The sequence below is a fragment of the Oryctolagus cuniculus genome, chromosome 8, assembly GCF_964237555.1.
Source record: "Oryctolagus cuniculus chromosome 8, mOryCun1.1, whole genome shotgun sequence".
In the NCBI taxonomy this organism is placed as follows: Eukaryota; Metazoa; Chordata; class Mammalia; order Lagomorpha; family Leporidae; genus Oryctolagus; species Oryctolagus cuniculus.
Window position 1 is genome coordinate 4,566,100 of NC_091439.1, and position 71,575 is coordinate 4,637,674.

At 44.1% G+C, this 71,575-nt stretch overlaps 1 protein-coding gene and 1 long non-coding RNA gene across 5 annotated transcripts; one reads left to right on the top strand and one right to left on the bottom strand.

Annotated features, from left to right (window-relative positions):
* Positions 1-10,081: 10,081 nt before the first annotated feature.
* On the top strand, positions 10,082-45,766 carry LOC138843369 (uncharacterized). Of its 3 annotated transcripts, XR_011378007.1 has the most exons (6): positions 10,082-10,129; positions 10,922-10,988; positions 15,084-15,123; positions 27,860-34,287; positions 40,902-40,981; positions 42,147-45,763. It is a non-coding gene; the product is annotated as an uncharacterized lncRNA (long non-coding RNA). The 3 variants fall into 3 exon arrangements; XR_011378006.1 differs by lacking the exons at positions 10,082-10,129; positions 10,922-10,988 and adding an exon at positions 14,345-14,833; XR_011378008.1 differs by lacking the exons at positions 10,082-10,129; positions 10,922-10,988 and adding an exon at positions 14,351-14,833 and having other exon boundaries at positions 33,574-34,287; positions 42,147-45,766.
* Positions 32,357-40,876, bottom strand: LOC138843368 (uncharacterized). Of its 2 annotated transcripts, none has more exons than XR_011378005.1 (2): positions 35,109-40,873; positions 32,357-34,280 (listed from the first exon to the last, which is right to left on the bottom strand). XR_011378005.1 is itself a non-coding variant. In XM_070047173.1 (2 exons), the coding sequence occupies exons 1-2, from the start codon at positions 35,758-35,760 to the stop codon at positions 34,087-34,089; spliced, it is 846 nt and encodes a 281-aa protein (XP_069903274.1). In that variant the 5' UTR covers positions 35,761-40,876; the 3' UTR covers positions 32,357-34,086. The 2 variants fall into 2 exon arrangements, 1 of the variants encoding a protein (XP_069903274.1); XM_070047173.1 differs by having other exon boundaries at positions 35,109-40,876.
* Positions 45,767-71,575: the final 25,809 nt, after the last annotated feature.

Sequence of the window (71,575 nt, forward strand, 5' to 3'; positions counted from 1 at the left end):
CTGCGCTGTTCTTTCATCTGCTCAGCCCTCCCCGGGTTTGCTGCTGGTTCTTCCCGGGTTGGCTACCGACCCTTCCACCTCCGTGGAGGGGCAGGCCCCCTGCCACTTCCCCCACTTCCGCGGGGGAGCGGCAGACTGCCGGCCGGCTCTCTCGGGGGCTGCTCAGGTGTTCCTTCAGATAGATGTTCCTGGTGCATGTTGTCTCTCTCCTCCTTTATAGTCCTCTTCCGCCAATCCCAACTCTGCTACCCACATGCCGAGTACGCTGCTCTCCTCCAATCAGGAGCAGGTCCTGCTGTTTATTGGTTGAACTGGAGGCAGCTGTGTAGAAGCTTACTCCTCCTCTCCCAGCGACATACTGTGGGAGAGCAGATGCATAGAATAAGTCTTTTTTTTTTTTGTTTTTTTTTTTTTTTGTTTTTGTTTTTAGAAAACTTTTATTTAATAAATATAAATTTTGAAAGTACAACTTTTGGATTATAGCTGTTTTTCCCCCCATAACCAGCTTCCACCCACAAACCATCCCATCTCCCACTTGACTGAGGAACTCTTGATTTGCATTTACTGATTAGAGCTATTTGTCTGTTTACAATATGGACCTGAGAAATGTGGTTGGAATAGGGTCAGAACTTCTGTGGAGAGTGTAAACTATCTACCATACCTTTAAATCCATTGCTTTTCATCTTCCTGACACCTGTTGTCCTGGAATTTAGTGCAGAATGAGGGCTTTCAGTAGACAGAGAAAGATGCCCGAGTTTCAACTCTGCCCAATTCAGTTCAGTGCAGGCAGTCAGCATTCCCAGGCCCTCACCACGCAGCCTAAAGTGAGGTCTTAAGTTTGTGATTGCCTACAAGTTGAGCCCCAGTGAGTCCAGGACTGAGGTCGGACCAGGTGGGTTTCCCTGTGGCCACAAAGCCACTATCTTCTATTTGAATTACTTGAATTTCCATAAAAATGACTTGATTAAAGGTGCAATGGTTGTGTTTTCACAAGTAGCTCATGATGAATAAATTAAAACCTGTAGTGGCCCTCTCTAATGAACTTGAAAAGCGTTTTACATACTGACAACATATTTACCCTTTCGACATCTCTCTGAAGTGAGAAAGGTCATTGTCATTTTTTTTTTATCTTTTATTTAATGAATATAAATTTCCAAAGTACGTCTCATGGGTTACAATGGCTTTCCCCCCCATACCGTCCCTCCCACCCACCACCCTCCCCTTTCCCACTCCCTCTCCCCTTCCATTCACATCAAGATTCATTTTCGATTATCTTAGTATACAGAAGATCAGCTTAGTATACCTTAAGTAAGGATTTCAACAGTTTGTTCCCACACAGAAACATAAAGTGAAAAATAATAGATGATTTCTTTTTAAATGATGATGAAATCAGATCAGACCTATTGTCATGTTTAATCCCAGTGAGAGTCAAGTTGGGAATTGATAGTTTCTTTTCTTTTTTTTTTTTTTAACAGAAGATCAGTTTAGTGTACATTAAGTAAAGATTTCAACAGTTTGTACCCCCATAGAAACACAAAGTGAAATATCCTGTTTGAGTACTCGTTATAGCATTAAGCCTCAGTGTACAGCACATTAAGGACAGAGATCCTACATGAGGAGTAAGTGCACAGTGACTCCTGTTGTTGACTTTACAAATTGACACTCCTGTTTATGGCATCAGTAATCTCCCTATGCACCAGTCATGAGTTTCCAAGGCTATGGAAGCCCCTTGAGTTCTCCGACTCTTATCTTGTTTAGACAAGGTCATAGTCAAAGTGGAGGTTCTCTCCTCCCTTCAGAGAAAGGCACCTCCCTCTTTGAAGACCTGTTCTTTCCACTGGGATCTCACTCACAGAGATCTTTTTGCCAGAGTGTCTTGGCTTTCCATGCCTGAAATACTCTCATGGGCTTTTCAGCCAGATCCGAGTGCCTTTAGGGCTGATTCTGAGGCCAGAGTGCTATTTAGGACATCTGCCATTCTATGAGTCTGCTGAGTATCTCACTTCCCATGTTGGATCACTCTCCCCTTTATTTATTCTATCGGTTAGTGTTAGCAGATACTAGACTTGTTTATGTGCTCCCTTTGACTCTTAGTCCTTTCATTATGATCAATTGTGAACTGAAATTGATCACTTGGAATAGTGAGATGGCATTGGCACATGCCACCTTGATGGGATTGAATTGGAATCCCCTAGTATGTTTCCAACTCTACCAATTGGGGCAAGTCAGCCCGAGCATGCCCCAAATTATACATCTCTTCCCTCTCTTATTCCCACTTTTATGTTTAACAGGGATCACATTTCAGTTAATTTTCAACACTTAAGAATAACTGTGTGATAATTACAGAATTAAACCAGTCATATTAAGTAGAACAGACAAAAAAAAATACTATGAGGGATAATGTATTAAGTTGTCCATTAGCAGTCAGGGCTATGCTGATCAAGTCACCATTTCTCATAGTGTCCCTTTCACTTCAGGAGGTTTCCTTTTTGGTGTTCAGTCAGTTGTCACCGATCAGGGAGAACATATGGTATTTGTCCCTTTGGGACTGGCTTACTTCACTCAGCATGATGTGTTCCAGATTCCTCCATTTTGTTGCAAATGACTGGATTTCGTTGTTTCTTACTGCGGTATAGTATTCTAAAGAATACATATCCCATAATTTCTTTATCCAGTCTACCATTGATGGGCATTTAGGTTGGTTCCAGGTCTTGGCTATTGTGAATTGTGCTGCAATAAACATTAGGGTGCAGACCGCTTTTTTCTTTATCAATTTAAATTCCTTTGGGTAAATTCCAAGGAGTGGGATGGCTGGGTCGAACGGTAGGGTTATATTCAGGTTTCTGAGGAATCTCCAGACTGATTTCCATAGTGGCTTAACCAGTTTGCATTCCCACCAACAGTGGGTTAGTGTCCCTTTTTCCCCACATCCTCGCCAGCATCTGTTGTTGGTAGATTTCTGTATGTGAGCCATTCTAACCGGGGTGAGGTGAAACCTCATTGTGCTTTTGATTTGCATTTCCCTGATTGCTAGTGACCTTGAACATTTTTTCATGTGCCTGTTGGCCATTTGGATTTCCTCTTTTGAAAAATGTCTATTGAAGTCCTTGGCCCATCTCTTAAGTGGGTTGTTGGTTTTGTTTTTGTGGAGTTTCTTGATCTCTTTGTAGATTCTGGTTATTAACCCTTTATCTGTTGCATAGTTTGCAAATATTTTTTCCCATTCTGTCGGTTGTCTCTTCACTCTCCTGACTGTTTCTTTTGCAGTACAGAAACTTCTCAATTTGATGCAATCCCAATAGTTGATTTTGGCTTTGACTGTCTGTGCCTCCCAGGTCTTTTCCAGAAATTCTTTGCCTGTGCCAATATCTTGAAGGGTTTCTCCAATGTTCTCTAATAACTTAATGGTGTCAGGACGTAGATTTAGGTCTTGAATCCACGTTGAGTGGATTTTTGTGTAAGGTGTAAGGTAGGGGTCTTGCTTCATGCTTCTGCACGTGGAAATCCAGTTTTCCCAGCACCATTTATTGAATAGACTGTCCTTGCTCCAGGAATTAGTTTTAGATCCTTGATCAAATATAAGTTGGCTGTAGATGTTTGGGTTGATTTCTGGTGTTTCAATTCTGTTCCATTGGTCTATCCATCTGTTTCTGTACCAGTACCATGCTGTTTTGATTACAACTGCCCTGTAGTATGTCCTGAAGTCTGGTATTGTGATGCCTCCGGCTTTGTTTTTGTTGTACAAGATTGCTTTAGCTATTCGAGGTCTCTTGTGCCTCCATATGAATTTCAGCATCATTTTTTCTAGATCTGCGAAGAATGTCTTTGGTATCTTGATTGGGATTGCATTGAATCTATAAATTGCTTTTGGGAGAATGGACATTTTGATGATGTTGATTCTTCCAATCCATGAGCATGGAAGATTTTTCCATTTTTTGGTATCCTCTTCTATTTCTTTCTTTAAGGTTTTGTAATTTTCATCGTAGAGATCTTTAACGTCCTTGGTTAAGTTTATTCCAAGGTATTTGATTGTTTTTGCAGCTATTGTGAATGGGATTGATCTTAGCAGTTCTTTCTCAGCTGTGGCATTGCTTGTGTATACAAAGGCTGTTGATTTTTGTGCATTGATTTTATATCCTGCCACTTTGCCAAACTCCTCTATGAGTTCCAATAGTCTCTTAGTAGAGTTCTTTGGATCCTCTAAGTACAGAATCATATCGTCTGCAAAGAGGGATAGTTTGACTTCTTCCTTCTTGATTTGTATTCCTTTGATTTCTTTTTCTTGTCTGATGGCTCTGGCTAAAACTTCCAGAACTATGTTAAATAGCAGTGGTGAGAGTGGGCATCCCTGCCTGGTGCCAGATTTCAGTGGAAATGCTTCCAACTTTTCCCCATTCAATAGGATGCTGGCTGTGGGTTTTTTATAAATTGCTTTGATTGTATTGAGGAATGTTCCTTCTATACCCAATTTGCTTAGAGTTTTCATCATGAAAGGGTGTTGAATTTTATCAAATGCTTTCTCTGCATCAATTGAGATAATCATATGGTTTTTCTTCTGCAGTCTGTTAATGTGGTGAATCACATTGATTGATTTGCGAATGTTGAACCATCCCTGCATACCAGGGATGAATCCCACTTGGTCTGGGTGGATGATTTTCCTGATGTGTTGTTGTATTCTGTTGGCCAGAATTTTATTGAGGATTTTTGCATCTATGTTCATCAGGGATATTGGTCTGTAATTTTCTTTCAGTGCTGCATCTTTCTCTGGCTTAGGGATTAAGGTGATGCTGGCTTCATAGAAAGAATTTGGGAGGATTCCCTCTTCTTCGATTGTTCTGAATAGTTTGAGAAGAAATGGGATTAGTTCTTCTTTAAATGTCTGGTAGAATTCAGCAGTGAATCCATCTGGTCCTGGGCTTTTCTTTGTTGGGAGGGCCTTTATTACTGTTTCAATTTCTGTTTCAGTTATGGGTCTATTTAGGTTTTCAATGTCTTCATGGTTCAATTTTGGTAGATTGCATGTGTCCAGGAATCTATCCATTTCTGATAGGTTTTCCTGTTTGCTGGCATACAGGTCCTTGTAGTAATTTCTGATGATTCTTTTTATTTCTGTGGTGTCTGTTGTTACGTTTCCTTTTTCATCTCTGATTTTATTGATTTGGGTCTTTTCTCTTCTTTGTTTAGTTAGTTGGGCCAATGGGGTGTCAATTTTGTTTATTTTTTCAAAAAACCAGCTCCTCGCTTGGCTGATTTTTTGTAATGTTTTTTTTGGATTCAATCCTGTTAATTTCTTCTCTGGTTTTAATTATTTCTCTTCTCCTACTAGATTTGGGTTTGGTTTGCTGCAGTTTTTCTAGGTCCTTGAGGTGCGCTGAAAGCTCATTTATTTGGTACCTTTCCAATTTCTTGATATAGGCACCTATTGCTATAAATTTGCCTCTCAATACTGCTTTTGCTGTATCCCATAAGTTTTGATATGTTGTGTTGTTGTCTTCATTTACTTCCAGAAAGTTTTTGATTTCTCTTTTGATTTCTTGAATGACCCAGTGTTCATTCAGGAGCATGTTGTTCAGTCTCCATGTGTTTGCATACTTTCTGGGGTTTCCTGAGTTGCTAATTTCCAGCTTCATCCCGCTGTGGTCTGAGAAGCTGCATGGTATGATTCTAATTCTTTTAAATTTGCTGAGACTTGCTTTATGGCCTAGTATGTGATCAATCCTAGAGAAGGTTCCATGCGCTGCTGAGAAGAATGTGAAGTCTGTAGATGTAGGGTTGAAAGTTTGTAGATATCTGTTAGATCCATTTGGGCAATAGTGTCAATTAAATCTGCTGTTTCCTTGTTGATCTTCTGTCCGGATGATCTGTCTATTTCTGAGAGTGGAGTATTGAAGTCCCCCAGTACTATTGTATTGGAATCTAAATCTCCCTTTAAGTCCCTTAACATATCTTTTAAATAGACCGGTGCCCTGTAATTAGGTGCATATACATTTATAATAGTTACATCTTCCTGTTGAATTGAACCCTTAATCATTATATAGTGTCCCTCTTTGTCTCTCTTAACAGTTTTTGTATTAAAGTTTATTTTGTCTGATATTAATATGGCTACACCTGCTTTTTTTTGGTTTCTGTTGGCATGGAATATCTTTTTCCAACCTTTCACTTTCAGTCTGCATGCCTCTTTGTTAGAGAGATGTGTTTCTTGTAGGCAACAAATAGTTGGGTTGTGTTCTGTGAGCCAGTCAGCCAAACGGTGTCTTTTAACTGAAGAATTCAGACCATTAATGTTCAATGTGACAATTGATACGTAGTGACTTTGCCCTGCCATTTTCCCAGAAATATTTTCTAGTATATGCTTTGAGCTTCCCATGCTCTTTTACTGGTAGGTGTTCTTCCTTTCCCTTCTTTCATATTGATGGCCGTGTTTCTGTGTTTCTGAGTGTAGCACATCTTTAAGTATCTTTTGCAGGGCCGGACGAGTGGCCACAAAGTCTTTCAATTTCTGTTTGCTACGAAAGGTCTTTATTTCACCTTCATTCACAAATGAGAGCTTGGCAGGATATAATATTCTGGGCTGGCAATTTTTCTCTCTTAGCACCTGTGCTATGTCTCGCCATTCCCTCCTAGCTTGTAGGGTTTCTGATGAGAAGTCTGCTGTGAGTCTGATTGGAGATCCTCTGAGAGTAATTTGACGTTTCTCTCTTGCACATTTTAGGATCTTTTCTTTATGTTTCACTGTGGTAAGTTTAATTACCATGTGTCGTGTTGAGGATCTCTTTTGGTCATGTTTATTGGGGGTTCTATGAGCTTCCTGTACTAGGATATCTCTGTCCTTCTCCAAACCTGGAAAGTTCTCTGCTAGTATCTCACTAAAAAGGCCTTCCAATCCTTTCTCTCTCTCCATGCCTTCAGGAACTCCTAGAACTCGAATGTTGGTTTTTTTAATAGTATCCTGTAGATTCCCAACAATATTTTTTAGGTTTCTAATTTCCTCTTCTTTTCTTTGGTTTGACTGTATGTTTTCCTGTGCTCTATCTTCTAAGTCCGATATTCTCTCTTCTGCTTCACCCATTCTGTTTTTAAGGCTTTCTAATGTGTTTGTCATTTGATCTATTGAGCTCTTCATTTCATTTTGATTTCTCTTGACTATTACACTTTCCTGTTCTACTAGTTTCTGAGTTTCATTTTGACTCTTCCTTAAAATTTCATTTTCATGAGAGAGATTTTCAATCTTGTCCATTAAGGATTTCTGTAGTTCAAGGATTTGCTTTTGAAAACTTCTAAATGTTCTTATCATAAATTTTTTGAAATCCGTATCTTGCATTTCTTCTATCTCATCATCTTCATACTCTTGGCTTGGGGTGTTTTGCTTCTTTGGAGGCATCATAGTGTCATCGTTGATCTTACTCCCTCTATTTCTGTGTTTGTTACTCGGCATAGTTAATTCTTCTTGCGTCACTGTGCGTTTTTTTTTCTTTTTTTTTTTTATACTGTGTCCGTGTTAAGTGGACTGCCTGCTGTTGGAGGAGCCTTGGAGGCTTGAGATGGGTGCGGCCTGAGAGCTCTGCCTGGTTCTTCCTGGTTAAGGGTGTGCAAAGGTGACACCCTCAGGTTATGCGTGGTAAATCTCTCTCTTTTTATTTATTTATTTATTTTATTTATTCAGGGGGTAAGTAACACCGCAGGGCAGGGCTGTGCAGAATTGATGGTATTTAGCTTCCAATCTTTGGCTCCTCTGGACTCCCACTGGGTTGCCTAGGCTACTGAATTGTAGTGACTCAGTTCCTTAACTCTCCCCCATTGATATGTAAATCCAGAGAGGAGGCCTGCTCTTTGTCTCTTGGGAATTCTTCAAGCCTTGCAGCCTTGTAACCTTTGCAAGGTTAGGGGGAAGAGAAACCCCGAAGCTTTTTTTTTTCCTTCTTTCTGGTAGTGAGTTTGCTGCACTTTCCGGCCCCCCTCTAGATTCTGACCCCCGTTTCCCCACCAATGTCTCGGGTTATTGAGCTCACCTCCCCTTCCAGCGCCGATGTGTGGACTCGGAGCCCTGAGCGTCCCAAGTCTCCCCGCTGTTGTCTGTGTGGCATGCACTCCCCTTGGAGCACTGGCGCGCAGACCCTGGGGCTTCTGCGGCTCGGTCCCGCGACTTGGCTTCCGCGCGGTGGGCGACCTTGTTCTCCCAGTAGGTCCTCCGATTCATGGCTGCTCCATCCAGAAGGGTTTCCCCTGCAATTTTTTTTTTGGTTCTATTTTCTGCGGCTACCGTAACTCCCCTTTTATTAAACTAAATTTTCCCGGACTATCGGTGCGCGCCCTCACTATTCCGCCATCTTCCAGAGTGCTACTTTAAGTGATTGTCATTCTATGAGTCTACTGTGTAGATGGCTTCCTATGTTGGGTCATTCATGCCTTTTTAATTCTATCTATTATTATTACAAAACTCTTAATCCTATTTATATAATCACTTTAACACTTAATCCTAGCTATATAATCTGTTTAACGCTTATTGCTATCCCTATGATCACTTTAACACTTAAATTGCTTTTTTACCACTCTGTTTAAGGAGATTTGGTGTCCTCTCGCAAGTTTTTTGACTGTACCCTCAGAAGTAAGTCCGTAGGAATGTTTGTATAACTATACAACTTTACAGTTAAAACTTCATACATTTTATAATTACTTCAGAAACATGGTGATTCTTCCTGTGCTCACCCTCCCACCCACACTTCCACCCCCCTTCCTCCTTCCTCTCTTATTCCCACTCTTATTTTTTTACTAAGGTTTATTTTCAATTAACTTTATACACATATGATTAACTTTATATTAAGAAATGAAAGAGAAGTATATTAAGTATGAAAGAGAAGAAAAACTTCCTCAGTTGTCAAGAAGACAATGGCTGTTCAAAGACATTGCTTCTCAAAATGTCAATTTCAGTTCTATAGATTGCCATTTAGGTGCTCTATTAGTTATCACAGATCGTGGAGAACATATGGTAATTGTCCCTTTGGGACTGGCTTATTTCATTTAGCATGATATTTTCTAGTTTCATCCATTTTGTTGTAAATGACTGGATTTTTCACTGCTGTGTAGTATTCCATGGTGTACAGATCCTATAATTTCTTTATCCAGTCTTCAGTTGATGGGTATTTGGGTTGACTCCATGTCTTAGCTATTGTGATTGAGCTGTAATAAACATGGGGGTACAGATAACTCTCTAATATTCTGATATTATTTCCCTTGGATAAATTCCCAGGAGTGGGATGCGTGGATCATATAACAGGTCAGTATTCAGATTTCTGAGGAAACTCCATACTGTTTTTTCATACTGGCATTTCCAGTTTATTTTTTAAGATTTTAAAAAATCATTTGAAAGGTAGAGTTACAGAGAGTCAGAAGCAGAGAGAGAGAGGTCTCCCATCCCCTGGTTCACTCCCCAGTTGGCTGCAATGGGTGGAGTTGGGCTGATTTGATGCTATGAGCCAGGAGCTTCTTCCAGGCCTCCCACATGGGTGCAGAGGCCTGAGGACTTGGGCTGTTTTCTACTGCTTTCCCAGGCTATCAGCAGGGACCTGGATTGGAATTGGAGCAGCCCAGACTGGAATTGGTGCCCATATGAGTAATCAACACTTCAGGTTGTGGCTTAACCCGCTATACCACAGTGCCAGCGCTGCCCAGGGGGTTATTCAAAGCATAGATTTTTCCTCTGTTGGCTATTTCTGGAGAGAATGGCCAGCTGCTAATTGAAAGAGAGGTCTCTATTGTCAGAGCTGGTTCATATATGGCCTTGGTGATTGGGCCAATCGACCCTGGACCTGGAGGCAAAGGAAGCCTTGGTGCTTATGACCCATGCTTGCCATTAGGATATGGGAAGGCCCAGTAGACAGTGATTAAAGTGTCTCTTTATTGTGTACATTATTAATTCATTTGTATCTGTATACTTTGTGCTTATGAACTTCTGTATTTGGGAGTCATAGGTTTATTTCTATTTGTATTATTTTTGATATGTCTTTGTATATGTAAGTAAACATATTGATACATGTTGTGTGTAAGTAGACATTTCTGGAAATAATGACAGTAACATTTCTTCCCTCTTAGGATGTTGAAGCCTCCCAGATGCAAAATTACAGCTATATAGGTAAAAGAAATTTATTTATATTTTATAGACATATCTGAGTATTTATGTAGTTAAATATATGTCTTTAGAGATTCACTCATTTTCTTACATTTCCTTGTGTGGATATAGGTAAGTATTTGTCCAAGATTGTCATTTTTGCTGTGGACATAATATAAGCTTTAACCTCCCACTGGTGAACCATGGCCGTACTGAAGATGTAGGGACTTCTGGCTGACAGGGACCCTTGCCTGGCTGCAGTCACAGATATAAAACTAGTTCTTGGCCTTGTGCATGGGTAGTTTGTGTCCACAGCTTCCTCCAGTAGTTAGGACATACCTCAATCCAACAGTGCAAAATCTTACGTTAGTCACACCTCATGCATCCATTTGGAAAGGCCCAACCCTTGACCTCTGATCCAGTAACACTGGTCTGTCGTACCCCAAGAAGGTCTGGAAATCTAGGTGTATGTAAGTTTGTCAGTATCTATGAAACAGTTCTGGAGAAATATGGGGATGCCCTACAGATCAGGTTGAGAAGAAAAGCAGAGATGTTTTCATACTCAGTTTACAGATCATAAATACTACCTTGTATTTTGTAGCTTTTTGGAGATAACTTTTGTACATATTTTGCTAGACCTGTGACTATTTTTGTGTGGTTCAGTAAATGGCATTTGGTAACATTTAAATTCCACTTGTTCTCTTCAGGTATAAAGCACATCAGGAGGCACTGGCACACTAACAGTGTCTTTGCTTCTTTTGGTCTCCATTGGCCGTGATGCATGCATAGGATACTCAGTGCTCCCCATCTCCTTAGGTAATTAGGAAGTCAGGACCTGAAACTGTGACTACCAATGGACAGCAATTCATCTGGCATCCTGGATGTAAGTGAAACAAGCTTTTCAATAATATGAGCTTTTTAAGATAACTTCTTGGGGTGTCTCATTTTCATCGAAGAGAATTGATGTGTAGCTGATCCTGTTGACCAGGGGGACCAGTCTGCCAGTCAGTTGGAAGCCTTTCATGGCTGTGAGTGGAATTGAAAAAGGCTACTTCCACTGATGACTGATATAATTCACAACAGCCAAATAGTCAACCCTTGAATTCTCAGTGTCTGATTCCTGGACATCTTATATGGTATGAAGTATCGTGCATACCTGATACTATACACCTCATTATATAGAGCTGTGGTGATGCTTACAGCTTCAGAGACATTGGTAGCTCCAACATATTTAAAGATAAAGACAGAGAGTGGGTATCTGGTACATTGGATAAGAAGTTCATATCCCATTTTAAAGTGCCTGGGTTTGAGTACAGCTCTATTTCTGATTCCAGGCCTCTGATCATATGCACCTTGGGGTTCAGCAGGTGATGGGTGAAATAGTTGTGGGAGACCTGGATTGAGTTCTGAACTCCAAGGTTTCTGTGGCCCAGCCTTAGCTGCCATGGGTATTTTGGGAGTGAAACAGCAAATGGAAGACCTCAGTCTCTCTCTCACTTTTTCTGTCTCCATTTTTAATAAATAAAATTAAGAAATAATGTTAAACACTGATAGTCTTGTGGAAAATGAAAAAAACATACTTAGCAGAGCAGGGCAAAATCCATATAACAGGGAAGCCTCTGGTCATGGTCTTGGTTGCTGGTAGAGGTTTCAGAACTTTGCCTGGATTAAGAGATCTATCATGCTTTATCTATGGCCAAGTGCATGCACACTGTGCATCTTTGGTCACAGGCACTGCTGCTCTGGCCTTCACAGTCTCTGGTGACCTCGGTCAATGGCTACCTTATGACTGCACAGACTGGCTAGCAGAAGCAATGCTCTCTTTACCCTGAGACTCTTAGTTGCTTAGCTGCAATCCCTCCCCTCTTTCCAAGGGAAAGTTTTAAGCGTTCTGATGATTTACAGAGGTGGATACAAGATAGAAGTAGAACTGATACAAAGGGAAATGGAAATCAGTTTAAAAGTATTGTTTAGGACTGAAGTGCTTTGGAAGAATTGAGTCTGGCTTCAAAGGGGAAGTTCAGCAGAGGCAAAGTCAGACCGTGGTTGCCCAGGATGTGTCTGGAGCGCACCTTTGAAGGAGGCCCTAGGGCTACACATCAAGACTGGTGGGAGAGTGCCTGGTGGCCATGGGCAGTGCAGTGAGAATGAGCAGCCTTAGGAGGGTGAGGAGGGGGCTGTGCAGTTCTCCAGGACTCCCATTTCCCTTTCAAGTCAGCTGATATTTCCTGATTGCATAATGACTCTAAGAGAGAAAGAGAAAGTTTAGGCAGAAGATCTAGGCTGGGGACTCAGGCTACTGGTTTTCCACTGCATTTATTGGCAGAGCCAGTCTTCCAGGGCTGCAGTGTCACCACAGGTGCTTCTGCTGGAGAGAAATTTCACTTGAACTTAGCATCCTGAGTTGATGGGATTCTGAGATTGTGCTCTACATGCAGGTGCCCTACAGGGACCTGTATGTTTGAGAATCTGCCACAGCGCTTGGGGTTTGCCCTGTGTGTTCACTCCCTGTCAGAAGTGGCAGAGCACGTGTAGTGCACCTGCCAACAGGAGCTAGGGACCTTAACACTCATAGAGGAGACTCCAGGTGATTGAAGGAGGAGCCCTGGTGTGTCCCCAGGTGAGAGTTGTGATGAAACTCATCCAATGGCACTTCAGTATATCCCACAGAGAGAATATCTTGTCCTGTGACCTCTCATTGTTCATAGTGTCTGTCTTTGTTCCAGTGTAGTTCATGTGGATTTCATTTTGAGTAAAAGACTAATGCACTATAAGATAGAATTAGGGTTCATTCTGAAGGAATCTCTTAGATTCTGGGTCACTTGCTTTGTGAAATTTCAAAAATAAAATCACTGAGGTCAATGATGAAAGTGAAACTTGGATACTTCTTATAATTACATGAAATATTTAGTTTCTGAATGCTGCATGTAACCTCCACCCCACATCTTCAGATGAAGGTGGATGGCAGAGCACATGCATGGCCCACACCATTTCAGAATGAAGCACAGGCAATTTAGTTATGAAAGGGAGTGGCCACTTGTGAGGGCCTTTGTTTCCATCCCATGCGTCTCTTAGGACTTGGTGAATGGGTTATGGCTTCAGTACCATTGCTGGCCTACACACAGTGGGAAATGTACTTTATAGATATGATCAGGAAAGTGAGATACAAGTGCAAAACCAACACCACCCGGCACTATCATTTGTCAGTGACAGATCCAGTGAAGAAACCAGATAGATTTTGGACCTTTCAAAAACATGAACTCACTACAGGATGTCCGATATATTAATAGTACCCATTCAGGCTTTAAACACAGCCTTCCCCACCCATATAGCAGCTGACCTTGTAATGAGAAGGTGACCAAAAGCCATCTGTATGGTTACTTTGATACATGCTACCATTTTCCTTGGTCTCTTTTCTGATTTCTTTCTTTTTTTAAAAAAGATTTATTTATTTATTTACTTGAAAGTCAGAGTTACACACAGAGAGAAGGAGAGTCAGAGAGAGAGAGAGAGATCTTCCATCCACTGGTTCATTCTCCAGTTGGCCACAATGGCTGGAGCTGTGCTGATCCAAAACCAGGAGCTTCTTCCTGGTCCCCCATGTGGGTATAGGGGCCCCAGGACTTGGGCCATCTTCCACTGCTTTCCCAGACCACAGCAGAGAGCTGGATCTGAAGTGGCGGTAGCTTTCCCCACTCTGCCATGGCACCAGCCCCCTGATTTCTTTCTACTAACTCAAGTGCCAAAAACCTCATCTTCGGCAGCATCTTCTGCTTTCCTCATAGACTCCAAGGTGACTTTCCCCCTCGCAGGGGCTCCTGCTCACTCCTAACTGCTATAAGACTATCTTCCAACCTCTCCCATGGCCCTTTCCAGAGACTTCCTTTCTGACTCCTTGGGAGTCAAAGTTGAAACCCACAAATGTAAGGCTGCTTCTTGCCATGTCCCCAGTCATGGTGACACTAATTTCTGCAGGGAGATTGCCCTTGATGGTGTCCCTCGGTAACTTCCACTGGGATGAGGCACCCTAAGCCCCATCTCTGCAGTACTTCCTGGTGCTCAGGGCTGCTCTGGGCTCCAGGACTGAGGTTTACAAGGAAACCATACCATGTAGTATGCTTTGAAGATGTGGGCTCTCATTCCTTTTTTTTTTCAGTAATAGGAAGACATTCCAATTGAATCAGCCTCTGCTCTATGAATTCATTTGAAGAATTCAGACTTTGCCAGAGTAGGTAAATCTCAGAAACACAGTTTAGGCCCTGCATGAAGTTAGAAGTACCCCTTGTCGACTCCACTCTGAGACCAAAATCTGTCATCTCATGTAGCCTTCAGGGAATGAGACCTTTCCCTGGCTCTATAAAGTCCCTAAACACCCACTCTCCACTGGCACCAGGACTGAGTTGTCCCTTAGCCATCTGACCTCATGTCTACATGCACTGCTGCCATGGTCACCTCAGAACACAGAATAAGAGAATGTTCTCCAGGGAGGGGCCCAGCTGCAGCCACCCCTGTGGCACCTAAGAACCTGAACACCTGATAGGTTATTGAGAGGATACATTCCTTCCAGTGGACAGTTTTGGGAAGAGTAGCCAGTTGCACACTGAGAGTGAGAAACCTGTTGTCGGTTGTCTCAGTGATGTGGAACTGGTGATTGGTGTCAGCCAGGGTCCCTTATATCTGGCAGCAGAGGGACTCTCTGGGTGTTTATGCCCCCAGGATCTCTATCAGGTGAGTGGTGGGCCCAGTATTGCCTGACATAAAGATTATTGTGTGTGTGTGTATGTGTGATTAGTGTGAGATTGTGTGTGTTCCTGCTTTCCATGTATATTTAGTGTATGTGTATAGTTTCTTGTTATAAACTCAAGTATTTAGGAGTTGTAGGTTTATGTCCAGTTATATTATTATATAATGCGTGTGTATGTATTTTGTGTGTATACATTTCTAGAAATTATGGTAGTAATAAATTCCTTTCTCCTAGGCTGTTGAAGCATGCTGGGCCCAAGGATACAGCCACACAGGTAAGACAACTTTCTCTATATCTAGAGTCATTTGAGTATTTTTGCAGTTAGGTGTGTACCTTAGAGTTCCTTTAGTTTTTCTGTCCATTTACACAAGTGCACACAACTAAGTATTACCACAAGAGAATGTTTTCAGTAGGGACACCATACAGGTTTTTTCCCCAAACATTTACTTATTTTATTTGAAAGGCAGAGAGGAGACAGAGAGAGAGAGAGTTAGAGAAAGAGGGAGGGAGGGGGAGAGAGAGAGAGAGAGAAAGAGAGAGAGAGAGATGATCCATCTGCTGGTTCACTCCCCAAATGGCTCAATCAGCCTAAATTGGGCCAGACCAAGGCCAGGAGCCAGGAACTTCATCTGGGTCTCCCACATGGATGCAGGGGCCATCTTCTGCTTTGCCAGGCGCATTAGCAGGGAACTGGATTGGAAGTGGAGCAGCTGGGACTCAAACCAGAGCCCATATGAGTTGCTGGCATTGCAGGTGGCAGCTTAGCCCACTGCATCACGACACTGGCCCCACCATACAGGTTGTGACCTGTTATTGATGATCCAGGAGACATGGAAACCTCGCTGGGCTATACTCAGAAAGGAGCTGGACTGAACAAGGCATTGCTTCCTAACCTGTCCAGGCCTTGTACATGGGCAGTATAGTCCCCACACACCTACTTTAGCTAGAGTGACACTCTTCACCCTTGAGTGCTAGGACCAGAATTAGGCTCCCTGCTTGTGAATCTACCTGGGTCAGCAGGCCCAACACCCAGCCTCTGTCCAAATTATTTTAATGCTTTGGGATTTAACAATATTTTTGTTCATGCAAACATTAGGACAGCTGTAAAGAATATTTTGTAGAATATGACACCAATAGGGGGAACTTATGATTAGTTATTTCAAAATATATGTTTTCATAAATGATTTTACTCTTTAAAAAACAATTTCATGTAAATCTGGATGTTAGTTTTTCTCATCTTTATTTAGGTAATTCTCACAAGGAAAAATACATTTACAGTTTTTTAAATTTACTTGTTTTTGACTGAATGAGAGGGATAGGGTGGGAAGAAAACATATTTCCATCCACTGCTTATGTCCCCAAATGCCTGCCATGGCTGGGGTGGACTAGGGCCAAAGTAAGGAGCTGGGAACTCAGTCCAGGAATGGCAAGGACCTAGCTACTGGAGCCCTGATCTGCTGCTTCCAAGTGTCTGTGTCAGCTCAAACCTAGAGCCAGGAACTGAAGCCAGGCACTAGTGCATGGAATGTGAGCCTCTTTTCCTGCATCTCAACTGCGAGGCCAATAAACCACCCCAGTATCATTTCTTTTTTACTTTCTTAGAAGATTTTTTAAAAATTAATATTGAATTCCTCATCTCCAGTAATTCTATGTGGTTCTTTTTTTTTTTTTAACTTTTATTTAATGAATATAAATTTCCAAAGTACGACTTATGGATTAAAATGGCTTCCCCCCCATACCGTCCCTCCCACCCACAACCCTCCCCTTTCCCACTCCCTCTCCCCTTCCATTCACATCAAGATTCATTTTCGATTATCTTAATATACAGAAGATCAGCTTAGTATACCTTAAGTAAGGATTTCAACAGTTTGCTCCCACACAGAAACATAAAGTGAAAAATAATAGATGATTTTTTTTAAATGATGATGAAATCAGATCAGACCTATTGTCATGTTTAATCCCAGTGAGAGTCAAGTTGGGAATTGATAATTTCTTTTTTTTTTTACAGAAGATCAGTTCAGTATGCATTAAGTAAAGATTTCAACAGTTTGTACCCCCATAGAAACACAAAGTGAAATATATTGTTTGAGTACTCGTTATAGCATTAAATCTCAATGCACAGCACATTAAGGACAGAGATCCTACATGAGGAGTAAGTGCACAGTGACTCCTGTTGTTGACTTTACCAATTGACACTCCTGTCTATGGCATCAGTAATCTCCCTATGCTCCAGTCATCAGTTTCCAAGGCTGTGGAAGCCCTCTGAGTTCTCCAACTCTTATCTTGATTAGACACGGTCATAGTCAAAGTGGAGGTTCTCTCCTCCCTTCAGAGAAAGGTACCTCCTTCTTTGAAGACCTGTTCTTTCCACTGGGATCTCACTCACAGAGATCTTTTGCCAGAGTGTCTTGGCTTTCCATGCCTGAAATACTCTCATGGACTTTTCAGCCAGATCCGAATGCCTTTAGAGCTGATTCTGAGGCCAGAGTGCTATTTAGGACATCCACCATTCTATGAGTGTGCTGAGTATCTCGCTTCCCATGTTGGATCACTCTCCCCCTTTATTTATTCTATCGGTTACTATTAGCAGGTACTAGACTTGTTTATGTGCTCCCTTTGACTCTTAGTCCTTTCATTATGATCAATTGTGAACTGAAATTGATCACTTGGACTAGTGAGATGGCATTGGTACATGCCACCTTGATGGGATTGAATTGGAGTCCCCTGGTATGTTTCTAACTCTACCATTTGGGGCAAGTCAGCTTGAGCATGTCCCAAATTGTACATCTCATCCCTCTCTTATTCCCACTCTTATGTTTAACAGGGATCACATTTCAGTTAATTTTCAACACTTAAGAATAACTGTGTATTAATTACAGAATTAAACCAGTCATATTAAGTAGAACAGACAAAAAAAACTACTAAGAGGGATAATATATTAAGTTGTTCATTAACAGTCAGGGCTATGCTGATCAAGTCACCGTTTCCCATAGTGTCCATTTCACTTCAACAGGTTTCCTTTTTGGTGTTCAGTCAGTTGTCACCGATCAGGGAGAACATATGGTATTTGTCCCTTTGGGACTGGCTTATTTCACTCAGCATGATGTGTTCCAGATTCCTCCATTTTGTTGCAAATGACTGGATTTCGTTGTTTCTTACTGCGGTATATGTGGGGAGCAATTCGGACTATACTGTTACTGGAATTAAGACTTATTCTATGCATCTGCTCTCCCACAATATGGCGCTGGGAGAGAAGTAAACAGCTTCCGCACAGCTGCCTCCAGTTCAACCAATTAACTGTAGGACTTGCTCCTGATTGGAGGAGAGCAGCGTACTCGGCGTGTGGGCAGCCGAGTTAGGATTGGCGGAGGAGGACTATAAAGGAGGAGAGAGACGGCATGCACCAGGAACATCTATGGGGAACATCTAAGGGAACCCGTGCAGCCCCCGAGAAAGCCGGCCGGCGGTGTGCCGCTCCCCTGCGGAAGTGGGGAATGTGGCCAGGGGGAACTGCCCTTCCACGGAGGTGGAAGGGATAGTAGCCAACCCGGGAAGAACCAGCAGCAAACCCGGGGAGGGCCGAGCAGACGAAAGAACAGCGCAGGGTCCTGTGTTGCTCCTCCATGAAGAGGGGGAGCGACATAATGGTGCCTTGACTCGGATAGGAAACCTAGAACGGAATAGCAAACTTAGGAGGGAAGAAACGGGAAGAACTGGGAAAATATCGGAGAGAGAGACTAGCAAACAGCCTAGGGAAAAGCCGGACGAAAAGGGTGCCGGAAGAAGCTATTGAAAGCCTAGGCATAGACTCAGATACGGACTACGGGGGGAAGCTGGGAGAAATCTCTAAGGTCAAAAGCGAAAGTGAAAGCTAGAACAAACAGACTCGGATGCGGACTGTGGGGAGAGGCCAGGAGAAATGAGGGAGGAATATCGTTGGAGGAAAGCTTGGGGAAACATATCGGGTAGAGAAAAATGTTAGGGAAATTGAAGCCGCGGGGGGCAGGCCAAGGCGGAAACGGAAGCCACTTTGGGATTCTCAAGTTAGCCCGGGAATAGGGGGCGAAAAGTTGAAACCAGAAGCTGAGACGTAAGCCAGATTGGGATCCGTCTGATTAGCCCGGGGAGCAAAGGACGGGAAGCCAAACCGTGGGGCGGAGACGTACGCTGGGTTGAATTCGCCAGGCTAGCCCGGGGAACTTGGATTGAATGCTAGTGGTGGAGACGCAAGCTACGCTGTGTTACTCGCGGAAGCCGCCGCGTGCAGAGAGAGCACGGGGCGTGAATAGATAGGGAACGCTGGCGTAGGCCGTGGTTCAGACGCGAAAGGGTTAAGCGTGGAGACCGCAGAGCGCGCGAAGCCGAGCCGCGCAAAGCCGGGAAGCTGCGCAGATGAGAGAGGCGCGCGGGCTGAAGCGGCGAGGTGCCGGGAAGCTGCGGGGATAAGAGAAACAGAAGTTTGGAAGTGAAGTAAAAGAGAAATGGGAATGCTGGAAGATAGAAGTGAAATGGGAGAGGTAGGAATGCCCGGAGATAGAGAAATAGAGAAAAATAAGGCCTCCCCTCAACATGCCAATTAGAAGGCTTGGATTCGGTCTGCCCGATTAGTGAGGCGATGAGCACCTGGGCGGCTAGCCGCAGGTCACCGAAGACAGGCACGAATTAACATCAGTAAAGCTTCCCCACAGTGCAACAATTAGGAGGCTTGGATTCGGTCTGCCTGATTTAAGGCGGTAAGCGCCAGCAAAGCTCGACCAGAGTATGAGCTGCAGGTCACCGAAGATAGGCACGAACCAACACTAATAAGTCTCCCCCACAAAAAGGCAATGAGAAGGCTTGGATTCGGTTTGCCTGATAGGTTTTGTAAGCCCCTGCGGGCAGAGCAGAGCATGCGCTGCAGGGCACCGAACACAGGCACGCATCAGCGCCTAAAAACCTCCTCACAATGGCGAAGAGAGGACCCGGATTCGGTTTGCCTGATGGATAGGACTTGTAAGAGCCTGTGGCAACTCTAGCAAGTAGAGCAGAGTGTGTGCTGCGGGACACCGAAGACAGGCGCGTATCAACGCCAAAAAAATAAAAAGAAAGGGGGATCTGTGGGGAGCAATTCGGACTATACTGTTACTGGAATTAAGACTTATTCTATGCATCTGCTCTCCCACAATATGGCGCTGGGAGAGAAGTAAACAGCTTCCGCACAGCTGCCTCCAGTTCAACCAATTAACTGTAGGACTTGCTCCTGATTGGAGGAGAGCAGCGTACTCGGCGTGTGGGCAGCCGAGTTAGGATTGGCGGAGGAGGACTATAAAGGAGGAGAGAGACGGCATGCACCAGGAACATCTATGGGGAACATCTAAGGGAACCCGTGCAGCCCCCGAGAAAGCCGGCCGGCGGTGTGCCGCTCCCCTGCGGAAGTGGGGAATGTGGCCAGGGGGAACTGCCCTTCCACGGAGGTGGAAGGGATAGTAGCCAACCCGGGAAGAACCAGCAGCAAACCCGGGGAGGGCCGAGCAGACGAAAGAACAGCGCAGGGTCCTGTGTTGCTCCTCCATGAAGAGGGGGAGCGACAGGTATAGTATTCTAAAGAGTACATATCCCATAATTTCTTTATCCAGTCTACCGTTGATGGGCATTTAGGTTGGTTCCAGGTCTTAGCTATTGTGAATTGAGCTGCAATAAACATTAGGGTGCAGACCGCTTTTTTCTTTATCAATTTAAATTCCTTTGGGTAAATTCCAAGGAGTGGTATGGCTGGATTGTATGGTAGGGTTATATTCAGGTTTCTGAGGAATCTCCAGACTGACTTCCATAGTGGCTTGACCAGTTTGCATTCCCACCAACAGTGGGTTAGTGTCCCTTTTTCCCCACATCCTCGCCAGCATCTGTTGTTGGTAGATTTCTGTATGTGAGCCATTCTAACCGGGGTGAGGTGAAACCTCATTGTGGTTTTGATTTGCATTTCCCTGATTGCTAGTGATCTTGAACATTTTTTCATGTGCCTGTTGGCCATTTGGATTTCCTCTTTTGAAAAATGTCTATTGAGGTCCTTGGCCCATCTCTTAAGTGGGTTGTTGGTTTTGTTTTTGTGGAGTTTCTTGATCTCTTTGTAGATTCTGGTTATTAACCCTTTATCTGTTGCATAGTTTGCAAATATTTTTTCCCATTCTGTCGGTTGTCTCTTCACTCTCCTGACTGTTTCTTTTGCAGTACAGAAACTTCTCAATTTGATGCAATCCCAATAGTTGATTTTGGCTTTGACTGTCTGTGCCTCCCGGGTCTTTTCCAGAAACTCTTTGCCTGTGCCAATATCTTGAAGGGTTTCTCCAATGTTCTCTAGTAACTTCATGGTGTCAGGTCATAGATTTAGGTCTTTAATCCATGTTGAGTGGATTTTTGTGTAAGGTGTAAGGTAGGGGTCTTGCTTCATGCTTCTGCACGTGGAAATCCAATTTTCCCAGCACCATTTATTGAATAGACTGTCCTTGCTCCAGGAATTGGTTTTAGATCCTTGATCAAATATAAGTTGGCTGTAGATGTTTGGGTTGATTTCTGGTGTTTCAATTCTGTTCCATTGGTCTATCCATCTGTTTCTGTACCAGTACCATGCTGTTTTGATTACAACTGCCCTGTAGTATGTCCTGAAATCTGGTATTGTGATGCCTCCGGCTTTGTTTTTGCTGTACAAGATTGCTTTAGCTATTCGAGGTCTCTTGTGCCTCCATATAAATTTCAGCACCATTTTTTCCAGATCTGAGAAGAAGGTCTTCGGTATCTTGATTGGGATTGCATTGAATCTATAAATTGCTTTTGGGAGAATGGACATTTTGATGATATTGATTCTTCCAATCAATGAGCATGGAAGATTTTTCCATTTCTTGGTATCCTCTTCTATTTCTTTCTTTAAGGTTTTGTAATTTTCATCGTAGAGATCTTTAACGTCCTTGGTTAAGTTTATTCCAAGGTATTTGATTGTTTTTGTAGCTATTGTGAATGGGATTGATCTTAGCAGTTCTTCCTCAGCCATGGCATTGTCTGTGTATACAAAGGCTGTTGATTTTTGTGCATTGATTTCATACCCTGCTACTTTGCCAAACTCTTCTATGAGTTCCAATAGTCTCTTAGTAGAGTTCTTTGGGTCCCCTAAATAAAGAATCATGTCATCTGCAAAGAGGGATAGTTTGAGTTCTTCCTTCCCAATTTGTATCCCTTTAATTTGTTTTTCTTGCCTAATAGCTCTGGCTAGAACCTCCACAACTATATTGAATAGCAGTGGTGAGAGTGGACATCCCTGTCTGGTACCAGATCTCAGTGGAAATGCTTCCAACTTTTCCCCATTCAATAGGATGTTGGCTGTGGGTTTTTCATAGATTGCTTTGATTGTATTGAGGAATGTTCCTTCCAAACCCAGTTTGCTTAGATTTTTCATCATGAAAGGGTGTTGTATTTTATCAAATGCTTTCTCGGCATCTATTGAGAGAATCATATGGTTTTTCTTCTGCAGTCTGTTAATGTGGTGTATCACATTGATTGTCTTGTGCACATTAAACCATCCCTGCATACCCGGGATAAATCCCACTTGGTCTGGGTGGATGATCTTTCTGATGTGTTGTTGCATTCTATTGGCGAGAATTTTATTGAGGATTTTTGTATCTATGTTCATCAGGGATATTGGTCTGTAATTTTCTTTCAGTGCTGCATCTTTCTCTGGCTTAGGGATTAAGGTGATGCTGGCTTCATAGAAAGAATTTGGGAGGATTCCCTCTTCTTCGATTGTTCTGAATAGTTTGAGGAGAAATGGGATTAGTTCTTCTTTAAATGTCTGGTAGAATTCAGCAGTGAATCCATCTGGTCCTGGGCTTTTCTTTGTTGGGAGGGCCTTTATTACTGTTTCAATTTCTGTCTCAGTTATGGGTCTCTTTAGGTTTTCGATGTCTTCCTGGTTCAATTTTGGTAGATTGCATGTGACCAGGAATCTATCCATTTCTGATAGGTTTCCCTGTTTGCTGGCATACAAGTCCTTGTAGTAATTTCTGATGATTCTTTTTATTTCTGTGGTGTCTGTTGTTACGTTTCCTTTTTCATCTTTGATTTTATTGATTTGGGTCTTTTCTCTTCTTTTTTTAGTTAGTTGGGCCAATGGGGTGTCAATTTTGTTTATTTTTTCAAAAAACCAGCTCCTCGTTTGGCTGATTTTTTGTAATGTTTTTCTTGATTCAATCCTGTTAATTTCTTCTCTGATTTTAATTATTTCTCTTCTCCTACTAGATTTGGGTCTGTTTTGCTGTAGGTTTCCTAGATCCTTGAGGTGAATTGAAAGCTCATCTATTTGGTGCCTTTCCAATTTCTTGATGTAGGCACCTATTGATATAAACTTTCCTCTTAACACTGCTTTTGCTGCGTCCCATAAGTTTTGGTATGTTGTGCTGTTATCCTCATTTACTTCCAGAAAGTTTTTGATTTCTCTTTTGATTTCTTGAATGACCCAGTGTTCATTCAGGAGAATGTTGTTCAGTCTCCATGTGTTTGCATATGCTCTAGGGATTCCTGAATTGCTAATTTCCAACTTCATTCCTTTATTGTCTGAGAAGCTGCATGGTATGATTCTAATTCTTTTGAATTTGCTGAGACTTGCTTTATGGCCTATTATGTGGTCAATCCTAGAGAAGGTTCCATGTACTGCTGAGAAGAATGTAAAATCATTAGCTGTAGGATTGAAAGTTCTGTATATATCTGTTAGATCCATTTGGGCTATAGTGTCGTTTAAATCTACTGTATCCTTGTTGATCTTCTCTCCTATTTATCTGTCTATTTCTGAGAGTGGAGTATTGAAGTCCCTCAGTACTATTGTAGTGGGGTCTATGTCTCCCTTTAAGTCAGTTAATAAATCTTTTAGATAAACTGGTGCCCTGTAGTTAGGTGCATATACATTGATAATTGTTATATCTTCTTATTGTATTGATCCCTTAATCATTATATAGTGCCCCTCTTTGTCTCTCTTAACAGTTTTTGTGTTAAAGTTTATATTGTCCGATATTGAGATGGCTACGCCTGCTCTTTTTTCATTTCTGTTGGCATGGTATATCTTTTTCCAGCCTTTCACTTTCAGTCTGTATGGATCTTTGTTGGAAAGATGCGTTTCTTGTAAGCAGCAAATAGATGGGTTTTGTTCCTTAACCCAATCAGCTAATCGGTGTCTTTTAACTGGACAGTTCAGGCCATTAACCTTCAATGTGACTAATGATAAGTGGTAACTTTGCCCTGCCATTTGCCAAAGATAAGTTCTAATATATGCTTTGAATTCCCTGTGATCTTTTGCTGTGAGGTTTCCTTCCTTTGTTTCCTTCCTTTACCTTCTTTCATATTGATGACCGTGTTTCTGTGTTTCTGTGTGTAACACATCTTTAAGCATCTTTTGCAGGGCTGGATGAGTGGCAACAAATTCTTTCAATTCCTGTTTGCTATGAAAAGTCTTTATTTCACCTTCATTCACAATTGATAGCTTTGCAGGATATAATATTCTGGGCTGGCAGTTGTTCTCTCTTAGTACCTGGGCTATATCTCGCCATTCCCTCCTAGCTTGTAGGGTTTCTGATGAGAAGTCAGCTGTGAGTCTGATTGGAGATCCTCTGAGAGTAATTTGACGTTTCTCTCTTGCACATTTTAGGATCTTTTCTTTATGTTTCACTGTGGAGAGTTTAATTACAACGTGTCGTGGTGAGGATCTCTTTTGGTCGTGTTTATTAGGGGTTCTGTGAGCTTCCTGTACTAGGATTTCTCTGTCCTTCTCCAAACATGGGAAATTTTCTGCTAATATCTCACTAAAAAGGCCTTCTAATCCTTTCTCCCTCTCCATGCCTTCAGGAACTCCTAGAACCAGAATGTTGGGTTTTTTAATAGTATCCTGCAGATTCCTGACAATATGTTTTAGATTTCTAATTTCCTCTTCTTTTCTTTGGTCTGACTGTATCCTTTCCTGTTCTCTGTCTTCTAAGTCCGATATCCTCTCTTCTGCTTCACCCATTCTGTTTGTAAGGCTCTCTATTGTGTTTTTCATTTGATCTATTGAATTCTTCACTTCAGTCACTATCACAGTTTCCTGTTGTACTAGTTGTTTCGTTTCATTTTGATTCCTCCTAGATTTCATTTTCACGAGAGAGATTTTCTATCTTGTCCATTAAGGATTTCTGTAGTTCAAGAATTTGTTTTTGAGAACTTCTTAATGTTCTTATCAATTTTTTGAGATCTGCTTCTTGCATTTCTTCTATGTCATCATCTTCATAATCTTGAATTGGGATGTCTTTTTCATTTGGGGGCGTCATGGTGACTTCTTTGTTTCTATTATCTTGGTTTTTGCGTTTGTTATTTGGCATATTGGAGATATTTGGTTTCTTCACTGTGGTGCTTTTTCTTGTTATACTATGACTCTAGATTAAGTGGACTATCTGTTTTTGATGGAGCCTTAGGGCTTGAGATGGGTGTGGCCTGAGAGCTCTGTTTGGTGTGCCAATGGTGACACTCCCAGGTTAGGTGTGGTAAATCTCTCTCTCTCTCTCTTTCTTTTTTTTTTTGATTCAAAAGGGAAGTAATTCTGCACAGCTGAACGAAGTTGGAGGTAGTTAGCAGGCAAATGATATACCCACAGGAGCCAGAGATCAGAAGCTCTTTCCCAAGGACCACACAGGGAATCTGTTCTGCCCTCAGTGTGGGCTCAAATTCTCCTTCAGTCTCCCACTGGGTTGCCAAAGTTATGGAATTGTAGCATCTTTGGAGAGTGCTCACGTGAATTCCGTGAGTTCTCTCCCCCACCGTCTCTTTTTTCACAGTCTCAGTTCAGTAGCACCACAAATTTACTAGGTCCTAATCTCCTGTTAATTCACCCCGCCCAGAGTCAGGTTTTTCTGCTAGGCTCAGGGCCGGTGCAGACCTGAGGTTGCTCTGCTTATGACGTATGTCCAAGATGGCACCTGCTCTTTGTCTTGCTCGCCCTTGAGAGGTGAGCGGAGAGAGAGAAACCCGTGTCCGTACCAGTCACCTTTTTTTTTTTCTCTCTCTCTCTCTCTTCCAGTTAGCCTGGTGAACTCCCCCCCCCCAGGGGTCGTTCCCTCTAGTCTCCTCTCTCCACTTGCCTGCCAGTGTCTCTGGCTATTGAGGTTCGGCTCACCTCGCGTTCCAGCGCTGGTGTGTTGAGTCTGCCACTGGTGTCCCGAACTGTGGGCTCCCACGCTCTCCACGCAGGTCTGCTGTGAATCACGCGTTCCGGAAGAATTTCTTCTGCTGTTTCCTCCCCTACTCTTCCTTGAACCTGCAGTATCTCCACTTTTATTAAACTATCTCTCCCCGGACTATCAGTGTGCTCCCTTCCTATTCCGCCATCTTGCCTCCTCCCCTCTTTTTTTTTTATTTGACAGATAGAGTTAGACAGTGAGAGAGAGCCAGAGAGAAAGGTCTTCCCTCTGTTAGTTCACCCCCCAAATGGCCGCTATGGCTGGCGCACTGCGCCGATCCAAAGCCAGGAGCCAGGTGCTTCTTCCTGGTCTCTGACATGAGTGCAGGCACCCAAGGACTTGGGCTATCCTCCACTGCCTTCCTGGGCCACAACAGAGAGCTGGAATGGAAGAGGAGCAACTGGGACTAGAACCTGACACCCATATGGGATGCTGGCACTGCAGGTGGAGGATTAACCAAGTAAGCCAGGGCGCTGGCCCCATGGTTCTTCTTCATCATTAACATCTGAAGAGTTCTGATTATATCCATGTACTTTTTCCTGATTTTATCTGCTGGTCTATCCATGCCTTGTGTAACTCAATGAGCTTCCATTCAAATGACTTTTTGACATTCTTTCAGCCATTTGCAGATCTCCCCATTTCTGATGCTGTTACTGGGCATTTGTTACCATTCATTTCACTCCCCATATGCACTGGGAGAAGCAGCCACCACTCCCACTCTTTATACACAGTCTTCATGGGGCATGTCCACAGAACCCAGCAGTGAAAAGCTGGAGGCAAGACAGAGACTTAGCCTAGGGTGTGCTCCATAATGCTGGACGCAAGTCCCCATCACTGCTCCCCTTCCCTTTTCACAGGGAAGACCTCAGTCCTGAACCTCACTGAAATATCCAGGATCAGCACTGGCTCTGAGTGCAGGCCTTGACCTTTTCTCTGCTGTCCCATCAGTCAGGCTCTGTGGGCTGCTCACTGTGCGGGAAGAGCCAGCACATACCCTGACCCCATGGAGGGCGACATGAGCAGGTCAGAGGCCAGGTGGCCAGGTGCACTGCGCAGTCTCATGTTCTCTCCTGCAGAAATCAGGGGTGAAGGCAGCCTTGTCTGTGTTTGCTAAACCCAGATAGGTGAGGGGATGATGCACATTAAGTGAAATTGCTCTTCTTACCCCGTATAAATGCGACTGCTCTCAGGTTGTGTCTGGTGCTTCAGGTTCTCTGCGGATTCTGCACTTCAGAGCATTTTGGCAGTAACTGCAGTGTCACTGTAGGTGTTACTGTGGAACAGTCAGCGTAAATTTCCTGCTTGGCCTTCGTCCTGTGAGTTTAATTGAAAATGTAAATCCATGCTTTGAAATCTAGTGCTTTCTCTAACACTGCCCTTCATTATGGAGGCCATAGTTTAGAAGTGACCTTAGCTTCTAGTACACAATTCAAAATGCTTTGTAGTCACCTTAATCACTGAAATATTAATCTTAGAATTGTCTTCCCCATTAATACATAGTTCCTCACACACACAGGCTTTTGAAACAAACATTTTTTTCTCCCAGATGCAATGATATTTTAACAGAATTTACTATTTGTAAGTTTGTGGATATTTCCTCTGGAATATTGCTGTAATTTTCAAGCCAAAGATTCTAAACTATTTGAAAAGCTCTCATGTTGCTCCCAGATGTCCTAGCAATGGCTATTTGTGCATTTTTGCTTTACATTAATTAACTGACCAAACTGTCTGAGTGCTGGGATGTGTCTGGGCACACACTCAGGTTGGACATTTCTATTTGTACAGATTCCACAGGGAAGGCTCCTGGGATGGATAGATCAGCCTGAGTCCCAGTGCATGCTCTGGAGGGCACCCATGGGGAGTTCTTCATGTCTCATGAGGCCTTTGTTGCTGCTGCACCCACTGCTGTCTTCATGCATGGATCTGCTGCTGCCAGACTGTCTCCTTCATGCACATGTGCACCAGGTGGCCAGACCAGTGCCCCCACTGCCCATGCTGCCTGACCAGTGCCTCCACTGCCCACCCTGCCTGACCAGTCCCTCCACTGCCCACCCTGCCTGTGTTTCTGAAGTCCCAGGATGCACCACATCATCCATGCATCCTTCCAACCTGTGCTGGCCTCCTCTGTGGCAGGTCACCTGTCCCTGGTATGGAGTGTCAGAGGCAGGAAGGGCTTGTGTGAGGTAACTCTTGTCTCTTGCTGAGAAGTGATGCCAGGGGTTATTTCAGATGCAGCTGGGATCCTGGTGCAGCTGCCCTACCAGAGGGAGTCCATGGCAAGTGAGCAGCAGAGCATCCCCAGGTCAGGAAGGCAGGAGTGTGCTTGTACAAACCCAGAGAATATTAAGAATAGAAATTAAGCAGAAGATTCCTTACCATTTGAGAGAAATAGTTGAATACAGATGCAACCAGAAGAAATCTGAAATATAAAGTTCTTGGGGAAAAAAAAACAAAATGTGGATACAAAGGTAATGTTGAAAATAATTCATTTTTTCTGTCAATAGAAATATACTTTCAAATCCCATCTGGATACATTACTGGTTTCTGAGTGGGAGTAACTGATTGCAAGTGATATTCCAGTAAAATCTCGACCTTGAAGAAAACTCCTTTGGGCATCTAGACTGAAAGAAGTGACATATAAAGGTGTACATTAGAGGACGCTGGGTTGGAAGTAGAGAACCTTGGACTCAAACTGTTTGCAGTGGGGTCCTGGGCTGGGATTATTCCAGATTCTTCACTCCACATGTGAAAGAATTCAAAGTGGAGACAAAAAGTGCATAGAAATGCAGGATTCATGTAAAGCACAGGAAAAGTGCACATTTAAGAGCTAAGTCAGGCCAGCTCAAGAGAGAGAGAGTGAACACACAGACAAAATAGAAAAAAGACTTCAACACTGCAGAAACCTCAACAAGGCTCAGACCACACTTTTATGCTATTGCTAAGTGTGGGAGCTGGTGTCTGGGGTAGGACTTAATTGAATTTAAAATTATTGGATTGTCATGGCATCAGGTGCTTGATGGGAACAGGAGTGCTAGCCATGGTAAATTTAAAATAATGGCATTATAATGACCTAAAGGTATCGTGGGGATGTACCCTGCAGCCGTATTCCATATTTGCAGCTAGCACTGGTTGTACATTTGCTGCGTTGAGGAACTTGTGTGGGTTTTGCGTTTCCTTTTGCTACCTGGAAGTGTGTGGGCTTAGTGGTGCATGGGAAGTGGGGGTGGATGCTGCACATAAAGGGAGTATTGAGTTGTGGGCTGGCCCAGGCTGTCCTGCAGGGGTGAGCTGCAGCTGCTGTCAACTCGCAATTCCCCTGATGGTGCCATCCCATGATGCGTTGGGCCAGAGCAGTCACGCAGTGGCTGGCACTGCTGCATGTGTTGGCTTGAGCTGCCCAGTAGTGGCTCATAGTGCCACATGAGTTGAGTCCTCCCCTCACTACTTCCCTTCCCACATCAGAACCAGGCACTCAGATATGGGTTGTGGGCATCCCATGTGCTGACCTAACTGTTGCATCCAGCTCCTGCCCCAGATAGGTTTTGATGAGGGAGTGATCATGGTAGTATTCTCTAGGGTGACTGTTTTATAATTCTTTATGTTCTACTCTGGCACGGATGCTTTCCCTGATGAGTTTTATTCAACAAACAAGCATGAAAAGCAACTAGTACTGGGTGACTGTAATTTCACATGAAAGACTCCAACATAACACATTAAATGGAACATATTAACTATAGAACTTGGCTCTAAATTATCTGTAACATAGGGCTGGATCTATATCATTAGAAAGCTAAGCGATGATGAATGAGGGTATTTGATGGAGGGCTGCTGTGCACAGAGGGGTCCTGGTGAGGATGGACGTGGCTGCTGTTGTGTTTCTTCCTGTGTTGTTCAAGCTTCCAATGGCTTGGTAATCTCCAGTTCCTCTGAGTCCAAGGACTTCACATTGCAAACTTCCAAGGAATTAGAAGGATCAGTATCCTAGATACATAAGCAAGGATCACCAAGTATAGCAGAGAGGAGACAGGAGGGCTCTACTGGGCTAGGTATTCAGATTGAGAGCTCCCCGTGGCCCTGGAAGGTGACTTTGAACCCTGACTTGTTCAGTGCTGTCCATCAGCAGAGGGAAGAGAGCCATCCTTTATGAATGAGTCCCCCTAGGCACTCACCTGGGCTGCCTTCAGGGGGCGGCCTCCTTCTGCAGTGAACTTGTATCACAGGAAAGTGGAGGTCTCTGGGTCCTAGGGGGAGAAGCCAAGGCCCAATGAGCCCTCAGAGGAGCAGGAGGTCTGAGGACAGAAGGCAGAGTGCTGCCCCTGCCTGCCCCCTGCTTATCCCACGCAATCCTTCATGGAACTGATTGTTGACTATGGAAAACTTGCCAGAGCTCTTTGGTTTTCTCTTCTCATCTGTAAAGTTGTGTCTCTCTGCCCTATAAAACTGATCTCTGTATATTTTGTTGAAAAATAATTGTGTTGTTGTATTTAAGACATTGAAGTATATTTCAGCACCACCAGAGTTATGGAAGACACTTATTTTTTTTTAAATTTAAGTTATACAAGGTGCATGCATCTTATATATACAGATTTAGGAATATAATGATAATTCCCACCTTTCCCTCCCTCCCGTCAACATACCAACCATTCTTTGTCCTCCCTCTCCCATTCCCACTGTTAATTTTTACAAAGATCTATTTTCAGTTCACTTAATGGTCATAAAGTTAACCCTACACTAAGTAAAAGAGTTCAACAAGTAATATGAAGAAAAAGACACTGTTCCTCAATGGAAGAGACAAGGGCTATAAACAACCATTATAAGCAACCAATATACTTAGTGAAAAACCAGCCCCAAATATGTTTTCCTTGATCCCAAATAACTATAATGCAGTCAATTGAAGTGAAATGGACAATTTGAGACACTTCTTTTTAAAGAGTAATGAAGCCAGCAGTATTTACGTTACTTAAATATAGAATTAGGAAACAAATGAAGGAAACATAACTGACCTGTGGTCCTAGTCCTATAATTCACTCAAAGGAACATTGCAGTGAATTGCCATCAAGTGATATGAGTGAATTTGATGGATAGAGAGAGAAACCTTAATCATATCAAAAGTAAAAAAAAAAAAAAACTATACATACAAAACTCCCTTGATCCTCAAAAGCAAGGTGCCATGAGATGACCCCCATCCTTCCAGGGGCTGAGGGGAGCCCAGGTCTTGGGCAAATGCCAGTAGTGCTTGTATTCTGTTATCTCCCCCAGGTCATGTCAGGAGCCACTCAGTGCCCACAGAGCTGCAAAGCTCAACCAGGATCTGGGGACCTCTCTGTGCCTCATGCTCTTCCCAAGAGGCCAGAGATAGGGGAGGTCAGGGGTATCCTCCCATGTCTCACAAACTCCAGTGATTTACTGGGTCAGGCCCCACTGGCTGTGAGGTTGGGCAGGTGAGGCATTGGCTGCAGGGTGAGATGTCTGCGATCTCTGCCTTCACTCTGCACACACACCTCTAGGAATGGCCCCAGTGCTGTCATACAGTTGCTGATCCTACCAGAACCTTTGGACTCTCCTAAGGGTTACTGGAGGGCTCAGCTGAGCAGGCCTAGGAACATACACAGAATGGGGATTTGGCTTTGGCACCTTCCCAAGGTACATGCCTCTCTTGCCTTCCCAGATCCTGTACATCCACTTTTCTTCTCTTGCTGTTTTAGGCAAGATGGTCACCTTTCCAGTTTGGGGTTCCATTTCCTTGGCTTGTGTGATGTGCCATAAAGCACATGAAGCAATGGAGTCCATGTGGACTTTTCACCACTACCCCTATCTGCCTGCTCCTCACTCACATTCCCTCTCCTTCCTCTGGGTCAAGGTTTTCTATGTCCTGCATGCTCTTGGATAATTCACTTGGAGAGAACATGTGGACCTCTGGAATGAAAGCAGCAATCATTCTTTGCATGCTGCAAATGTTGCAGTGCAGGATAAGCCCTGTTTTGGGGGCACCAAAGCCACCATCACACTCCCTGGGTTCCTCTCTCCTGAGCTTGGTGGGGCCCAGCTTACCTGCTCCTGCTACAGCTCCTGCACGGGCCAGTTAGGTTGCTCAGCATGATGTCACAGTGCAGCTTGCGGGTCAGGAGTGAGGGCAGCTCATCAAGTGAGAGAGGAGGGCTGCAGAGAGGTTGCATCAGCATCCCCGGTGCAAGTGTATCCATTGCCTTGGTGACACTGTAGGACCCCAAAAGCGGTGTCCTCTTGTGACGACCCCAGAAACACAGACTCCGGACCAAACGATGCAATAGAACAGGAGGTAATTTATTTCATTTGTACAAATGGGCCCCCTACTGCTGCAAGCAGCAAGCAAGTGAGAGGAGCCCCAGCAGCTATCTTCTACAGCTTTTATAAGGCAAAACCACAGAATTAACATATTAAAGACTGGCATAAGTTCATTGGATAATTTTCAGTAGCGGGCCTTTTATGGCAGTCTGAAGTGCTAATGTCGGTGGAAAAGTACTAGGTCAAAGGGATACATTAGGGGAGGGGGTTTCTAGGAGACAGGAGTAGGTTGCTACATGCCTTGTAACTTTCTTAGTTAACCTTGAGCAAGAGGAAGGAAGGGGGGCTTATCTACAAGGCAGGTGTTCTGCATATCTCCGGTCAGTAGCTGACTGCTTTCTCTGTGAACCGGTTTACTCCCCATTTTCCAAGGCCGTCTCTGGAACAGTTTGTCTCAAGAGCCCCATTTTTTTTTTTTTTATGGTGGCTCTTGGCTCCTTTCATTCCCCCATTTTTTTCTTTGAACTAATTTTAATCTTAAAATTGTGTGCCCGTTAATGAGGGGTTTCAATATGGTCACTGGTGGCCAGGGCTTGATACTGTTGTGTGAGGACTAATGCCTGTACGGTGGATAGCCTATCCTTATAATGCATGGCCCGAAGGTCAGGATTAGGAGCAGGATAATGAGGGGGCCTGCTATGGTGGAGAGCAAGGTTGTCAGCCAGGGCGACCTGTAGACTCTGGCCCCCCACACCGGTAAATCTGATCCCGCCTTCTACCATCCCTGGGGCACACATAAAATTCAAGCTGACGTAGTCGGCACCTTCGGTATCGGTGTCTGCACCCTAAAGGACCAGGCTTTCCACCTGGACCCGGTGGTTTCAGAGTGAGGCTGTCTTGATCGGGTAAATCCCAGGTATCTAGCCCCAGGACCATCTGGCATACGTCTGGGTGGAGAGATGGCCACCATGTCCCTGGGATGCGAATGTCGCTGGTGGACCAGGCCACGCTACCCGAAGGGGAGATCACTTCCCAGGTGAGCTTTCGTGGGGCATGAGCGTTTGAGAGGGACAAGCTGGATAGGGTGAGACTAGGATGAGTCATAAGTAGTACAAGCAACAGGCTAATGATTACAAATATTAGGCAGTCTTTGAAAGTCTTATCTTGAGGGGGTTTTGAGTGCGCTGGAGCGTCCATCTGGCTGAGTCGTCCGCGGGGCCTTCTCCTTCCGGCAGTGCCTTCTTGACGTGGGAAGCATGAATCCAAGCGGCGATCCCGTCGACCTTCACTGCAGTGGGAGTCGTCAGTAGCACCGTGTAAGGTCCCTTCCAACGCGGCTCGAGGGTCCTGGACTGATGTCTACGGACGTACACTGAATCTCCGATCTGGAACGGGTGTGGCACTGCAGGGCACTTGGATTGATACACTGCCGCTAGAGGTTTCCACACGTATTTTTGAATCAGCTGCAGAGCTCTCAGCCGGGTCTGCAGGCAGGGGGAAGTGGCATAAGAGTCAATACTAGGCCCCAACAAGTCAGCTATTGGGGGAGGGCCCCCATACAATATTTTATACGGAGTTAACCCGAACGCGGATGGGGTGTTGCGAGCCCGGAACAGGGCCATAGGTAATAGCTCAACCCAGTCTCTAGCGCCAGTCTCCATCATTAATTTAGTTAAGGTCTCCTTAATTGTTCTATTCATGCGCTCTACCTGTCCTGAGCTCTGGGGTCTATACGCACAATGTAATTTTCAATCAATCCCCAGTACTTTAGCCACCAACTGACTTACCCGGGAGACAAAGGCCGGCCCATTATCGGATCCCAGTACCTTAGGCAAGCCAAACCGCGGAAAGATTTCTTCCAAGATTTTCTTGACCACCACCTGCGCTGTTTCCTTCTTTACCGGAAAAGCCTCTGTCCAGCCGGAGAAAGTGTCTACAAATACTAGAAGGTACTTAATTCCATATTTACCGGGACGAATCTCGGTAAAGTCCACTTCCCAGTTCGTTCCCGGGCGTGCCCCTCGCATCCTTGCTCCCTCTGGTACTTTAATATACTTTGGATTTATTTTTGCACAAGGAACGCAAGACTCTATCACTTGTTTTACTAATGAGTCCAGTCCTATTATAAAATAGGTTAGTTCTTCTCTGTCCATTAGGGCCTTTAACTTTTTATGTCCCAAGTGGGTCCATCTATGGAGGTCTTTTATAAGGTCTTTGGCTTTCTTTTTCGGCAATACTGTTTTTCCCTGGATCTCCCAGGCCTTACTCTGGTCATTGTGCACGCCTCCCAGTCTCTGGATAGCCGTCATATCTTGCTCCGAATATGACCACCCAGGGTTATTTGTGGTTTCAGATGACTGCGTTACTAGAGTGACGCTATCCAGGGCCCTTGTTTTAGCTACCTCATCCGCCATTCTATTCCCCTTGGCCACTGCGTCATCTCCCTTCTGATGACCTGGGCAGTGGATGATGCTCACTTTCTTAGGAAGGTGGAGGGCTTGTAGGAGGTCTAGGATCTCCTGCTTATTTTTAATGTCCTTGCCCCCTGAGGTTAGCAATCCTCTCCTCCGATATATTTTCCCATGTATATGCGCAGTGGCAAAGGCATAACGGCTGTCTGTATAAATATTTACTCTCCGGTTCTCAGCGGCACGAAGTGCTTGAGTGAGGGCTATAAGTCCAGCCTTCTGTGCTGAAGTCCCTGGGGGCAGAGCAGAGGCCCATATGACAGTTTCCCCATCAACCACCGCCGCCCCTGCCTTTCTCTCACCTTGGTGCAAGAAGCTGCTCCCGTCCGTATACCAGGTGACTGCGTCTGACATGGGTAGATCGGTCAGGTCTTCTCGGGTCCCATGCACTTCGGCTAACACTTGGTGGCAGTCGTGGTCAACTTGTGATTCAGACCCCGGCTCAGGAAGCAGGGTGGCCGGGTTGAGCGAGGCAGCAGTCCCATACCAGATCCGTTCAGGGTTGAGCAGCATGGCCCGGAAGTCTGCCAAGTCCTGGTGTAGGGCTTCATCAAACAGCGTAGGGGAGTTCTTAAACCCTTGGGGAAGCCTGGTCCACGTCAGTTGTCCTGAAAACCCAGTCTCCGGGTCTTTCCACTCGAAGGCAAAGAGAGGCTGACTCTGGGGACTCAGTCTTAGGCAAAAGAAGGCATCTTTCAAGTCAAGCACCGTATACCAAGTTCGGGTCGGGGCCAGGGTGCTCAACAAGTTGTATGGGTTAGGGACCGTGGGGTGAATGTCCTCAGCCCTGCGGTTTACTTCCCGTAGGTCTTGCACTGGCCTGTAATCATTAGAGCCAGGCTTTTTGACTGGTAACAAAGGGGTGTTCCAAGGTGACTGACAAGGTTTTAAAATGCCCAATTTTATCAGTCTCTGTATATGTGGTCGAATTTCACTCTTCGCCTCCGCAGCCATAGGATATTGGCGGATTGATACGGGAGTGGCCGTGGGCTTCAGGTTTACTATCACCGGGGGCTGTCTGATAGCCAGCCCTACTCCTCCCGTTTCCGCCCAAGACTGGGGAAATTTAGTAAGCCATTTAGATGTTACTTGGGACTGAACTGATAGAGGGTTTTCGTGAAGGCGGTACTCGTCTTCCAGCTGGAGGGTCAACACATGGAGGGGTTGGCCTGCAGGGCCGACTACTGTGGCTCCTTTGTCTTGGAAATGGATCTGGGCTCCAACCTTTGAGAGCAGATCCCTTCCCAGCAGGGGGTATGGGCAGTCCGGCACTAGTAGAAACGAATGCGTGACACGCCCTGTTGCCAGGTCGACTTTGCGTTCAGTAGTCCATTTGTACAATTTTCCTCCAGTGGCCCCCTGGACCCATGATGTCTTGGAACTAAGGGGGCCTCCGGCCGTTGTGAGGACCGAATGTTGGGCTCCCGTATCGACCAGGAAGGTGACTGGCCGGCCTCCCACTTTTAGAGTTACCCGGGGCTCAGGGGGAGGCGCCTGACCCTGACCTACCTATTCGTCGTCTTCCAGTGCCAGGATGGGCGTCGCTCTCCGCTGGCTCCTTGGCTGCCCCTTGTTCGGGCACTCCTTAGCCCAGTGTCCTCTTTCTTTGCAGTATGCACACTGGTCTCGGTCCAGCCATGGCCTCCGTTTGTCTCCCAGGTCCCTATCTTGTTTACCTTTTGCCTGCTTTGATCCTGTAACTGTGGTGGCTAGAATTTTAACTAAATCTTTATTCCTTCTCTTATCTCTCTGCTCTTCCCTGCGTTCTTGCTCTCTGCGTAGTCTTTCTTCTCTCTCTTCTTTTGTTTTTCTTTTATTGAAAATTTTTTCTGCCTCCTTAACTAGGTCCTGCAGCGTATACCCCTGCAACCCCTCTAGCCTCTGCAGCCTTGTGCGGATGTCCTGGGCCGATTGTCCAATGAAGGACATGATCACATCGGCCTGCCGGTCAGGGGCCTGTGGGTCAAAGGGAGTATACATTCTATATTCTTCCATTAGCCTTTCTAAAAATCCTGCCGGGGTTTCCTCACTACCCTGCACAATCGCACGTACCTTGGCCAAATTGGTGGGGCGCCTTCCTGCCCCTCGGAGCCCTGTCAGGAGAACCTGGCGGTAGAGACGGAGTCGTTCCCTACCCGCTGCCGTATTGAAATCCCAATTGGGTCGAGTCAGCGGGAACACCTCATCAATCTCATTAGGCAGCTGAGTGGGGCGGCCGTCCTCCCCCGGCACATTTCTACGGGCTTCTGTGAAGACCCGTTGCCGCTCTTCCGTGGTCAGAAGGGCCTGTAAAAGCTGCTGACAATCATCCCAAGTGGGTTGGTGGGTTAACAAAACCGACTCGATCAGTCCCGTGAGGGCCTGCGGGTCTTGCGAAAATGGGGGGTTATGGGTTTTCCAATTGTAAAGATCTGACGCGGAGAAAGGCCAATACTGAAGCTCCCCCCCCACCGAGCGTAATGGGAAAGCCTGGGATGCCGCCCAAAATTCCCCCCCCCCCTTCTGCTCCCGGCGAAGACGCAGGCGGGTGCTTGGTGGCGAGGGGTCTCGTTGGGAAGTGGGTTCTGATTCCCCTGAGTCTTGGACTGTAGAATCCGGGGACGGGGCGGAGGGAGGCATCTCCCCCGGCACCGGACGGTTATATGGCGGTGGGGGGGGGTCCATGAAGAGGAGGTCCTCCTGTCCGTCCGAAAGGACCGGTGGACATGCAGATTTTAATGATTGGAGTTCTTTCAGAGGATAAAGACCTGAGGTTGGCGGGGGACCTTGTGCTGGGGTCTCTGCTGGAACTGGGGTCGAGGGAGTTAAGGGGGGGGGAAGGGTGGAGCCCAGAACTCTCATCAACTCCCTCCTTAGCTTTCTGCTGGTGGTCTTTGATGGCTCCGGGTGTGATGAAAGGCTTAACCCACAGCGGGGGCTTCCGGGTCAAGTCTTCCCACACCACAATATAGGGTACTTGTCCTGGGCGTCCCCCGTCACCCTTGCGGCAGACTTGGTCTTTAATCTGCAAAATTAAATCGAGGTTAAAAGTTCTATCTTTTGGCCACCCAACACCGAGGGTGGGCCATTCGGAGGTGCAGAGCGTCACCCACTCCTTCTTGCGGATTTCCATCGACAAACTGCGGGCGATCTCCCGAACCTCCTTCCAGTGTCCTAGAGTCAGACTTAAAGGAGTTGTTAATTGTAGTCTTCAGGTAAAGCACACCACTGATGTGCTCTATCCGCTGCTGTAAATACAGATGTTAGCATCAGGGCCACACGGCCCAGGGAGCAATTGCAGAAAGGCATGTTGGTTACATGGAAAAACCCATCCCTTAGGAGCCCTTGTCCCATACCAGTACTGGATCAGGTCCATTCCATTGATTGGTGATAGGATCCCTCTATTTCACCACTGCTCTTTTTACAGCTGTTTTTAAGCAGTTAGAATTTAACAGAGACATCAAGAGAACATAATAGATTACTTTAACTCATTGCTTTAACAGGGGATCAGATTTTGATTTTATGTCAAAGAAAATAACCAAAGATTTCTTCTTCCCATAACATTTTGCGACTTTCTCACACCTTTTGTAACTTGCTCAAACCTTTCTCTTCTCCCCCCCCCCTTTTTTTCATTCCAGTATAAACCAGCCATTAAGATATGCAGATAACAAAATCCATTCTCACCTCCCCAAAGCCTATAGTTCATCCCCCTTTTCCACCGGCACTGATAGCAAAACCTCAATAACTTGTGGAGGCTGTGCACTCCGTAACTTGCCATCCCAATTCTCACTCGATTCTGAGCAGAGAGCCCATTTCTTGACCAAAGAGGCGAACTGAAGGTCTTTTCAGCCAGGAACATTACAGGTTACACATGCAACTTTAGTTTTTCTTTTAAAGAAAGGCATTGCTTTGCATACTTGCAGATCCTGCCAACTATGCCAATTTGTGACAGTAAATTACTTTTTAGCTGTCTTCTGTGCACAGACTTAGTTACTTTTAATCTGCAAGAAATACGCTGCAAGCCTTGTAGTGCACACTAAAATTATTTACAGGAAAGATGGTAAAGGAGCATAGATTAACAGAATGTTGCAATAAACATGGCTCCATTGCTTTAATGATATTATAGCAAGATGGTCCACTGATCCCTGTAGGGAGGGCCTGAGGCTGGCCCCGCTTCCAGTTTCCTGAACTCTGTTTTTTTAATGAATTACCTTTTTTTTTATCAGTTTTGGAGTGACACTTATTGGCCCAATGCCTTTCCCTTTAGCACTGGAAGCAAATCCCAGGAAGAGCCTTATTTTGATTTTTGACTTCTGGACAATTTTTGTACATGTCCCTGTTGCCCACATTTATAGCACCCTCATTTATCAGGCATAGCCCTCCTTGATGATTTTTGTAATGACATACCAAGCAGAGCGTCAGGTCCTGAATGTCCTGTTATTAATTCATTTTGTTAATTTTTCATTAAAGGGACTGTCACAGAACACCTCAATCACAGTAGCCAATTGATCATGTAATCATTACGGGCATATTTAACATTCAGCTTGACTGCGTGTTCCCCCCGAATGAAACAGCAGCAACAGAGGCTTGCTCCGGCTCCCCCCTAAAGCCTCCAAGGACAAGGGTGGCTCATTGCCAAGATTTTAGGCAAGCAGTGCGTCCCATCTCGGGTCTTGGCCAGAGAGCCGAGACATGAAGCATGCCCACCCGTTTATCAGAAAACATTCCTTTATCCTCCTCCCCGGGAACTGGCCGGGCTCCCAAGGAGCAGGAGAAGGTCATTCGGCAGCAAAGTTTCTTGGTTACCAGAGCCAAATCTAGGTACAAGCCTCTCCAGCCCAAAAATTTGTCCTTACATTTGGCCCTAGAGTTGCATTGAGAGGTAGACATAATTAACACATTATAAGAATACAATACACATTTTTCATACAAGTATACATCTAGCAATCAAACACAACAATAAAAACAGATGGGGGAGACAGTAAGAGATAAAAGACAACAAAAACAGTGACACACAGAACATAAATCACAAGCCGCGCGGCAACAGACCGAGACAAAACCGAAACTATCAGAAGGGAGCGGCAGTCTAGCCAGGCTCTCCCCTGGAAGAAAGGAAATTCCCTCTTTCCCTCCTTCCCAGACCACCACCGGAGCGCTCTCCAGGGTTGAACCAGGGGTCTCAGGACACGTCTGAAATCACAAGCCGCGCAGCAACAGACCGAGACAAAACCAAAACCAGAATTTCAGAAGGGAGCGGCCGTTTGGCCAGGCTCTCCCTTTGAAGAAGGGAAACACTCTCTTTCCCTCCTTCCCAGACCACCACTGGAGCGTCCTCCAGGGTTGGACCAGGGGCCTCACGACACGTCTGTCTTCCCCTTTGGTCCAGTCAGTACTGAGCCTGTACAGGCGCCCCAGGACGGATTCCACGTCGTCCTGGCAGACAAGGACAAACAGTACAAACCACAGTTACAATAATACACAAATAAGCAAACTTACCTCCGTCTGGCCGATGGAGTGTGGGAGTCTGGGGTCCCCCAAATCCCGGACGAGCCCCCAGATGTAGGACCCCAAAAGCGGTGTCCTCTTGTGACGACCCCAGAAACACAGACTCCGGACCAAACGATGCAATAGAACAGGAGGTAATTTATTTCATTTGTACAAATGGGCCCCCTACTGCTGCAAGCAGCAAGCAAGTGAGAGGAGCCCCGAGCAGCTATCTTCTACAGCTTTTATAAGGCAAAACCACAGAATTAACATATTAAAGACTGGCATAAGTTCATTGGATAATTTTCAGTAGCGGGCCTTTTATGGCAGTCTGAAGTGCTAATGTCGGTGGAAAAGTACTAGGTCAAAGGGATACATTAGGGGAGGGGGTTTCTAGGAGACAGGAGTAGGTTGCTACATGCCTTGTAACTTTCTTAGTTAACCTTGAGCAAGAGGAAGGAAGGGGGGCTTATCTACAAGGCAGGTGTTCTGCATATCTCCGGTCAGTAGCTGACTGCTTTCTCTGTGAACCGGTTTACTCCCCATTTTCCAAGGCCGTCTCTGGAACAGTTTGTCTCAAGAGCCCCATTTTTTTTTTTTTTATGGTGGCTCTTGGCTCCTTTCAACACCAGTCCTTCAGGATGAGAATCACCTGTGGCATGGAAAGGGAGTGAAGAGGAAGCAAGAACAGGAGCTTAGGAGGAGAAAGAAAGTGAGTCAAGAGGAATTCAGTTCCCTGCAAATCTTCACTTCCTTCTGTTTGCACATTGCCATGTTGCCCTCTGAGCGCAGTGGCTGTGATGGGGAGGTCTTGGGAGTGAGAGGGAGGGGAAAGTTGGACTTGAGGTGCAGGCTCAGGATGTCATTTTTGAATAGTATCTTGAGTCTAGTCTCAATGGATAATAGATCTGCACTTGAATCTCCCCCACTGAGGAAAAGGCTTTGGCCATGTTAAATATGCACGAACATATTTTCATATATAAAAAGGATGACAAAAATAAACAACATTTCTGTGTCTGACAAAGAAAGGCAACCTTGACAAGAGATGTATCCTCCTCACCTGGCTGTTCACTTTGAATCTCTTCCACCAGGTCCTCAGGGACAACTAGGAGAACACAGGGTAACTGTCAGTGAATTGGTCTTGTGGAAGAGTTAGGCAGGGAGTCTTTTTTGCTGTGGACATGGGACTAGGTTGTGTGGAGGTGGTCAGTGAACAGTCACAGACTCAGGCACTGCTGGGCCATCCTCCTCCATGTAGTCAAGTGTCGGGGAACGGGACAGCCTGGCCAGCTGTGCCCCTCCCGACATGTACAAGCACAAGAAGTTTAGTGCTGGGCTTTTTCCACCCTGCCCGTTGCTAATTGCAAGATCCTGTTTTGACTTTAAGCATCCTGTTATTGCATGTTTCCCACACTTAGTTGGTAACATGTTTTCCGTGAATGATATATATAAATAGGTGGACGGTGGGCGGGGGGAGTGAATGAACGCTGGTAAAAGATGGAGGAATGAATGAACGCTGGTAAAAGACAGAGGAATGAATGAACGCTGGTAAAAGACGGAGGAATGAATGAACGCTGGTAAAAGACGGAGGAGTGAATGAACGCTGGTAAAAGGCGGAGTAATGAATGAACGCCGGTAACAGGCGGAGTTATGAATGAACGCCGGAAACAGGCGGGAGTTATGAATGAACGCCGGTAACAGGCGGGAGCTATGAATGAATGCGAGTAGTAAGCAGGAGTGGTGAATGAAGGAGTTGTGAATGAATGAGTTGTGAATGAATGCCGGTAACAGGGCGGGCGTTCGCGACATGTAACGCGAGTCTGCTGAAAAATAAAGTGGAAGCTGAAAAGCCGATAAACGCGTCTGGTGTCTCCGAGGTCTCGCCGGCGTTAACCTATCCGGAAGGTGTACGCCTGCAGTCAAGAAGCCCCAGGAGAGGATCAAGGAAGTGGTGAGAAACGGATTCTTGGCCTTCTTGCTACAGACAACCAAACAATATAAAAGAACCAGTGTAGAAGTTGGTGAATGCTCTGCACTGTGTGACACAATGAGGGCATCTGTCCCTGCTGCTGCCCATGCTGCAGGCAGGGAAAGCCCTGCTTTTCTCCTGACCTGTCCCAAGATCATTTGGCTTGTGTGGATCTACATAAACTGCTACCACGTTTACCATCAATTCCATTGGGCATTTAGTTGTTACAGTGTGTATGATATGTAACATTGACTGTTCCATAATTTGTTAATAGAACTCAGGGACATTAATTACAATGACATACCATGTGCCCATTGTCACCATATGCACCAACAGTTTGCATTGCACCCAACACAAATTCTGAATTACAACACAAACTTCCCTCTCCTTCCATCCTGGGGTAGTCTCTACTTCCCCTTCCTTTGAATTTGTCTGTTGTAAATACTGTATTGTAAATGACTGCTGTATTTCAGTAAGCATGTTTTACTGTGTCCATCTGTGTTGTATTCTGAATAAAAATTCAACTCATGCTTGTGTTTTCATAGTGTTCCTTGTATTTGTATATGACATGTACACTATCCATTCATGGAGTGATAGTGAGGAAAGCCAGGAAGCCCCTTCATGGTTGCCAGGGCCTGAGGTTGAAGCAAGTGGAACTGGACTGGTGGAGGAATTTGTTTTCCTTTGGGTGACAATGTGCTTCTTAAAGTTTTGGTGATGTCTGCACACCTGGGTGGATATAAAAAACTACTGTCATTGCATGGGGAAACAGGTGACTTTAGCAGAAACTCATTTCTATGTCCATAAAATAAAAAGTTATCAATGCTGCAAGTTTCACTTGGACATAAAACGATTGTGAATGTCATCACTATCAACCTCACAAGGACAGCTGAACAAACTGGAAGTGACCACCGTACAGTTTCAACCTCCAGAAGGCAAATGCTGAGAACCGCAGCTGAAATCAGCTAAAGCAGAAGACAGTGGAACCTGTCACTGGTAGGAATATTCAAATGGGAATTTGGATGGATTGCCAAGACTGAGTTTACATTAGCTTCAGAGCAAAAAACCGTGACATTCCAGTCTAAGATGGGCCACTGTATTTTCATAAGGTTAGTGTCCATGGTGAAGAGTAGAGGAAAATCTCCTGGGTCCAGGGTAGAGGGAAAATATCCATTTGTAAATACTGGGCAGGGAGTGGGGATGGGGAGAAGTAGCCAGGTTGACACTCCCAGGGTGATCCTTATCACCAAGTCACGGCCCTCGTGGGAAACTGCCAGAGCCTTGCATGACCTGGATGAGGCTGTGGACAACTCCAGTCCCATCTGGCTTTGCTGTCTTAGGAGAAAGAGTACACAAAGTGATAGCTCTAAAGGTGAGCGTCCAGGGACTCAGGTGGACAGAAACTGAATTGAATCACAAGATTCTAGAATGCCTTCATTCCCCAACCTTGTACCACAGAATGATGGGGTTTCAGTGTAATAATAGAAAACACAGCTGAGAGAGCAGTGAGGAGGCTCTGTGTGGGAAGTGGTGAGGAAAACTCTGAGATCCTGGGGACAGTGATTCAGCAAGTACAGGAACTTGGAGCTTCAGGCACTGTAGGTGCAGCAAACATTAAAGACAATCTCCCAGCAAGATGTGCATAAAGTCCCACACCAAGGGGCAGGCATTTAGCTCTGCAGCTAAGTCTCTGGTTAAGATACCCAAGCCACATCAGAGCCTCTGGGTTCCAGCCCCTGATTCTATCTCCTACCCATTTCCTACTAATATGGACTCTTGGAAGCGGCAGAGATGGCTCAACTGGTTGGGTCCCTGACGCCAGTGTGGGAAACCTGGATTGAAGGATGTTTTGAAAATTCACAAATATTGAAATCTAAGCAACACACTCCACAAATAAATGAGTCAGAGAAGGAACCTCAGTGGCGATTTCACAGCCAAACAGTTATACAGCAGGGACACATCAGCTTCTGGGCTTGCTGGTGGTAATGAGCAAGGAGATTCACTGACTGCATTTTCTCAGCAGTCACTGTCACTGTGTGTTGTATCTGACTCAGTGCACTGCTCTGAGGTCTGGTTCCCTGAGGAGCCCAAGAGCTCAGTCCCTTCCTCCCTTGCTGTCTCCCTCACCTGCCTTTTGCTGTCATGTGGGTCTCTGTGTGCAGCTGGGGGCCACCTGCCTGTGCTCCCCTCTTCCTCTCATAACCTGGTGCTTTCCCTGGACCCCTCCTGGTCTTTCTGAGGGTCACCGCTATGTAGGGGCTATGACAACATTTCCTTGCAAAGCTTTTGTAGGGGCAGTTTATAAATATGAGGGGTCTTCAAACGGATCATGGAAATGCATATTATAAACAACCATGTATAGATTCCACATTTTTTCCACTGAAATAAGCTTGTTTTTACTTTTTTTTTCTAGAAATGTTTTGAAGTACTTTCACCAAGTTTCCCATTTTATTGCAAGCTATGTGCATGCTATTATTAGGGAATTGCCTATGCTATAATTTCTGAGCAACCCATGGTTCCCTTTTAATTTTCATCATCATTAAAACAAGCATGGCCATCCTCAGGTGGTTTCAGTCAGACATCCGTGGGCAGAGAGCCTGCTCTCTTATCTCCTAGGTTCTTAGCAGGCTCCTCGTCTACAGCCGGGAAGCAAAGGAACAACCAGCGCTGATGCCCAGGGCACGCACACCCACACGTTACTGAGTATCTGTGGCCGTGAGGACCTTCACGGGACCTGCCACAGATGGATGCCAGAGCGCGATGCGGGTCGGTTTTTAGACCAGGAACCACGGGTGTTAGGGCAGCAGAAGGCGGGGAATCGAGGAGTGCAGCGATGGAAGCATTGGCTGGAGCTGGGACTCCTCCCAGAGTCCTCGGGTTCTGGCTCTGCGCGGGCAAAAACTGGGTCTAGGGAAGGGGAGTGCATGTTTTGCCATCACATGGAAACAGAAAGGACAAAAGGTCCCCTGGCTTTGACCGTCCCAGGCTCAGCATTGCCCGGCATTTAAGGGAGAACCGCGGGCTCCTGTGCAGGGGAAAAGCAGCACACTGTCCTTGCAATGCCCCCCTCTCTACCCACCTGGCACATGGTCAAAGAGCTGATTCAGGCCCGGAGGGCCCCAGTTCTGCTTGAGTGCGCCAATAAATTCATGGCTAAAGGGACCGACGGTGACACCTGCATCCCATGTGAGCACTGGATCAGGGCCCTGCTGCTCCACTTCTGATCCAGCTCCCTGCTAATGCACCTGGGAAAGCTCAAAAGATGGCACACGCACTTGGACCCCTGCACCCACGTGGGAGACATGAAAGAAGCTCCTGGCTCCAGCCAGAGTTGTGGCCATTTGGGGAATGAGCAAGTAGATGGAAGGTCTCAGTCCCAGGGTCTCTCGCTCTCACTCGCTTGCTTTCTCTCTCAACTCTGCATTTCAAATAAATCTTTAAAAGAAAAATTTGTGGCAATAACCAAGGATTTTCTTTGCTGGGTGGGACACGTAAGACTTTTTATTGCTGTGGAAATTTCTTAAAGTTTTTCTTTTAATAAAGCTCAAGAGTTGCTACAAATGGAATTTTGTGTGACCCTGCTGAGCTGCCTGGAGCCCCTGCATCACCTCAGTCAGCACACCCTGCCTCTGTCTGCCTCACGTCGCCCAATGTGTCAACTCATGTGAGACTTGTGTCTTTCAGTATTTGAAATTATATATTAATATTTATTAGAAAGGCAGAGATGGAGGAGCTTCAGTGACCCCAGAACCAGAGAGTCGCTCAGAGGAGTGCGGATGGGCCTAGGTCAGTCGTGGTCTGGGTCTGTACCACTGACCTTGGCGCTGCTGTCGGGCGTCCGCTGGCGGATGCTTCTATTTTTTCCCCTCCAGAGCTCGGGATTTGGAGACAGCTGAGCCCCGATCACAACGCCCCGGGAGCAGTTCCAGGAGCCCAGCAGTGGCCGCAGGATCGCGCTGTCCATGCCAGAGATTGAGCACCGCACCTGTTCGCAGGAGATTAGACTCGTGCTGCGGCTGCAGATCCCACCTCCTGGCTCCCGGGTTGTGTGGGGACCCTAAGAGCCGGGTGCCCTGAAAGGGAGAGGCCATCCCACACCTGGACTCCGACCCTCCTGGGACACCGGCATTTTCGAGTCCTGCCCCGGGGGAGGCAGCGGCTAGGCTCCGTGTTAGGGAGGCCGGTGCCATTAATGGGGGTTTCCGCGCGTTTCCGAGTCTGCGCCCGTGGTTGCGCATGGCTGGATCCGACCTGGAAGCGCGTGCCGCAGCCGCGCAGTCCCGTGCATGGAGTTGGCCTCCACTGCCCCTGAGTCCCGCTCCGTGAGCCCCATGGTTGGGGCAGGGGGCCGCGACGTGGACACACGGGTGTTGTCGGCCACCTGCAAGCGGGTTGCGGAGCCTCACCCGGTGCCCCTCCCAAAGTTCACACGTGGCCTGGCCAAGTGGTGCGGGGTCCCAGGAGTGGACGGATGCCCTCTGCCCACCTGAGAGAGGGGCCGCGAGACACGCAAAACCTTGATGAGGAGACAGAGGGTTAACCCAGTGTCCCGCGGCGCCACCGCTCTGCTGAGATCTCTGCAGGCGCAGCAGGTGCATGGACCTGGAGCCGAATGCACGCGGGGCAGCTGGCGTGGGGTGCGTGTGTGCACGCGCATGCGCAGATAATAATGAAAATAATAATTATGTGATAATGAAAATCCAGATGCACAGTTACGTTGTAAGCGAGTTATTCCAGTGTCTATGAATACTGCGGGATGCAGAGGTTCCAGACATGGATCTGCGCTGGGTGCACAGGTAAGCGCAGTCGGCATCCTTGTTGGTCTCTGTTACTGCTGTTGAATCCGCTGTGACGGAAATGCGGACACCTGCTCGCCCCACGAAGGCACCACATTACGGCCCACGACGGCGCAGGGATTCTGGCCGCAGGAACTTACGGATCGGCGGGAGCCTGGGCAGCTGGGGTGTGTGCAGAAGCGGCCAGGGCGCGACTGCTGTGGCGAGCGAGGGGGCAAGGCTGTGCCTGGTGCTTCCGAGGCCACTTCGGCTGCCCCGGGGGACTGCCGCCCTTCCCACGTGGCCAGGTAGCATAGGTGGAAAGGAGCCAGCAGGACTCGAGTAAGTCCGGGCGCTGCACCCCGGCCAATCTGCGATCCAGAGGCCGGGCGACTTCCACACTGGGTGCAGGGCGCCACCTGGCGGCCGCTTTTATATCCCCCAGGAGCGACCCGGAGGCCGGGCCTGAAGGTGCCAGAAGGGGCAGGACAGGGCTGGGGGCGGCTGGGGCTGGGTACCTGTTGGAGGGTTAGAGCTGACACTCATTTGTTGGGTGCAGGATAGGGTGTCGGGTGGGTGATGGAGTCCTGAGGTTCAAAGTAAAGGAACCCTGAGTGTCCTGACGGTGACCAATCAGGAATTTTTGTCTTTGTTCTCTGTGTTTGTCTCCCTCTCCCTTCCAGGATCACAAGTGTGAAATGACCAATTTGTCCTCTGCCTGAGCTGGGGCATGCCCTTCTCCAGAATTACAGAGAAGCTCAGAAGTCACTCAGCTCGGGGCTGAGCTCAGTGTGGACACCCCGTGTCTGTGCATCAAGCATCACCTCTCTCCCCAAAAAACCCACCCTCCACCCGGGCCAGGACCCTCCCCTCCCCACCCTTGCCTGCCTGCCCTTCCTCCCCTTCATCACCAGTGCCCCCCTCACATGGGGTCAGTGCTGGTCTCCAGTATCTTACACCTTATCTACAACCCCCACCCCACAGAGCAACCCCAGGAGCCCTTAGGCTGATACCTGTGCTTGCTTCCCTCTAGTGAGGGGCAGAAGCACAGGTGAGCAGCTTTGTGTTGTTTGAATGCCCCCAGGGTCCCTGTGGGTCTGTGCACAAATATCTGGGTGGTTGATGAGGAACAGAAAGGATCTCCTAACCCACCCACCCCCAGCACACCCTCCCTCTTTGCACTCCACCCCCAGCGCTGCATCTGATTGATGGTTGGTTCTCAGCACCTCCTCCACTCCACCCAGCTCAGCCCCGCCAGGGGAGTCCCCACCACCTCTGTCCTTGCACAGGGTTATCCTGTGTCAGATGCTGGCCCTGAGAACCTGGGTCCTTATGGAACCCTTGACAGTCACTCGGCCAAAGGACAAATTCTAACTTCCCCTCTGTGCCATCTTTCCCACTGTGGCTCATCCTCCAGAGCCACGGAAGACAGAGCCTGCAGGTAATGCCCACTGCCCTCCCCCATCCCTCCTCATGTTCCATCAAGTTCAAGACCTTCAATGATCATGACATTGTGTCCCACACTGCATTTCACCGTCGCTGACCTGGCTTGAGCATCACCAAAGGATTCCTGGTTCCTGGCTGTCTTTTAATAGCCTTCGTTCTTTGATTGGTTGGTGCCCTTGCTCACTGTCCAATCAGAGTTTGTCTCCCAGGAGTCCCTGCCCCACTACTAGGGCTATAAAAGGGGCTCTGCTCTCTCCGCCATTTTCTCCTCGATTTCCCGCTTTCTGCCCTTCTGCCTGGGGTTGTGTGGTTACCTGACGGGCGTCCAGGGCTCCAGCCCCGATCCCCGGACTAGACGGCGAGTGGCAGCGGGGGATGCAGGCAGGAAGGGTGGGACCACGGGTCGTGTGTCAGGTGAGGGTGCCGGTTGGGCCCGGGCCCGAGAACTTTCCCGTGTCTGCTTGGTGTCATCCTCGCTGGCTCTTCAGGACTGGCGAGTCCTGGTGTCCGCAGCCGGAGCGGCGCCATCGAGGCCCTGACCCCGTCCCAGAGCGGGCAGCTGGGAAGGGAGAGCGAGGACTCCAGGCATGCGAGCATCATGCAAGCGTCTGCGTGGCTCCTCTTGGAACAGCCCGGGCCGGGCAGGGCTCCTGCAGAGATGCCGCCTGGCAGCCTCAGCCTCTGAGAAGGGAGGTGGAGTGGCCGTGCGGCCCCTCGTGGCCCTGGGGTCTGGGCGGTCCCTTCAGGGTGTGCACACTGAAGGTGCCTGGTGTGGTCAGGTGGATCCCAGAGGAAGAGCCTACTTGGTGGTGGTGGGGCATCCCCTGCTGGGTCTCGTTCTTCTGTTGAGTGGGGTTAGGATGCCCACCGTCCAGGGCTTTCCTTGGGGTGTGTCTGGTGTTATTCCCAGGCTTTAGGGTTGTGCTTCCTACTAGTTTTCAATTCAGGATAACAAATCCGAGCTGCCCTCCCCTCTTTGGAGGTCAAATTCTAAGACCCCCAAGCGATCCCTGAAAACACAGATTATATCGACCCCTATGTATTCTATGTGTTTTTAAATATACATCCCGCATGGAAGATTCCTAAGTTACCCCCAATACAGGTCCGGTATTTCGGCAGGAGGTTATGATGCTGGTTCAGATGTCCGTGTCCCATGTTGGAGTACCTGAGCATGAGACCTGACTCTGGCTTCTGACTCTGCCCACTAATGCATATCTTGGGAAACAGCAGTAGTTGGGTGGCTGCCACCCACGTGGAATTTTTGGCACCACACATGTTGGTAGTGAACCAGCAGATAACAATGTGGCCCTGTTTCTCAAAATTAAATAAATATGGCACATTAGAGATTTAAAAAGCAATTTCTTCATAAATATTGGTGACTTATTAAAATTCGTCAAGATATAGAGGAAGAAAATAGATGTTACTTTTAATTGCAGTTACACTAATTTCTTGGTTCCTAAAACCAATGGATTATTTCTATCCTTTATAAATTAAACAAGCCGGTTGGCACCGTGGCTCACTTGGCTAATCCTCTGCCTGTGGCTCCGGCACCCCCGGTTCTAGTCCCAGTTGGGGCTCCAGATTCTGTCCCGGTTGCTGCTCTTCCAGTCTGGCTCTCTGCCATGGCCTGGGAGGGCAGTGGAGGATGGCCCAAGTGCTTGGGCCCTGCACCTGCATGGGAGACCAGGAGGAAGCACCTGGCTCCTGGCTTCAGATCACTGCAGTGCTGGCCATAGTGACCATTTCAGGGGTGAAACAACGGAAGGAAGACCTTTGCCTCTCTCTCCACTAACTCTGCCTGTCAAAATAAATTAATTAATTAAACAAGCCGTATTATATTTCTGAGCATGAGTTAGTGGTTTTTGAATACTTCTTCAGTGAATAAGGAGACTTAAGTTTGTTTTTACATTTGTAACCTAATGTGTCTTTAAACTGTTTAAAATGTGTGTGTCCTAAAATGATTTGAGGATTGAGTGATAGTAGGGAAGAAGGTGATGGAGAATGGGTTATTTCTTCATGTGCATCAAAAGGGATATTATTAATATGATATGTAAGTTTTCCTTGTTGTGTTGTGATTAGTAGGTAGACAGAGTTCAGTGCTAATTCACCGGTTAGTCTCTGTTAGGATGGTAGTAAGTTTGGACCATGAGAATGATGACAGTGTGAACAGTCACCTGATTAAATTAATGATTGGCCCTGAAGCTGAGTTAGTTAGGTCTGCTAGGGTTCATTTTCACATTTTTCTTATTTATCATGGTTTGTAATGAATTTTTTGATGTGAGCTTTGGTTTTGAGGCTGGAATAGGGAGTTCAGGGCACAGGAGGAATGGTCTTTTTCAGTCAGGGCACAACTGTTGGCTTGCTCCAATTCTGGCTTTCTGTCATGGTTTTGGGTGCCTCAGCCGATTTTTATTTCTTGAGTGGAAATTTCCAATTTTTTTTTCTGGGTCTCAGTTTGTTTTGCCTTCTTCCTTCCCGAATTTTGTATTCTGATGCAATACAAACAAGAGTTTAGAAAGAGTAGCCATTATGAAATAAAAAACACAACAACTTGGCATTTCATGCTTAGAAATCTACAGGCAACACGACCAACATGAGTTTTTGTGTTTTGGAAAATGAAATGGAACCCTTCTACTGAGGGAACAGATATTAATTCCCTGCAGATTGAGTGTGAGTGCGATTTTCAGGTTAATTCAATCAGAATTCCACAGCCAGTCAGCTGGGAGGTGTGGATGAATCAGGAAACAGCCGGTTTCCTTGTGACTAAATCAAGCCCAATATCACTAAGGACTTTTAAATTTCCTTTTTTTCACATTTTTCTTATTTATCATGGTTTGTAATGAATTTCCTGATGTGAGCTTTGGTTTTGAGGCTGGAATGTGGAGTTCAGGGCACCGGAGGAATGGTCTTTTTCAATCAGGGCACAACTGTTGGCTTGCTCCAATTCTGGCTTTCCGTCATGGTTTTGGGTGCCTCAGCTGATTTTTGGGTTCTTGAGTGGCAATTTCCTAAATTGTTTCTGGGACTGAGTTTGTTTTGCCTTCTTCCTTCCCAAATTTTGTATTCTGATGCAATACAAACAAGAGTGTAGACAGTTGCCATTCTGAAAGAAAAAACACAACAACTTGGTGTTTCATGCTTAGAAATCTACAGGCAACATGACCAACATGAGTTTTTGTGTTTGGAAAAAGAAATGGAACCCTTCTACTGAGGGAACAGGTATTAATTCCCTCCAAATTGAGTGTGAGTGGGATTTTCAGGTTAATTCAATCAGATTTCCACAGCCAGTCAGCTGGGTAGGGTGGACGAATCCGGATGCAGCCGGTTTCCTTGTGATTAAATCAAGCCCAATATCACTAAGGACTCTTGGATTTCTTTGGCTTTTTTCACATTTTTTCTCATTTATCATGGTTTGTAATGAATTTCCTGATGTGAGCTTTGGTTTTGAGGCTGGAATGTGGAGTTCAGGGCACCGGAGGAATGGTCTTTTTCAATCAGGGCACAGCTGTTCGCTTGCTCCAATTCTGGCTTTCTGTCATGGTTTTGGGTGCCTCAGCTGATTTTTGGTTTCTGAGCTGCAATTTCCTAAATCGTTTCTGGGTCTGAGTTTGTTTTGCCTTCTTCCTTCCCAAATTTTGTATTCTGACGCAATACAAGCAAGAGTTTAGACAGAGTAGCCATTATGAAATAAAAAACACAACAAATTGGCGTTTCATGCTTAGAAATCTACATGCAACATGACCAACATGAGTTTTTGTGTTTTGGAAAAAGAAATGGAATCTTTCTAATGAGGAGAGAGGTATTAATTCCCTCCAAATCGAGTGTGAGTGCGATTTTCAGGTTAATTCAATCAGATTTCCACAGCCAGTTAGCTGGGAGGTGTGGATGAATCTGGAAACGGCCAGATTCCTTGTGACTAAATCAAGCCCAATATTACTAAGGATTCTGGGATTTCTTTGGCTTTTTTTCCACATTTTTTTAATTTATCATGGTTTGTAATGAATTTTCTGATGTGAGCTTTGGTTCTGAGTCTGGGATATGGAGTTCAGGGCACGGGAGCAATGGTCTTTTTCAATCAGGGCACAGCTGTTGGCTTGCTCCAATTCTGGCTTTCTGTCATGGTTTTGGGTGCCTCAGCCGATTTTTGTTTCTTGAGAGGCAATTTCCTAAATGTTTTCTGGGTCTGAGTTTGTTTTGCCTTCTTCCTTCCCAAATTTTGTATTCTGATGCAATACAAACAAGAGCTTAGACAGAGTAGTTATTATGAAATAAAAAACACAACAAATTCACATTTCATGCTCAGAAATCTACAGGCAAGCGGCAAGATGGCGGAATAGGAAGGGAGCACACTGATAGTGCGGGGAGAGACAGTTTAATAAAAGTGGAGATACTGCAGGTTCCAAGAACAGTAGGGGAAGAAACAGCAGAGGAAACTCTTCCAGAACTAGTGATTCACAGTGGACCTGCGTGGAGAGTGTCAGGGGCCAAGTTCGGGACACCAGCAGCAGACTCAACACACCAGCGCTGGAACGCGAGGTGAGCCAAACCTCAATAGCCCGAGACTCCAGCAGGCAAGCGGAAAGATTAGACTAGAGGGAACGACCCCAGGGGGAAAAGTTCACCAGGCTAACTAGCAGAGAGAGAGAGAAAAAGAGTGACTGATATGGACACGGGTTTCTCTCTCTCCGCTCACCTCTCAAAGGCGAGCAAGACAAAGAGCAGGCGCCATCTTGGACATACGTCATAAGCAGAGTGACCTCAGGTCTGCACCGGCCCTGAGCCTAGCAGAAAAACCTGACTCTGGGGCGTGGGGTGGTGTGAATTAACAGGAGATTAGGACCTAGTGAATTTGTGGTGCTACTGAACTGAGACTGTGAAAAAAGAGACGGTGGGGGAGAGAACTCATGGAATTCACGTGAGTACTCTCCAGAGATGCTACAATTCCGTAACTTTGGCAACCTAGTGGGAGACTGAAGGAGAATTTGAGCCCACACTGAGTGCAGAACAGATTCCCTGTGTGGTCCTTGGGAAAGAGCTTCTGATCTCTGGCTCCTGTGGGTATATCATTTGCCTCCTAACTACCTCCAACTTCATTCAACTGTGCGGAATTACTTCCCTTTTGAATCAAAAAAAGAGAGAGAGAGAGATTTACCATGCCTAACCTGGGAGTGTCACCATTGGCACACCAAACAGAGCTCTCAGGCCACACCCATCTCAAACCTCTAAGGCTCCATCAAAAACAGACAGTCCACTTAATCTAGAGTCATAGTATAACAAGAAAAAGCACCACAGTGAAGAAACCAAATATCTCCAATATGCCAAACAACAAATGTAAAAACCCAGGTAATAAGAACAAGAAAGTCAATATGATGCCCCCAAATGAAAAAGATACCCCAATTCAAGATTATGAAGATAATGAGACAGAAGAAATTCAAGAAGCAGATCTCAAAAAATTGATAAGAACATTAAGAAGTTCTCAAAAACAAATTCTTGAACTACAGAAATCCTTAATGGACAAGATAGAAAATCTCTCATGAAAATGAAATATTAAGGAGGAATCAAAATGAAATGAAACAACTAGTAGAACAGGAAACTGGTTAAGGTTAGGGTTAGGGCTAGGGCTAGAGTTAGGCTTAGGGCTAGGGCTACTTCTATGTCTAGGTCTAGTACAAGTGATAGGGTTAGGGTTAACGAAGGGCTAGTGTTAGGTTTAGAGTTCGGGTTGGGGTTGGGTAGGGTTAGGGTTGGGGTTGAGTTTGGGGTTGGTGTTGGGGTAGGTAAGGGTTGGGGTTGGTGTTGGGGTAGGTAAGGGTTGGGGTTGGGGTTGGGGTTAGTGTTAGGGTTGGTGTTAGGGATGGGGTTGGGGTTAGGGTTAGGTTTAGGGCTGGGGTTAGGGCTAGGGCTAGGGTTAGTGTTTGGGTTGGGGTTAGGGTTAGGGCTAGGTCTAGGGCTAGTGTTAGGGTTAGGTTTAGGGTTATGTTTAGGGCTAGGGTTACGGTTAAGGTTGGGGTTCGCATTGGGGTAGGGTTAGCATTGGGGTTGGTGTTTGGGTTGGGTTTAGGGTTGGGGTAGGGTTAGGGTTAGGGCTTGGGCTAGGGCTAGGGCTAGGGCTGGGTTAGGGCTAGGCCTAGGGCTAGGGTTAGGGTTAGGGTTAGGGCTAGGGTTAGCGCTAGGGCTAGGGTTAGGGTTCGTGTTAGGGTTTAGGGCTAGGGCTAGGGATATTGATAGGGTTAGCGCTAGGGCTAGGTCTAGGGCTAGGGTTAGGGATAGTGCTAGGACTAGGGCTAGGGTTAGGGTTAGGGTTACTGTTAGGGTTGGGGTTCGGGTTGGTTTTGGGGTTGCAGTTGGGGTTTGGGTTGGCATTAGGGTTAGGGTTAGGGCTAAAGTTAGGGTTAGGGTTAGGGTTAGAGTTTTGGCCAGGATAGGGTTAGGGTTATGGCTAGGATTAAGTTAGGGTTAGGGCTAGGGTTAGTTTTTGGGTTAGGGTTATGGTTAGGGTTAGGGTTAGGACTAGGGCTTGGGCTAGGGCTAGGGTTAGGGTCAGGGTTAGCATTAGGGCTAGGGCTAGGTTTAGGGTTAGGGTTCAAGTTAGGGCTAGGGTTAGGGTTAATTTTCAGGTTAGGGTTATTGTTAGTGTTAGGGTTAGGGCTAGGCCTAGGATTTGGTTTAGGCCTGGGGCTAAATTTAGGGTTAGGGTTAGGGCTAGGGCTAGCTCTAGGGCAAGGGTTAGGGTTAAGCCTAGGGCTAGGGTTAGGGTTATGGTTAGGGTTAGGGCTAGGGTTAGGTTTAGGGTTAGGTCTAGTACTAGTGCTAAGGCTTGGGCAAGGGTTAGGGATAGGTTTAGGGCTAGGTCTAGGGCTATGGTTAGGGTTAGGTCTAGGGTTAGGGCTAGGACTAGTGTTATGGTTAGGTCTAGTGTTAGGGCTAGGGTTAGGTCTAGGCCTAGGTGTAGTGCGAGTGTGGGGTTAGGGTTAGTGCTAGGGCTAGGGTCAGGTTAAGGTTGGGGTTAGGGCTAGGGTTAGGGTTATAAAGAAACATTTGGATCTATAGGTCACTTACAATCTTCTGAATTTCATATATCTATATATGCTTACATACATACATACATACATATATTTAACAATATATGAACTCAGAACATATTTCCATTCATTTTTTTTTGACAGGCAGTTAGACAGTGAAAGAGAGAGACAGAGAGAAAGGTCTTCCTTTTCCATTGGTTGGTTCACCCCCCAAAGTGGCTGCCACGGCTGGTGCTGTGCCAATCTGAAGCCAGGAGCCAGGTGCCTCCTTCTGATCTCCCATGCGGGTGCAGGGCCCAAGTACTTGGGCCATTCTCCACTGCACTCCCAGGCCAAGCAGAGAGCTAGCCAGGAAGAGGAACAACCAGGACAGAATCCGGCGCCCCAACCAGGACTAGAACCCGGGGTGCCAGTGCTGCAGGTGGAGGATTAGCCTAGTGAGCTGCAGCACTGGCCTATTCATTTGTTTTTTAAAAAGGTTTTTATTTTTTTATTTGAAAGTTACAGAGAGAGTTAGAGACAGAGAGTGAGATCTTCCATGCACTGGTTCACTCTCTAGATGCCTGCAATGGCTGGAGCTGTCCCCATCCGAAGCCAGGAGCCAGAAGCTTCTTCCAGGTCTCCCCCATGGATGTAGAGGCCCAAGGAGTTGAACCATCTTCCACTGCCTTCCCAGGCCACAGCAGAGAGCTGGATTGGAAGTGGAGCAGCTGGGACTAGAATCGGTGCCCACATGGGATGCCAGTGCTGCAGGCCAGGGCTTTAACCTGTTGTACCATGGCTCCGGCCCCTATTTCCATTTATTTCATGATCATTTATTTGTAAGTTTCAGTGTTTAGATATTTTATTTCCTTGGTTAATTTTATTCCTAAATACTTTATTCCTTTTGATACTACTGAAAATTCAATTGTTCTCTTTATTTCCATTCAATTCATTCTTATTTTTAAAAATATTTTACTTCTATAAGGTGAGCAAATTTATGTATTTCATATATACAGATTTAGGAGCTGAGTGATACTTCCCACTCTGCCCTCTCTCCTACCCATGTTTCCAACCTCCCTCATTCCTCCTTTCTTATTTTTTCTTTCAAATTTCACGACATACTTTCAGTTTATGTTATAATCCCAAGCTTAACCCTCCACTAAGTAAAGAATTCAACAAATACTCAGTTGGAAATACCACTGTTTCTTAAGAGTATAGATAAGGACTATAAAAAAATCAGATCTCAAAATGCCACTTTCATTCATTTATATTACATTTTTGTACTCTGTATATTAGTTACCATACATCAGGGAAAATATAGGGTATCTGTCTAATTGGAGACTGATTTATTTCAGTAAACATGATGGTTTCCAGTTCCATTCATTTTATTTCAAGAGACAGGATTTCATTATTTTTATTACTGAGTAGTATTCCATACTGTATGTGTATATATATATATATATATATATATATATATATATATATATATCACATTTCCTTTATCTACCAAACAGACTATTGACATCTGAGTCAATTCAACATTTTAGCTATTTTGAATTGAGCTGCAATAGAAATGGAGATAAAGATAACATTTTCATATGCTGATTTAATTTCCTTTAGTGAAATTCCAAGGAGTGGGATGTCTGGGTCATGTAGTAGATAAATTGGCAGATTTCTGAGAAATCTCCAGACTGTCTTTTAAATATTGTACTAGTTTGCATTCCCATTGACAGTGTATTAGAGTACTCTTTGCCACAAATCCTAGCCAAAATTTATTTTTTAAATGTTGGTTTATAGTTGTTATAACTGAGATGAGGTGACATCCTAATGTGGTTTTTTAAAAAGATTTATTTATTTATTTGAAAGAATTACATAGAAGGAGAGGCAGAGTCAGAGAGAGAATCTTCCATCCAGTGGTTCACTCCCCAAATAGCTGCAATGATCAGGGCTTTGCCAGGCCAATGGCAGAGGCTAGGAGCTTCATCAGGACCTCCCACATGGTGAAGTCCAGGACTTTGGTGATTTTCTATTGCTTTTCCAGTTGCATTAGCAGAGACCTGGACCAGAAGTGGAGCATCCACGACCCAAGCTGGCATCCATATGGATGCTAACAGTGCAGACAGTGGCTTTACATGTTACACCACAGCACCAACCGCTCATTGTCGGTGTTTTTTTAAAGATTTTATTTATTTATTTGCAAGTCAGAATTACACAGAGAGGAGAGGCAGAGGGAGAGAGAGGGAGAGAGAGGGAGAAAGAGGGAGAAAGAGGGAGAGAGAGGGAAAGAGAGAGAGAGAGAGAGAGAGAGAGAGAGAGAGAGATCCTCCATTTGATGGTTAATTCCCCAACTGGCTGAAACAGCCAGAGTTACACCAATCCGAAGCCAGGAGCCAGGAGCTTCTTCCTGGTCTCCCATGTGGGTGCAGGGGCCCAAGGACTTGGGCTATCTTCCACTGCTTTCCCAGGCCATAGCAGAGAGCTGAATTGGAAATGGAGCAGCCGGTTCTTGACTGGTGCCCATATGGGATGCTAACACTTCAGGCCAGGGCTTTAACCCACTGTGCCACAGTGCCAGCCCCTCATTGTGGTTTTTATTTGCATTTCTCAGATGGCTATTGATCCCAGCATTTTTTCATTGTTGGCCACCTGAATTCCATCCTTTGAAAAATTCCTGTTCATGTCCTATGCCCATTTTTTAACTGAATTGTTTACTGCTGAATTTCTTGAGCTCTTAATAAATTCTCAATATTATTCCATCATTCACATAATTCACAACTTATTTTTCCCATTCTGTTGATTACCTCTTCACTTACTTAAGTGTTTCCTTTGCAGTTAGGAAGCTTCTTAGCTTAATGTAATCCTATTTGTCTACTTTTTGCTTTCATTGCCTGTGTGTCTGGGTTCTTTTCAAGAAATCTTTGGCTATGCTGATGTCTTGCAGAGTTTCACCAACATTTATTTACCTCTCATGATTTGATTTTACCATGCCATAGGTTTAGATCTTTGATCCATTTTGAGTTGCTTATTGTTTAAAGTGTAAGGTAGGGATCTTGTGTCATGTTTCTGTATGCATAGATCTAATTTTCCCAGCTTCATTTGTGGAAGAGACTGCCCATTCTCTGAGGATTGATTTTAGCTCATTTGTGAAAGATTGTATATATGTGATGATATTAGTTTTTCCAATCCAGGAATATGAAAGATTTTTCCATTTTCTATTGTACTTTTTTCTTTCTTTCATGCTTCATAATTTTTTTCATAGACACCTTTCACCTGCACAGTTAAATTTATTTCAAGTTGTTTTAAGCTTTTTGTAGATATTGTGACTGGGATTGATCTTACAAGTTCTTTCTTGGGGCCAGTGCTGTGGCACAGTGGGTTAACACCTTGGCCTGAAGTGCTGGCATCCCATATGGGCACGGTTTGAGACTCAGCTGCTCCACTACCAATCCAGCTCTCTGCTATGGCCTGGGAAAGCAGTAGAAGATGGTCCAGGTCCTTGGGCCCCCACACCCACATGGGAGACCCAGAGGAAGCTCCTGGTTCCTGGCTTTGGATCGGCACAGCTCCAGCTGTTGCGGCCATCTGGGGAGTGAACCATCAGATGGAAGACCTCTCTTTCTCTATGCCTCTCCTCTCTCTGTGTAACTCTGACTTTCAAATAAATAAATAAATCTTAAAACAAAAACAAAAACAAACAAGTTCTTTCTCAACCATGGCATTGTGTCTGTATAGAAAAGCTATTTATTTTTCTGTGTTAATTTTATATCCTTCAACTTCACCAAACTCTAATGTGTTCCAATAGTCTCTTAGTGGAGTATTTTGGTTCCCCTATACATAGATACATGCTGTATGCAAACAGTGATAATTTGACTTCCCACTTTTCAGTTTGTATCCCTTTGATTTTTTTTTTCTTTCCTAATGGCTATGGGTAACATTTCTGAGAGTATTTTGAATGGCAGTGGTGAAAGTGAGTATCTTTGGTTCTGCATCTTAGTGTAAATGCTTTCAACATTTTCACATTCAGTATGAGGCTGGCTGTGAGTTTGCTATTATTGCCTTGATTGTTTTGAAGAATGTTCCTTCCCTACCCAATTTGCTTAATGTTTTCATCATGACAGGATTTTTTTTAAAATAATATTTTATTTGGTAGGCATATTTACAAACAGAGAGGGGGGAGAGAGATAGAGAGAGTTCTTCCATCTACCACTAAACTCCCAAAATGGCTGCTTTGGCCAGAGCTGAGCCAATAGAAAGTGAGGAGATAGGAGTTTCTTCCAGATATCCCATGTGAGTGCAGGGGCCCAAACACTTGGGCCATCTTCCTTTGTTTTCCCAGGTGTATTAGCAGATATCTGGGTCAGATGTGGATGAGCTGGGATCAAACTGGTGCCCATATGGAATGCTGGCACCACAGGTTGAGGTTTAACCTACTACACTATGGTGCTGGCCCCAGGATGTTATATTTTATCAACTGCTTTCTCTGTACCTATTGAGATAGTCATATGGTTTTAATTCTTTCTAAATGTGATATATCACATTTATTGATATGAGAATGTTTAGCCATCCCACTTGGTCCAGATGAATGATCTTTGTGATGTGTTATCAGATTAAATTAGCTAGTATTTTGTTGAGTATTTATGCTTCTACATTCATCAGTGATATTGGTATATAGTTATCTTTCTTTGTTGTGCCTTTTTCTGATTATGAAAGTAAGTTGATGCTGGTCTCATAGAAGGAGATATGGAGGATTCCCTCTCTTTTTTTAAAAATAGTATCAGCACAAAGAGAATTAATTCTTCAAGGTCTTTTAAAATTCAGTAGCTAAGCCATCTGGTCTTAGACTTTTTTGTTGGGAGGTCCTTTATTACTGATTCAATCTGCATCTTGTTTATTTGTCTGTTTAGGTTTTCAATGTTGTTGTGCCTTAATTTTGGTAGATTATATGTGTTCAGAAATCTATCCATTTCTTCCATATTTTTTTATGTTGCCATATAGCTTTTTAAATTCATTCTTGGTGATTCTTTGTAATTCTGTGGTATCTGTTGTTACATCTCCTTTTTAAACTCTGATTTTATATATTTGGGACTTCTCTTTTTTTACTAGTTGTGCCAATAATTCATCAATTTTGTTTATTTTTTCAAATTACAAGCTTTTTACATTTGGTTTCAATTTTGTTTGTTCTGCAATTTTAATTAGTTGTTTCCTATTACTCATTTGGAGTTTATTTTGCTGTTTTTCTTGGTCCTTGAGATGTACTGATAGCTCATTTATTTTATGTTTTTCCAGTATCTTCATGTAGACACTAATTGCAATAAACTTTCCTCAACACTATTTCTGTTATATCCTGTAATGTTTGATATATTATGTTGTCATCTTAATTTGTTTACAGATTTTTTATTTCTTCTATCAATCAGTGTTCATTCAGGAGTGTGTTATTCAGTCTACCATGTTGCACATTATCTATAGATTCTTTAATTACTTCCCAGCTCCATTCTTTTATGGTCAGAAATGATACATGGTATGATTTAAATTTTCATGTAATTTTCTGAGATTTGGTTTATGGGACAGGATATGTTTTTGCCTAGACCAAGTTAAATGCAGAGATGAAGAGAATCTGTATTCCACAACTATAGGATGAAAGGTTTTGTAGATATCATTTATTTGGTCCACAGAGTAGAGTAGCTCTATTTATTTGTTGATATTTTTGCCTAATTCTTCTCTATTGATGAAAGTAGTGTGCTGCAGTCCCACATTACTATTGTGTTAGAGTCCACATCTCCCTTTAGGTCCATTAACATTTAAGTTGGCACCCTGGCACTGAGTGCATGATATATTTACTTGTCACATCTTTATGCTGAATTGATCCTTTAATCATTATGTACTGCAGTTGGTTGTCTCTTTTAACCATTTTGTGTTAAAGTCTATTTGTCTGATGTTTGGATGGCTAATCCTGCTCATATTGCTTTCTGTTAGAGTGGAATATCTTTACCCATCCTTTCACTTTCAGTTTGAATCTTTGTTGGTGAGTTGTTTTTCTTGGAGACAGCAAATAGATGGGTCTTGTGTGTGTTTGTTTTTTATTTGACAGGTAGAGTTGTAGACAGTGAGAGAGAAAGAGACAGAAAGGCCTTCCTTTTGTTGGTTCACTCCCCAAATGGCTGCCACAGCCAGTGCTGCACCAATCCGAAGCCAGGATCCAGGTGCTTCCTCCTGGTCTCCCATGTGGGTGCAGTGGCTCAAGCACTTGGGCCATCCTCCACTGCCTTCCCAGGCCACAGCAGAGAGCTGGACTGGAAGAGGAGCAACTGGGATTGAACCCAGCAACCATATGGGATGCCAGCACCACAGGTGGAGGATTAACCAAGTGAGCCACGGCACTGGCCCAGTGTCTTGTGTTTTAATTCATTCAGCCAGTCTGTATCTTTTAATTGGAGAATTTAGCTCATTTATACTCAAAGTTGTTATTGATAAGTAATGACTTGGCCCTGCTATTTTTCATAAATATTCCTGTTTTTATCTTTGAATTTCTTTTACTTGAATATTTTCTGCCTTCTTTCACAATAATGACTATCTTTCTGTGTTTCTGTGTGTAGCACATCCTCAAGCATCAATCGAATAAGTGGTGAGAAATTCTTTTTTTTTTAACTTTTATTTACAGCATTTGGATTACAATTTCTTTTCCCTCCCCATAACTTCCCTCCCATCTGCAACCCTCCCATCTCCCGCTCCCTCTCCCATTCCATTCGCATCAAGATTCATTTTCAATTATCTTTATATAGAGAAGATGAATTTAGAATATACTAAGTAAAGATTTCAAAAGTTTTCACCCACACTGAAACACAAAGTGTAAAATACTGTTTGAGTACTAGTTATAGCATTAATTCACATTGTACAACACATTAAGGACAGAGATCCTACATGAGGAGTAAGTGCATGAGGCTATATGAGGCTCTGAATCCTGTTGTTGACTTAACAAATTGACACTCTTGTTTATGGCGTCAGTAATCACCCTAGGCTCTTGACATGAGTTGCCTAGGCTATGGAAGCCTTTTGAGTTTGCCGACTCCCATCTTATTTAGACAAGGCCATAGTCAAAGTGGAAGTTCTCTCCTCCCTTCAGAGAAAGGTACCTCCTTCTTTGAAGACCTGTTCTTTCCACTGGGATTTCACTCACAGAGATCTTTCATTTAGGTTTTGTTTTTGTTTGTTTGTTTTTTGTTTTTTTGCCAGAGTGTCTTGGCTTTCCATGCCTGAAATACTCTCATGGGCTTTTCAGCCAGATCCAAATGCCTTTAGGGCTGATTCTGAGGCCAGAGTGCTGTTTAGGGCATCTGCCATTCTATGAGTCTGCTGTGTATGTTGCTTCCCATGTTGGATCGCTCTCCCGTTTATTTATTCTATCGGTTAGTATTAGCAGGCACTAGACTTGTTTATGTGATCCCTTTGACTCTTAGTCCTTTCATTATGATCAGTTGTGAACAGAAATTGATCACTTGGACTAGTGAGGTGGCATTGGTACATGCCACCTTGATGGGATTGAATTGGAATCCCCTGGTATGTTTCTAACTCTACCATTTGGGGCAAGTCAACTTGAGCATGTCCCAAATTGTACATCTCTTCCCTCTCTTATTCCCACTCTTATATTTAACAGGGATCACATTTCAGTTAAATTTCAACACTTAAGAATAACTGTGTGATAATTACAGAATTAAACCAGTCATATTAAGTAGAACAGACAAAAAAATACTAAGAGGGATAATGTATTAAGTTGTTCATTAACAGTCAGGACTATGATGACCAAGTCACCGTTTCTCATAGTGTCCATTTCACTTCAACAGGTTTCCTTTTTGGTGTTCATTCAGTTGTCACCGATCAGGGAGAACATATGATATTTGTCCCTTTGGTACTGGCTTATTTCACTTAGCATGATGTGTTCCATGAGTTCCATGATGTGTTCTAAAGAGTACATATCCCATAATTTCTTTATCCAGTCTACCGTTGATGGGAATTTAGGTTGGTTCCAGGTCTTGGCTATTGTGAATTGTGCTGCAATAAACATTAGGGTACAGAACACTTAGTGTCCCTTTTTCCCCACATCCTCGCCAGCATCTGTTGTTGGTAGATTTCTGTATGTGAGCCATTCTAACCGGGGTGAGGTGAAACCTCATTGCGGTTTTAATTTGCATTTCCCTGATTGCTAGCGATCTTGAACATTTTTTCATGTGCCTGTTGGCCATTTGGATTTCTCTTTTGAAAAATGTCTATTGAGGTCCTTAGCCCATCTCTTAAGTGGGTTGTTTGTTTTGTTGTTGTGGAGTTTCTTGATCTCTTTGTAGATTCTGGTTATTAACTCTTTATCTATTGCATAGTTTGCAAATATTTTTTCCCATTCTGTTGGTTGTCTCTTCACTCTCGTGACTGTTTCTTTTGAAGTACAAAAACGTGTCAATGTGATGCAATCCCAATAGTTGATTTTGGCATTGACTGTCTGTGCCTCCCGGGTCTTTTCCAGAAACTCTTTGCCTGTGCCAATATCTTGAAGGGTTTCTCCAATGTTCTCTAGTAACTTCATGGTGTCAGGTCATAGATTTAGGTCTTTAATCCATGTTGAGTGGATTTTTGTGTAAGGTGTAAGGTAGGGGTCTTGCTTCATGCTTCTGCATGTGGGAATCCAGTTTTCCCAGCACCATTTATTGAATAGACTGTCGTTGCTCCAGGAATTGATTTTAGATCCTTGATCAAATATAAGTTGGCTGTAGATGTTTGGGTTGATTTCTGGTGTTTCAATTCTGTTCCATTGGTCTATCTATCTGTTTCTGTACCAGTACCGTGCTGTTTTGATTACAACTGCCCTGTAGTATGTCCTGAAATCTGGTATTGTGATGCCTCCGGCTATGTTTTTGTTGTACAAGATTGCTTTAGCTATTCGAGGTCTCCTGTGCCTCCATATGAATTTCAGCATCATTTTTTCTAGATCAGAGAAGTATGTCTCTGGTATCTTGATTGGTATTGCATTGAATCTATAAATTGCTTTTGGGAGAATGGACATTTTGATGATGTTGATTCTTCCAATCCATGAGCATGGAAGATTTTTCCATTTTTTGGTATCCTCTTCTATTTCTTTCTTTAAGATTTTGTAATTTTCATCGTAGAGATCTTTAACGTCCTTGGTTAAGTTTATTCCAAGGTATTTGATTGTTTTTGTAGCTATTGTGAATGGGATTGATCTTAGCAGTTCTTTCTCAGCTGTGGCATTGCTTGTGTATACAAAGGCTGTTGATTTTTGTGCATTGATTTTATATCCTGCCACTTTGCCAAACTCCTCTATGAGTTCCAGTAGTCTCTTAGTAGAGTTCTTTGGATCCTCTAAGTAAAGAATCATATCATCTGCAAAGAGGGATAGTTTGACTTCTTCCTTCTCAATTTGTGTTCTTTAATTTCTATTTCTTGTCTGATGGCTCTGGCTAAAACTTCCAGAACTATGTTAAATAGCAGTGGTGAGAGTGGGCATCCCTGCCTGGTGCCAGATCTCAGTGGAAATGCTTCCAATTTTTCCCCATTCAATAGGATGCTGGCCGCAGGTTTTCATAAATTGCTTTGATTATATTGAGGAATGTTACTTCTATACCCAATTTGCTTAGAGTTTTCATCATGAAAGGGTGTTGAATTTTATCAAATGCTTTCTCTGCATCAATTGAGTTAATCATATGGTTTTTCTTCTGCAGTCTGTTAATGTGGTGTATCACATTGATTGTTTTGCGCACATTAAACCATCCCTGCATACCAGGGATAAATCCCACCTGGTCTGGGTGGATGATCTTTCTGATGTGTTGTTGTATTCTATTGGCCAGAATTTTATTGAGGATTTTTGCATCTATGTTCATCAGGGATATTGGTCTATAATTTTCTTTCAGTGCTGCATCTTTCTCTGGCTTAGGGATTAAGGTGATGCTGGCTTCATAGAAAGAATTGGGGAGGATTCCATCTTTTTCGATTGCTCTGAATAGTTTGAGAAGAAATGGAGTCAGTACTTCTTTAAATGTCTGGTGGAATTCAGCAGTGAATCCATCTGGTCCTGGACTTTTCTTTGTTGGGAGGGCCTTTATTACTGTTTCAATTTCTGTTTCAGTTATGGGTCTCTTTAGGTTTTCTATGTCTTCATGGTTCAATTTAGGTAGGTTGCATGTGTCCAGGAATCTATCCATTTCTGATAGGTTTCCCTGTTTGCTGGCATACAAGTCCTTGTAGTAATTTCTGATGATTCTTTTTATTTCTGTAGTGTCTGTTGTTAATTTCCTTTGTCATCTCTGATTTTATTGATTTGGGTTTTTCTCTTCTTTTTTTAGTTAGTTGAGCCAATGGGGTGTCAATTTTGTTTATTTTTTCAAAAAACCAGCTCTTCGCTTGGCTGATTTTTTGTAATGTTTTTTGGATTCAATCCTGTTAATTTCTTCTCTGATTTTGATTATTTCTCTTTTCCTACTAGATTTGGGTCTGATTTGCTGCAGTTTTTCTAGGTCCTTGAGATGCGCTGAAAGCTCATTTATTGGTACCTTTCCAATTTCTTGATATAGGCACCTACTGCTATAAACTTGCCTCTCAATACTGCTTTTGCCGTATCCCATAAGTTTTGATATGTTGTGTTGTTATCCTCATGTACTTCCAAAACGTTTTTGATTTCTCTTTTGATTTCTTGAATGACCCAGTGTTCATTCAGGAGAATGTTGTTCAGTCTCCATGTGTTTGCATACTTTCTAGGGTTTCCTGAGTTGCTAATTTCCAGCTTCATTCCACTGTGGTCTGAGAAGCTGCCTGGTATGATTCTAATTCTTTTAAATTTGCTGAGACTTGCTTTATGGCCTAGTATGTGATCAATCCTAGAGAAGGTTCCATGCACTGCTGAGAAGAATGTAAAGTCTTTAGATGTAGGATTGAAAGTTCTGTAGATATCTGTTAGATCCATTTGGGCAATAGTGTCGATTAAATCTGCTGTTTCCTTGTTGATCTTCTGTCTGGATGATCTGTCTATTTCTGAGAGTGGAGTATTGAAGTCCCCCAGTACTATTGTATTGGAATCTAAGTCTCACTTTAAGTCCCTTAACATATCTTTTAAATAGACTGGTGCCCTGTAATTAGGTGCATATACATTTATAATAGTTACATCTTCCTGTTGAATTGAACCCTTAATCATTATATAGTGCCCCTCTTTGTCTCTCTTAACAGTTTTTGTATTAAAGTTTATTTTGTCTGATATTAATATGGCTACACCTGCTTTTTTTTTGGTTTCTGTTGGCATGGAATATCTTTTTCCAACCTTTCACTTTCAGTCTGCTTGCATCTTTGTTAGAAAGATGTGTTTCTCGTAGGCAACAAATAGTTGTTTTTTTTTTCCCTAAGCCAATCAAGCCAGTCTGTGTCTTTTAACTGAAGAGTTAAGTCCATTAACGTTTAATGTGACTATTGATACATAGTGACTTTGTCCTGCCATTTTCTCGGAGATATTTTCTAGTATATGCTTTGAGCTTCCCATGCTCTTTTACTGGTAGGTTTTCTTCCTTTACCTTGTTTCATACTGATGGCCGTGTTTCTGTGTTTCTGAGTGTAGCACATCATTAAGTATCCTTTGCAGGGCCGGATGAGTCCTAGGCCCTGAACTTAAGCTGTGCAGGTCTCACTACCATGGATTATCCCCTGGCACAAGCACTCCATGGAGTCTTCACAACAGCTGTTTTGTGCTATGCTCCTTACCCAGTGCCCCACCAGGTGCTGCTCTCCCTGACTTCCACTCACTCATTATTCACATTCTGGTACCCAATCTGGTCATCCATAACAGAAGTAGAATACTGTCTACTAGAAGCTCTGCTGAAAGGGGCTCCCAAGTTGGCTGATTGCAGGAAAACCTCCTTGATTCCTCCAGACGTTCCTTAACACTGATGTGACACATCCACACAGATAGTCACCTGATGGTCAGCTGTGGCAGTCTACTGTCATACTAGATCTGACAGCCCACAAGCATTCCTTCTGATCTGGAGTCAGATGCGCTACCATTGTGCCACGAGGTCATGAAGCCCACAAGCTATGATTGACAATCTTTGATCTACTGGGCTCCTAGGAAAGATATTTGTGGCTGTATTGAGCACTGACTCATAGGCCTTTCTATCTTCAGTTTATTTGTGCAGTGCACCAGTTCTGCTGGGTCACTGACAGACTAAGAGAAGGATAAGTGCTTAGGATACTTTCATGGTCAACATTATTAAAGTAGGTCTCATCCTTTTCCCATGAACCCTAGGGTCATTCCTCCCCACCTCTCATCTGCCATTTCTGATCCTTGACATGGATTCAGTTTGTGTTAGTCCAGCCTCATTTCCCCAGTATCTGTCTGGTTTTATTGTATTGCAATTGTTTAACTGACTCTGCTGTTGCTACTATGTTCTGGTTGCTTGTGCTATTGCCGCTGCTGTTTAAACAATAAATGACCCATGTGCCTTGAATTCCGTGAGTGTTCATTCGGCTCCCAGGCGTGCATGACTCAGTGTACCCAATGACTAAGCATGGGTCTGGCAAGTAATGAATAATCAAGACTACTTTGAGGGTCACATTTGGAATGGAAACACAGGTGAATATAATAACAAAAAGGAAGTGGCAAGAAAATTTGACTGATACATTCTCCGAAAAGTGCATGTGCAATTGACTGGGAAGTGCAAAGGATGAGAAAATGTACTTGATAAAATGAAGATACATTGTATGTAGTTCAGGAAAAAGAATGAAGTTTATATGGTTATTCACTGGAAAGAAAAAGTTACAATATTATGAAAGAACTTAATAGTTTAGGATTATGAAAAATGTGGTTGATCAAAGTGTTATCAGAAGACACATGTATGCCACAGTCAGACTCACACACCAGAGCAATCCACCTGTGAATCTGGATGGTTGTTACAAGGAGTACCCAAGTGTAAATGTTAAAAGATTTAATGGACTTTTTTCAAATGAAATAAAATCATTTTGTAAAAGGACACCCATGGAGAATAGAATGGAAAGAGTATGAATATCTTTTAAATTTGAAAGGACTGCATCTGTGGAACTCAAGTTTAAGAACACTTAGAAGCAGTACAACAGAATTTCTGTATAGGGTAAACAAAGATAAAGTAGGTGGAAATCAGCATTAATTGATTTCTTTGAAATGTATAGAGATTTTATTTATTTGGAGTAATCCTGAGATTATATGGGGCCACTAAATCTCCTATATGTTTATCATGTTGAAAATTGGAATCATGAAGAATATAGAACAAAAACACCTGAAAAATCCAAAAGACCAAATGCACAGTCAACAAGGACAAAAAAAGCAACAACATTGATATCATTATCCAAATCTTTATTAACATATGAAGTATGACTCACAATGTCCTTTTTGATAGAAAAATTGATCTTTTACTATTTTGCCCAAATTAATTTTTCTTAATTAGGATAATATTTGGGTTAATACATCTCTATTGGTTGAACAATTCCAAGTAAAATTCAGAGAGTTAAATCTTAGGTGAAGATTGTTATTTACAACTTATCAATACTTAATACATATATCACCAACACTTGTCTGTGTAGGTGCTATCTTCTTACCAATGCCTTATCAATATCCTCTATATTTTCAGGGCATCTCCTTTGGAGTAGCAATACCAACACCAATGAGGAGGTACAAAAATATAGCTTGAAAGGTAGGTTTAATGACAACATCATGTGTAAGAATATCTAGTCATTTCCATGGTGCATACAAGCCTTGAAGGAGTAATTTAACCTAACAGTGTAGCCTCACTAACGTCACTTGTCCTATAGGAAGAATAATGACTGTCCCCTGGCTCACAGGAATATTCAGGAATAACAGGAATAATCACCTCAAACTCTCAGTGATTGAAAAACGTAACAGCTTATTTTCTGGGAGGAAAAGTCAGTTATGTTCAGATCACACTCTATGACCACTGTCTTCCTTTGAGGATCTTTATCTGAGAGGGTTTATATAGAATGTATGCAGACCCTAATTTCAGTCTCTAGGGAGACCCTGCCCCACACACTGCATTGACACACATGATGTTTTCTCAATGCATCTCCAGGAAGCTGCCTCCACATTTACCATGACAATAAAAGAAAACACTTAACTTGCAGTTCAGTGTTGGATTAAGAGAGGAAAATGGGCCATCACAAGAAGCATGATAACCTAATAAATAGAGGTAAGTGATACACTATTTGGCTTCAGAGCATACTACCAAGATATAGTGATCAAATCAACATAATATGGGCATAAAAACAGACACACCCATACACACAAACAGAACAGAACAGAACAAAAGCCCTAGAGGTAAACTCATACATCTATAGATAGCTAGTTGACCTTTGACAAAGGTGCTAAGAGCATGAACTGGAGAAAGCACAGTCTCATTAAATGGCACTAGAAAAACTGAAGATCCACTGCAGAAAAAATGAAACTAGACCTCCATCTCTCAATATACAAAATTGACTCAAAATGTATTAAATACTTGACTGTGCAACCTGAAACTCTGAAATTCCTCAAGAAAAGAATGCAAATGCTTCAGGACAATGGAATGGGCAAGATTTTTTGGATAACACCCGAAAATCACAGGAAGCAAAAGAAAACCATGTATAAATTTGATTTAATTAAGAAGCTTCTGCACAGCAAGAGAAACAATGACTGAATGATGAGGTGACCCATTGAATGGCAGAATATATTTACAAATTGTACATTTGATAAGGGGTGGGGATCTAGACTCTATAAGGGAAGATAATAATGGTGATGATTTAAACAGATCCATAGACCTAGATAAACATTTTTCACAAAAGGCAAATATCCAGTATGTGTATGAGAACAACTTTAGCATCACTATCATCAGATAAATGCAAATCAAAACACAGTGAGATGTTACACCATTGCAGTTAGGATGGCTATTATAAAAAAGACAGACAAAAACAAATGTTACTAAGAATATAGAGAAAAGGGAGTCCTTACACATTGTTACTCCAAACACAAGTTACTATATGGAAAACAATTTGGAGTTACTCAAAAATTGAAAGTAGAACTGTCATATAATCCAGTAATACCACTAATGAATGGATGGATAGATAGATCTCCAAAGTAAATAAAAACGCTATGTTCAAGAGACATCTAAATTCCCATTTATTGCATCACAACTCACAATAGCCATGAAATTGAAACCATCTACACATTCATCAACTGATTAATAAATAAAGATAATTGTGGAACATATACATAGTCTACTATTATTCATCCATGAAAAAAGATAAAATGACATTTTCAACAATGAGGATGTGTCTTGGAGGACATTATGTTAAGCGAAATAAGATTCAATCACCATATTGGTTATCAGTCTGTTTAGGTATTCTATGGCTTCATGATTCAATTTTGGTAGATTATATTCAGGAATCTATCCATTTTTTCTATGTTTCCCAATTGGATGGCATACAGCTCCATATAGTAATTTCTGATGATTTCTTTTTGTTTCTGTGGTATCTGTTGTTACATTCCCTTTTTCATCTCTGATTTTATTGATTTGGATCTTCTCCCTATTTTTTATTGGTTAGTCGGGGCAACGGTGTATCAACTTTGTTATTTTTATTCAAAAAGCCAGTTCTTCATTTCAATAATTGTTTGTATTATTTTGTTTCAATTTGGTTTATTCTCTAATTTTAATTATTTCTTTTCTGCTACTTATTTTGGGCTTGGTTTGTTTATCTAGGTCCTCTAGATGAATTGATAGTTCATTTATTTGATGACTTTCCAATTTCTTTAGGTAGATACCAATTGCTATAAACTTCCCTCTTAACACTCCTTTTGTTGTATCCCACAAATTTTGATATGATGTATTGATGTCTTCATTCATTTCCAGAATTTCTTTATTTCTATTCTGATCTTTTATGACTCAGTGTTCATTCAGAAATATGTTGTTCAGTCTCAACATGTTTGCATGTCATCTAGAGATTATTGAGTTGTTAATTTCCAGCTTTATTCCATTGTTGTTAGAGAATATGCCTGATATGATTTCCATTTTTTGAATGTTCAGAAATTTGCTTTATGGCCTAGCCTATGG

Bases quoted from the DNA above. Each gene is read 5' to 3' on its own strand.
- LOC138843368 (XM_070047173.1), bottom strand. From the start codon at position 35,760: ATGGCTGCGGAGGCGAAGAGTGAAATTCGACCACATATACAGAGACTG. The intron at 34,281-35,108 runs GTGAGAGAAAGG...AGTACCTTCTAG, and splicing joins GAGCAGCTTCTTGCACCAAG to TATTTGTAGACACTTTCTCC.